We start from the raw sequence: 72089 nt of genomic DNA, 5'->3' as shown, positions 1-72089 counted from the left end.
GGAAGAGAAGTGAATAAACTCTTGTTAGAAAAGCCATTCCTTCCCCATGACCTATAACAGAAAGTAAGTCATAGTTTTCTATCCTTTTCTCCCTTGGACTTCCAGACCAGACTAGTGAAACATCATTGTTTTGGTTTTTTTTTTAATAGAAGAGGAAGAAGAAAAGGTTTTTCTTTCTTTATTAGAAGGTAATGGTAACGTGGGATTTTCTATACCATAAGTTTTTTGTGTCTTTTGCCTTTCTTTTTACTTTTCAGAGCACAGATCAGAGTCCTTGAAAATCCCAAGCAGTTAGGACAATAGTAGAACTCCTAGAGAAGGATATGACAGATGTAGGCATATGGTTGCACATGGCCTAAGAGGGGGAGATCTAGAAAATAGGATTTCCCAGATTTGAGATATGCTTTCTAGCTTACCCTAAGTTCAAAAGTTCTCAAGTTCAAATTTTAATGCACCAGCTTCTTAGAAGGAAAAGAACTCCTTAATATCATTCTTCTCTGAGAAAAAGAGGACAGTCATTATAGTCCTTGCAGATGAGAGAAAGATCTGCACTGTGCCAACCATCCTTGGTATTGCTTTGAGTTGCTCAGACAATGAGATTTCAAGATAAAGAGAAATATTTATTCTAAGGAAACCCCCCCCCTCCCAAAGTGTGCTTATCTTCTAGGGTAGTTTAATGGGTTGAGCATATTGTGTATTTCTAAGTATATTCATGGACTTCTGTGAATCCTTTAAGTCTTATTCATTTTCTGTATAAGTTAAACCAAGGCTTTCTATACCTGATACCCTGAGTGAATGTGTGGGAGTTGTTGGCCCTATTTTTTTAGAGTAGCACCAGAAACCGAAGAGACCATTTTAATGGAGAAAAAAGCCATGATAATTCAAATCACTAAGACTGTTTTATGTACCAGAACTGAGAAAGGTCTCTCTCTCAAAAAGCTTTGGGGTTAGGAAGAGGGCTGGGAAGAGATCTAATTGCTGTCTAAGAAGAAATGGTAGTTGGTGAAGAATTCAGGAGGTTAGGAATCCCCTATGTCCATGCCAGAACCTAACCAGGAGGATTCACCAATTCTCTGGCCTCTGCTTCTTGGGATATATCCCTTCTCTCACTGCTCCACAAGACTAACCCTCAAGATGGGAGGGTCCACTAATTCAGATACATTGTATACAAGGGAAATATAAGGTCAGGTAGGCATCCTGGAGGGGAGGGACTTGCATAGAAGGACCAAGTCCAGAGAGACACACTGACCTGGACTTTGTATAACAGCACCCCATAATTTCCCCAGGCAGTTCCAAGTGTGATGGCAGTTTAGGTACAAGGTATCCAACACTCTAGTCACATAGTTCCCAAGACCTGAGTGAGGAATAGTGAAGCTGGGTTAGAGGCAGGACAGATTAGAAGCCAATAATTGGTTCTGGAGAAAGTAAAAGAGTGGAAGTAATGCCAGGGAATTAAAACCAATGATAGGGCCATTCCTAACCTGTGCTCCCCTCATCTAAGATATGTACATCTATAAAACAAGGTATGTTTCTAGTTGAAGACAATGGAGATCATCACTTTCTGCTTGGGAAAAGGAGGAGAGTGGGGAAGGGGTAGAGTTGGAGAATCTATGGACATTGGAGATAGAAAGGAGCCCTTTCTACACTCTACCCAAGTTGAGCAGGGTTCTTTATACAAATAAGGCATCCCTGACAGCAAACATGGATGAGGGTTGGGTAATGTTTGAAGGATTATTGAGTTTCCCACTGGTTTCCACTAGTTGTCTTGGTCCCTGTCATAGAAGATTGTTCATCACTGGTACTCTACAGGCACTCCCCTGTCCCCCACCAAAGATTGGGAAAGGAAGAGTGAAGGAGAAGGATACCCTGAGCTGGTCCCATAACCTTCCAGAGGTTGAAGTCAGACAGGTGGGGAGTAATATCAATAATGTCTTTAATTTGGGGCCAGAAGCATGAGCTTCTTGACTGCCCCTTGGAGATACCCCACCTGCATCCTCTTCTTGTTCTGATCCTGTGGGCTTGAACCTCAGAACCAAATAGGAGCCTTGAGGAGAGCAGATCTGTCAGGGTGGACAGGGAAAGAGGTTGATCACTTTGGCATCTCCATGGCCAACACCTGAGGCTTCATCATGAAGTATTGGTTGAACCTGATTACCACATATCTGAGAAAGTTAAAGTCATTGGTAGGAAACTGGTTCTGGATGAGAGCCCAGAAAGCCCAGAAAAAAATGAGAGGCCAGTGCAAACATTTCTACTTATATGTAGAGTTTCTAAACCCTGGGTGTTACAGCCCTCCCACTTGAGCCTTACTTGCAGAGTTGCTTGTGGGCCTGCAGGTAGTGATTCAGTCAACACAACTGAGCCTCTCAGCTGGGGTACAGGCTACAGTCTACCTCATTCATACCTGCAAACTCATTGAAGTGGTTGCTAATATAAAAAGCTCATTAGTTGTAGCCAGCATATTCATAGTCTATGAATCTGACATCTTTCTTTTCATCATAGATGATGTTCTTTCAAAGCAGGTCATTATGGCAAAACACTATGAGAGAAATCCAGGTGCAAAGGATACTCTTTCAGTCATGCTATTTCCTACTTAAGGACCATCATACTGGATGTGCTCTGGAAAAGTTTGGAGTTGAAAGAAACCTTGACAAGAATGAAATAGCTATACATTTTGGACCACAGGCCAGGTTTGGGTAGGCAGCTGTTGGCATGGATGTTATGGATTTTCACTATCTGCCAGACAATTAGTCTATAGAACAAGAATTCAAGGATACATTATACTACTATATTATAAAGCAGTGGTCATCAAAACGATTTGATACTGGCTAAGAGACAGAAAGGAGGATCAGTGGAATAGACTTGGGGTAAGTGACCTCAGCAAAACAGTCATTGACAAGCCCAAAGATCCCAGATTTTGGGACAAAAATCCACTATTTGATAAAAACTGTTGGGAAAATTGGAAGACAGTGTGAGATTAGGTTTGGATCAACACCTCACTTCCTACACCAAGATAAACTCAGAATGGGTGAATGACCTGAATATAAAGAAGGAGACTATAAGCAAATTAGGCGAACACAGAATAGTATATTTGCCAGATCTTTGGGAAAGGAAAGACTTTAAAACCAAGCAAGAGCTAGAAAATATCATAAAATGTAAAATCAATGATTTTGATTATATCAAATTAAAAAGGTTGTCTACAAACAAAACTAATGCATCCAAAATTAGAAGGGAAGCAACAAATTGGGAACCAATCTTCATTACAAAAATGTCTGACAAAGGTCTACTCAAATTTATAAAGAGCTAAACCAGTTATACAAAAAATCAAGCCATTCTCCAATTGAAAAATGGGCAAGGGACATGAACAGGCAGTTCTCAGCCAAAGAAATCAAAACTATTAATAAGCACATGAAAAAGTGTTCTAAATCTCTTATAATCAGAGAACTGTAAATCAAAACAACTGAGTTATCACCTCACCTAGAAGATTGGCTAAGATGACAGCAAAGGAAAGTAATGAATGCTAGAGGGGATATGGCAAAGTCAGGACATTAATTCATTGCTGGTGGCGTTGTAAATTGATTCTGGAGGGCAATTTGGAACTATATGCCCAAAGGCCTATAAAAGACAGTCTTCCCTTTGATCCAGCCATAGCACCACTGGGTTTGTACCCCAAAGAGATAATAAGGAAAAAGACATGTATAAGAATATTCATAGCTGCTCTCTTTGTGGTGGCAAAAAAATTGGAAAATGAGGGGATGCCCTTCAGTTGGGGAATGGCTGAACAAATTGTGGTATATATTGATGATGGAATACTATTGTGCTCAAAGGAATAATAAAGTGGAGGAATTCCATGGGGACTGGAACAACTTCTAAGAAGTGATGCAGAGCAAAAGGAGCAGAACCAGGAGAACATTGTACACAGAGACTGATATACTGTGGTACAATCTATGTAATGGACTTCTCCATTAGTGGCAATGCAGTGATCCTGAACAACCCAGAGGGATCTATGAGAAAAAAATATATACACATGCAGAGGAAAACTTGTGGGAGTAAAAACACCAAAGAAAAGCAACTGCTTGACTAAAGGGATCGAGGGGATATGATTGGGGATGTAGACTCTAAATGAACATCCTAGTACAAATACCAACAACATGGAAATGGGTTCAGATCAAGGCCACATGCAATACCCAGTGGAATTGTGCATCAGTTATGGGAGGGATGGCGGGAGGGGAGGGAGGAAAAGAAAATGATTTTTATATCCAAGAAATAATGTTAGAAATTGACCAAATAAAAATAATGTTTAAAAACAAACAAACAAAAATGAAGAGAAAGAAGACTGCACAGGTAGAAGGCAAAGAGAGATGAAATGGGATGAATTCTTTACATAAAAGAGGCTCAAAAAAGGGAAGACTGTGGGTGGTAGCAGACAATACTGGAGCCTTTCTGTGATAGAGGCTGGCACTAGAGAAAAAGTGCCAGACTAAAGAGTATATGAAATCAATCACCTCAATGGGGGAGGGGCCCCAGGAGTGAATTTCTGAAAGGGAGAAAGAAGACTCTGGCTGAGAGAGCAGTGAGGGTCTCTCTGTCTTGAGACTTTGAAGAGAGAAGGTGGATAAAGACTTTCTCCTGACGGTTACCCATTTTTCCTGCTGGTGACTGGAATTCTTTCCCCCAAACACTTCCCAATTGAAGGGACTTTCTGAGGAGAAAACCGAGCAGACTTTACCTCAACTCCTGTTGCCCAGGGGTGAGTCAACCTGAATTTCTCTCAGGGGGCTTAGGCTGCCAAGGTCGGAGTTCCCCCCAAACTCGAGGAGAGAGGAAAAGGGTTTTAAATACAGACAGGGACCCCCTTTCCCCACTTTCCTTTTCCAATTCTTCCCTGTCTGTTATTCCTTTTGTATTACCTGATTGAGTTAACATTAAAAGTTATTTGTTCCCCAAGCTGAGTGTTAGTGAATGGATCAAGGGGAAACCTTTGGGTCTCGAGTAATGGAGGGGGGACAAGAGGGACAAGAGCAAATTGTGGAGAGCAGTTTTAGCTAAGGAGGGAAGGCAGAAGGGAGAAAATCTTCAAACCCCCTCTCCTCTCTCTGAGCCAACCCATTACAGCTGCTCTCTCCCCTGTACCCTGCTTTGTGGAAAAGGGGGTTATCCTCTCTTTCCCTCTCTCCATACCTTGGGATCCAAGCCTCCAGTTGGGGGTAAATCCCTTCTATTCTTTTTTTTTAAAACATTACTCTCATCAGATTTGGCACAAAGAGGGAATACTATACAGATTTCATTAGTTACAGAAATCTATATTACCTTAAAGGGAAGTAAAAAGAGATGGGGAAAAGGAAAGGTGGAACCTATAAAAGGGAAGATAGATTGGGGGAGACAGTGGCCAGAAATAAAACAGTTATGAAAAAGAAAAAAGTGAAAGGAAAAAGAAAAAAGAAGAAACAGAGAGAAGGTGAGTTTTAGAGGGAAATATGGAGTTAATTATCATAACTGTAAATGTGAATGGAATGAACTCACCTATAAAACAGAAGCAGCTAGCAGAATGGATTAAAAACCAGAATCCTACAAAATGCTGTTTACAAAAAACACATTTTAAGCACAGAGGCACATATAGTAAAGGTAAATGGCTGGAGTAGGATCTGTTATGTGTCAGCTGAAATTTAAAAAAAATTAAAAAAAAAAATGCAGGGGTAGCAAGCATCATCTCAGAAAAAGCTAAAGTAAAAATAGATCTAATTAATAGATATGAAGGAAACTATATCTTGCTAAAAGATACCATAGGCAATGAAGTAATATGAATAGTAAAAATATATGCACCAAGTGGTATAGCACCAAAATTCTTAAAGGACAAATTAAATTATTTACAGAAGGAAACAGATAGTAAAACCATACTAGCGAAGGACCTCAACTTTCCCCTCTCAGAATTAGATAAATCTAACCAAAAAATAATCAAGAAAGAAGTTCAGGAGGCAAATAGAATTTTTTAAAGTTATATATGATAGACTTTTAGAGAAAACTATATGGGAATAAAATGGGGAGAATTTTCTAGATGGTTTCAAAGGAAACTTTGTATTCTCTATGATCCAATGATTCTATGGAAGAGCATTATCATGGATGAGGTTTCATCAGCTATCTATGCCTCTCTACACCTCATTTCCTCCTCTGTAGAAGGGTTTGAACTTAATGGAATAATTTCTAAAATCCCATCTAGCTCTAAATCCATGTTCCTATGAGGGTCTGAGTTTAAAGCCAATCTATTATTATATGATAGTCAAATAATGATATGAAATGGGCAAGTAACATCACTGATCTGAGGATCAGCTATTACACTTTAAAAATGGGAATACTTATAGCATCCTAAATTATACCATGAAATGAAATAATGCATGTAAAATTTTTTGCAAATATTGAAATACCATGTAAATGTCAGCATAAATAAGAATGAAAGTATATATATTTGTGTGTGAGTGTAAATGCTTCCTTCTCTGTTCTAAAGAGAATTTATTCAGAGGTGATTGAACATAATGATACAGAGCTAAAAACTATTGCTAAATTTGCCTGAGGGACCATACTGTCTAATTATGACATGATTGACAAGAAATAGAGAACCTAGTACAAGAAGCCAGTATATTCTTTAGAAACTCGGACCCTTCCACTAAGCTAAAAGCTTAATGGAGCAGTACAATAGTGGCTAGAAACTTTGGATTGAATGTACTCTAAATTAGAATTCATTAACTGACATGGGACCTAACTGCTTGAATAATTTAATTACTTTCACCTGTGAAATCCAATTAGCCTTAAATGACAAGATGAAAAGAAACACAATCAGCTTTAAGATCATAAATTGAGAGCTGGAAGAGACCTCAGATGCCATTTATTCCAAACCTCTCTTTTTTATAGATGAGGAAACTGAGGCCCTATGAGGTTAATAAGAAAAAGTATGACTACCAAGCCACACAAGTAATAAGTGACAGACAAGATTAGAACTCAATTCCTTTGACTCTAAGGCTAGTACTCTTTCTACAGTGGTTTTCATCACAATATTCATCTCAGGGGGAAGATTTTTTCAGCAATTACTGTTTGGGGAACTTGAATGGAAGTGCTGCTAGTAGAAAGAAAATAAATAAGCCTTCAGAAATTACACTGAAAAAAAACATTAGATAAGACATTCTATCTCTTATTTCCAGGCATTTTATCTAGCTGTCCCCCATTCCTGAAATACTCTTTTTTCTCTATTCCCAATATGGACCTCCTGGTTTCCTTTAAGTCCAAACTAAAATCTTACCTTCTACAAGATGTTTTCCTCAATACCTTCTTTTTTAATTTAAATTTATTTATTTGTTACATGAAAATACTCAGATAACTTCCTCCCTCCCATCCCCAAATTAGAAAAGGCATCATTTGGCAAACATACACACACACACACATACATACACATATATTTCTATATATGTATACACTATGTTTTGCTTTATTTCTGTTTATAGGTTTTTTCTTTCTGTAGATGGACATACAAAAATCATTCTTCAAACAATATTTCTGTTGCTGTGTATAATTTTCTCTTGGTTCTGCTCATTTCATTCTTCATAATTTCATGTAGGTCATTCCATGTTTTTTTTTTCAAAATTAATTAACCTGCTTATCATTTTTTATGGTACAGTAGTATTCCCTCAAAATAATCTGCTGCAATTTCTTTAGTCTTTCCTCAATTGATGGGCATCCCTTCGATTTTTAGTTCTATGACACCACAAGGAGATCAGCTATAAATAGTTTAGAACATATAGGTTATTTTCCCTTTTTCCTTATCACTTTAGAAAATAAACCTAATAACTGATGTTGCTGAGTTAAAAGTTATAGTTTTATAACTCTCTGAGCAAAATTCCAGATTGCTTTCCAAAATGGTTGGATCAGCTCATAGTTCCACCAAAAGTGTGTTAGTGTCCCCACTTTTCCATATCCCCTTCAAAACATCTATCACTTCGTCCTTTTATTATTTTAGCCAACTGAATAGGTATGAGCTGTTATCTCAGAGTTGTTTTGATTTGCATTTCTCTAATCAATACAGAGTTAGAGAATTTTTACATCATTATATATAGTTTTGATTTCTTCATCCAAAAACTGTTCATATTTTTTTAATCCTTACCTTCCATCTTATAATCAATACTGTGTATTGATTTGATGGCAGAAGAGCAGTAAGGGCCAGGTAATCAGAGTTAAGTGACTTGCCCAGGGTCACAAATCTAATAAGTGTCCAAGTCCAGATTTGAGCCTAGTACCTCTCATTTCTAAGTCTGGATCTCAATCCACTGAGCTACTTAGCTGCCCCTTGTTTATATCTTTTGATCATTCATCAGCTAGGCAAATTGCTCATTTTCTTATAAATGTGACAAAGTTCTCCTTTACATGTGAAACCTCCTTCCAAGAAACTATAAAATGTTTTATCCAATTTTCTGCTTTCCTTCTCATTTTGGCTACAGTAGTTTCATTTGTACAAAATCTTTTTAATTTAATATATTCAAAATTATCCCTTTTATATCCCATCATGTTTTCTATCTTATTTATTAAGAAATTCTTCTTCTAACCATAAATTTAATACAGAATATAGTAAATATTCTAATTTGTTTATGTTATCTTTTCTTTATGCCTATGTCACATGTTGTAATAGATTATATTTGAGGGTATATTTGATGGATACTAGATAACCAATGGATCAGATAGTTATCTTCTTTTTGCCTAACCTCCTCCCTTTTGTACCTCCCTCTTCAGAAGCCTTTCAGCCTCCCTTCCCCCCTTCTTCAGTCTCCTTCAAGTCACTCAGTGTGAGCTGTGAGGTTTCAATGAAATAGTTCTTAATCTTCTTTGTCAAAAAAAGGGGTTTATTTGGGGAAGGCAGGACAAGGGTGGAGGATGGAGGTAAGAGGGGTGGGATTTCCTTATTATCTACAATGAGTGTTAGGTTGGAGGATATTGAGAGAAATGGCAATTCAGTCACTAGCAGGAAACAGAGCCAGTCAGAGAGAGATATAAGGACTATTGTCCTTCTTCTGCCTTCAAATCAGCCAGGTCACCTAAAACTTGGTTATCCCAAGCCCCAGAGATAAATCCCAGCTTCTTCCTTCACATCAGCCAGGAAGCCCCAAAGATCTTCAGCCAAGTCCCCCTTGGCTTGGCTCCAAACTGCTTTTCCCAGTAACATTCCAAATGGAATCTTCATTTGACTGACAGCTGATCCATCTCCAGCTTCTGTCCTTTGCATGCATTTTCTTATAATTTCTCTCTTCTCCACAATATTCATTTTGATCTTGTCTTGGTAAATTAACGTAAGACATTAGTCTAAATCTAGTTTCTACCAGACTGCTTTCAAGTTTTCCCAACAATTTTTACCAAATAGTAAATTCTTATCCCCAAAACTTGGATATTTTCTTTTGTCAAACATAAGGCTACTATAATCTTTTACAACTGTTTGTTGTGTGTCTATTCTATTCCACTGATCTACTTTTCTATTTCTTAGACATTTATAGTTTGCTCTGTATATATTTGTTTACATGTTGTCTTCCCCACTAGATTGTAACCTCCTGAAGGGGAAGGACTATCTTTTGTCTCTTTTTATATCCTTGAGACATCACAGTGCCTGGCAGATAGTAGCCCTCAATAAGTGTTTGTTGAATCAATTAGTTACAAGGGTATGTGTAATTTGGTGTATTGAGAAATTTATTTTCTTCCATGTCTATACACTCAAATGGCAGGTACATCTTTGAAAATGAATATATTATACTGTGAGGAGGAAGTGAAGAAGTCAACAAAGCACTTATATAATGCCACCATGCCAAGCATTTTTTACAAATATGATTTCCTTTTATCTTTACAACAATAATATGAGGTAGATATTATTATCTCCATTTTACAGTTCAAGGGCTTAGGAAAAGAAAAGATAAATTACTTCCTCAAGATCATATAGCTAGGGAGACCATATCTGAATTTAAGCCTTCCTAACTCCAAATGTAGCACTGTCTTAGTTGGGAGAGTGGGAGACATAATAAAATGAGAAGGTAAAGAAATGGATGGGTATAATATACTTCTCTTCTGCAGGTGCCTAATATTTGCCAGCATGCAATGCTTCCTTCCTACCCACCTTTCAGGATGAGATAAAGATAAGAGAAGTAACAATCTCAGATATTCCATGTAGCCTCATTTTAAACCTAATTTCTTAGTAATTTCCTGAAATAATATAAAGTTTAAATTATTTTTTAGAAAGCATTGCTTGTTATGAGCATAGTGAAACTCAGTTACACAGATCTAATTAAATTGTCACTTAAAGAAATATACAGTGAGGGACAGATAGGTAACACAGAGGATAGAGTACCAAACCTGGGATCAGGAGAACCTGCATTCAAATCTGACTCAGACACTTCCTAGTTGTGGGACCCTGGGCAAGTCATTAAATGCCAACTGCTTATGTCTTATCAATCTTCTGCCTTGGAATTGATAATTAGTATTTTTACAAATTTGAACTCCTTTCATCCTTACAACAACCCTGTGAGATAGATATTATTATCCCCATTTTTACAGTTCAGGAACTTAGGAAAAGAAAAAATAAATTATTTCCCCAGGATCATATAGCTAGGAAAACCATATTTGGATTTAGGTCTTCTTGACTCCAGATGTAGCACTATCTTAGTAGGAAGGTGGTGAGGAGGCAATGAGAAGGTAAAGAAATGGATGGGTAAAAAAAAAATATATATATATACATATATATACAAATGTGTTTACACACATATATATACACAGTAGACAGTTTGTTATATACACAATCCTATGCCCATTTGTACCCCCTCAAAAGAAAAGTAACATGGGCCTTCAGAAACATTGAGTTTTATTTAGTCAGTTGCTATCACTCTAGACATGTGTTCTAACTTTTTAGGATTTATGTAAAATTAATTTACTAATCTCTTCACAATCTTGGCTCTCTCTTGCCTTTCCAGTCTTCTTGTACTTTATTCCCCTCCACATACTCATAAATCCAATGATACTGACCTCCTTGCTATTAATTCAAATAAGACAGTCCATCTCCAGACTCCAGGCATTTTCACTGACTTTCTCATGCCCATAATATTCTCCCTGTCTCTTCTCTGACTCCTGGTTTCCCTGGCATCCTTCAACTTCCAGCTAAAATCTCATCTTCTATAGGAAACCCTTCCTCATCCCCCCTAATTCTAGAACCTTCTTCTCACAGTTAATTATTTCATATTTATCTTGTATACAGATTATCTATAAAAATTGTTTATCTATAAAAAACATACTTGTTTTCATATTGTCTCTCCCATTATACTATGAGCTCCTTTAAAAAGGGACTGTCTTTTCCCTTTCTTTGTATTCCCAATGCTTAGCACAGTGTCTATACCTGGTAAGAACTTGATTGTGCTTATTGACTGACCAAGGAGAATACATTTACCCTCTCTCAGACTTAATCTCTTCATCTGTCAAATCAAGATAATAATATTTATACTGAATCACTCCATATGACCAGTGAAAGAAAAGCCCTAAAACTTTATAGAAATGTTATTTTTTACATTTAAGTTTGTATACTCTAAAATTGAAATATAACAACATGTAAAATGCCTAAATGGAATTTAGAGATTATTCCCTCCCTTTTTTTTGACCAATCTTTTCCAATCCCATACCACTCAGAAATTAATAGGTAGTATAAGAAACAAAACCGTGAATATTTAACCAAATTTTAAAAATCCAGCTGGCTCTCCAAAGAACCTGTCACTTCTCTTTTTAAGAGCCAATTGACAAAAGTCTCAGAGACAGCAAGTAATTCTGAATTGTCAGATCTATATGACTTTTAACTAAATCCATGGTTCCCATAGTATAGGCATTTTAACTGGACCTGGATCTCTAAATAAATGATATTCTATATCATCACATAAATGGAGTTCAAAGACACTGACAAAAATTTTTCAGGGAAAAACAAAAGAGCTTCAGCCCCTTTCTATATACAATCAGAGCACTGAAATTTGGCAGCTATAACTAAGTTTTGGGCCCTTCGCCAGTCTGTCAAATTAGGTTATAATTGGCCATTACGATCAAAAGCTATTAAGAAAGGAACACACACACACACACACACACACACACACACACACACACACACACACACACACACACACACAAATTTTAATAGCTTGCATCCTAGTCCCTGCCTTCTAAACCAAATCACAAAACAAGGTTCCTTCCATCTTAACAGTTTTAGTTATCAGGAAGAAAAATATCATTCTCACCATTCTGTGGACTTTCTTTTATGACCAGTTCTCTTCTATCGTGACTACAGCAGAGCTTCATGGTAGAAATTCAGAAAATTAAAATCTGGCCATAGATCAGTTGGCAAACTGGCAGACCATGTGGTTCACAGAAGGGGGTATTGCCAGTTCTCTCACACCTTTACTCAGGAGCATCTGAGCTGATGCCTTCTACATCTGTGACAGCTTCTGGAGGAGTTTCAAATGAAGCCCAAGTAAAAGTGAATAATATTTGAAGAGACTGAAGGTAATGAAGATGTATGTAATAGTGAGGGGGAAAGCAAAAAAACAAAGAAAATCCCATCAACACCTTCAATTTAGAAGAAACTATATCCATATTTTTTCTTTAAATGCTATCATGTTAATTGAAAGTCAAATGGTTACTCTGGATTGTGTTGGTAATTTTTCCTAAGGAACCCAAATTTGGATGATGTTTTAGTCATTCTCTTCATCTGCAGAACAGAAGATATGCATGACTGCATATAAGGTCATTATATTAACTTTAACTTATAAAATTCTTGTTGCTTTAAAAATCTTTTAATAACTATATTTTAATGTAATTGTTTTCCTTTGTCTTCTCTAACAAATTGCTCCTTCTATCACCTACACTATCTTACTTGTCTTCAATCTCTCCCTGTCTACTGATTGCTTCCTTACTATCTACAAATATGCCATGCCTTCCCCATCCTCAAAAATCCTCACTCTCACTATTGGCAATGCAAAATTGTCATCACTTTATTAAATTGTATTAAGACATTTTCCAAGCAACTTTAGGGAAAGATGTTATCAGTGATGTGGACTGGGAAAAGCAGATCAATGAAAGAAAGTGTTCTGAGAGCCAGCATGATTCCTGAGACCTCAGAGGAAGATGACAATAGATGTCCTCAGAAATCAAGCAGCTGCATCATGAGACTCTGAGTCACTGGATTTATATATATACATATATATATATATATATATAAACCCTTATCTTCCACCTTAAAACCAATGCTATGTATTTATTGGTTCTAAGATAGAAGAGCAGTAAGGGCTAGGCAATTAATTGATTTGTCCAGGGTCACACAGCTAGGAAGTGTCTGAGGCCATATTTGATCTTGTAACCTCCCATCTCTGTGCCTGGCTTTCAATCCACTGAGCTACCCAGTTGCCCCCAGTCACTAGATATCTTGAACTGAACAGTTGGGGTTGGGTAGCATGTCTCCTTTATGTCTTCCTCATGCACCATTATTTTATTTTGTTGTAAAACAGTTGTGCTAAAAGAGGAAGAACCCCCTAATGGCTCCTTGTCAATGCATCTATCAATCATTTTTAACATCATGTTAAGAAATACTTAAGCAAAAAAAAATTTTAAAGAAACACTTAAGCATCATAATTTGACCTTCTATGAAATCTGTAGTACCTTCAGGTCCTTATGTATCCTGGTGAGCCAATCCCAAAATGTACAGATATCCTACCTGGATTGATTGAGTGGAGAAACTGTCTCCCAAAATTCAGAGGAGAAAATGAGAAAAATTAATGTTGAATTGTAATCATTTCTCCACAAGACCTTTCTTAAACCTTGGGTTTTAAAGTCTGGCAGCTTCCAAGCTAATTTACTCCCAGGCCTCAAGGCATCTCACTGAGCTGTTTTTGTTAGAAGCAGAGTAGACACCTGCTCTTTATTTGTCTATAAACTAGAACTCTCTTATGTATGGAAAGTCAGCAGGCTCTAAATATTGAAATTTTCATCCAAAGACTAGGGAAAACTTGTGCCACCTTCTTCTTTGTGAGACCCACATTTCCTGTGATGAAGTAAGAAGGAAGAAGCTGAGGTATCTAAGACCATCTTCTCTCTCAAAATATCAACCAATAGAGCCTGGCAAGGGATGTTTTACAGTCCAATGGTCAGGTCAATCAAAAAGAGGACAAAATTCCCTTTATAAACGGGAGACAGGGCTTGCTTGTGCCCTTTTTCACTTAAGAGACTGGTGAGAAAGTCATTCTTTGTTAGCAAAAGCATGCATTTGTTAATAAAAAAAAATGTTATTCCCAGAAGAAAACCTCGTTCTTTCCATTCATCCCCATGAAATATTGCTCCATATCTCTCTGATCTTTTGTGGGTAAACTCCTTGAACAAGTCATTTCCAATAGATGCCTTAACTTCTCACACTCTTCTTAACTCTACATTTTGGCTTCCACCCTCATCATTCAGTCAAAACTGTTCTCTCCAAAGTTACTAATAATCTTTTAATTGCCACCTCTGCTCCTTTTTACCCTCTCTCCTCTAGATTTTCATGACACTACTCTCTCTCTCTCATGAGGCAAGAAGGTGGGGTAAAACCCCAAAGTAACATCCTTTGTGGGCACTGAGTTAGAAGTAAATAGTCAGGTGGGGAAAGCAAGAAATCACCAAGGGATTATCCAGAAAGAAAATATGTCTCTGAAAGGAATCATCTATGGTCATCACTGACTAAATAAGTCTAGGACAATGCTGTCAAAAATGGTGGCAGAGGAAGATGGGAATTCTACATAGAGGATGAATTGATATAAATTCTTAAAGTTTGAGACTAACAAGCAAAGCTGCTGGTCATCATACAGAAGAAGTCAAGGAGAAATGCTAAAGTAATGATGCAAATGATATCATTGGAAAATGCCATCTGAGAGTCTCCATATAAGTCGTTCACTGAAAAACCATTCAAATGACTAAACTAACAAAGGTCTTTGGGGAAGGAATCTGACCAGTATTTTATTTCTATGAATACTTTACTGACAAATATCAATTTCATAAGCTTATGAGTATTTGCAAGGGGAGATGGTATTGACACACTTGGTGATGTCATTTAGACATTTGCTAGATAATTTAGTTAACATCAATGAAGTAGAAAAGTGAGTCTTCCAAAGAGTGCTTTATTCCATCATGTTTCTCTAAGAGGAAGATCTTTGATATGTGTACAATGATAATATCTCAAAACACTCCTTATGTACAATCTTCTAACCTCTTAGGATAGTTTGAGTTATTCTACCTGTGATATTTTCCCTGGCATCTGAAGATAACATAGAGTTCAATATTATGACTTATAGAAAATCATTAGTATTACCCCAGGCCCTAGCATAGGTGAATACCGGAAAAGAAACCTCCTATAGATTGGGACTGAGAGCCTTCTATTGCACTGGCTGAAACCATCCAGTTCAGGAGGTTTTCTTCCACTAGAAAAGTCTGTAGCCAACCCTAGCATAGGTGAATACCGGAAAAGAAACCTCCTATAGATTGGGACTGAGAGCCTTCTATTGCACTGGCTGAAACCATCCAGTTCAGGAGGTTTTCTTCCACTAGAAAAGTCTGTAGCCAAAAAGTTTCTATGCTTAGAGGGGTCAAAAAGTATATAATTCATTATGCCAAGAGAGGAAGTAAAATTTGCCCGAGTTATAAAGTGGTAATCTGATAGATCCAGAAGACTTTACCCAGATCCAAAATAAGAGGCAAATATGAGAATCAAAATTAATCCAAGGATTGAGCAAAAAGATTTAATAATAATCTCTAGAAGAGAACAGACATTTTGGATTCTACAGAGTTCACATAGTTCACAACACTTATTTTCTTTATAGGTATATGTGTATAGAGTAAGTGCTGGGGAATTTGCCCATTCCCTTTATTTTGTCCCTTTCTTTTGTGTGTAAAATCCACTAACTATTCCCAAAGCATATTCATGGTTATTAGTAAATGATAAATTGGATAAGTTAATAGAGAGGTAGTCATGGAGAGAAAAAGTGGCCACCTAAAGAAAAAAGAATGGATGGAGAGAAGAGATTGAAAGTTTGGAGGGTTTGTAAAGATGCTTTGATGATATCCAAGAAACTAGAGGGCTAATGGCTGCAGTCACGAGGTATGACAGGAAGGAGAGAGATAGACAAACAGCTGAGACAGATACAGATGCGGAGAGAGGCAGAGACAGAGATGGATAGAGAAAGAAAAACAGAGACAGATGGAGAGAGGCAGAAAGGCAGAAAGATGTAGATGGGTAGAGACAAAGAGAGAGAGAAAATGGGAAACTATTTCTCTCTCCAACTACACTGAGAAACAGAAGCACCCTTAGAATATGGTTTCGAGGGGATGCCCATCAATTGGGGAATGGCTGAACAAACTGTGGTATATGTTGGTGATGGAATACTATTGTGCTAAAAGGAATAATAAAGTGGAGGAGTTCCATGGAGACTGGAACAACCTCCAGGAAGTGATGCAGAGCAAGAGGAGCAGAACCAGGAGAACATTGTACACAGAGACTAATACACTGTGGTATAATCGAACGTAATGGACTTCTCCATTAGTGGCGGTGTAATGTCCCTGAACAACTTGCAGGGATCCAGGAGAAAAAAACACCATTCATAAGCAAAGGATAAACTATGGGAGTGGAAACACCGAGAAAAAGCAACTGCCTGAATACAGAGGTTGAGGGGACATGACAGAGGATAGACTCTAAATGAACACTCTAATGCAAATACTATCAACAAAGCAATGGGTTCAAATCAAGAAAACATCTAATGCCCAGTGGACTTACGCGTCGGCTATGGGGGGTGGGGGGGAGGAAAAGAAAATGATCTATGTCTTTAACGAATAATGCTTGGAAATGATCAAATAAAATATATTAAAAAAAAGAAGTAAAAAAAAAGAATATGGTTTCAAGAAAGAACATGGAAAGAAAGGGTCTTTGCCTGAATAGTACTCATCCTTAGGATTGCAAATTAATCTAGTTATTTATATACATTTTTTGAGGAAATTCATTCTAGGAGATCTGTTTTGCCTTCTTCCTTTCAATAAAATTTGCCTCTCTAATGCTGCAATCTAAATTTCTAAGGGGGAAATTAGTATAAGTATATTGTGAGAAGGATGGAGAAGAAAGAAAATAGGATATCATAAAACCATTCATGGAGTTAAATCAAGATGCAAGAGTAAGAAGCAACATTTATGCCTCACTCACCCAGGATACTTCCTCCACAACAATGTATAAAATTTGCCAGACTGTATTCTGGTGAGAAAAGCTGAGGAAAGGTCACAATGAATCATGTAACCAGATCAGGGTAGCTTAGCCAGGAACTCACATAAGTAGTGGAAGCAAAGAGTATTCTAGCACCCAGAGATGGAAAAAGGGCTGAGACAGAGCACAAGAACAGGAAACACAGGACAGAGATCCCATGGGTCTGGGGGCAAAAATTGATTCCATTTTCACCTGCAGAAGAATTACCAGAGCAAGAGACCCAGACCAAGAGGAACCAGGCATTTAATCACTCTGAATCTGTAGAACCTCCCAGTGAACAAATAAAGAATGAGCCCCACAACAATCTTCTGAAACGTATTTAATACAAAAACTAACAGACCCAAACCTCAGTCAGAAACATGCAGAACTCAAACCAAGGAGAGTGAACAAACCTTTTCCCAAATCACATAATTTGGGAACAATAGCCCCACCCTCAACCCCCAGAAAGCAACAGAAGGAGAAAAAAAAAAACAGAAACTCAGTAGCCCTGACTTCCCCTTCAAAAGATTGAAAGAGCCAGAAAGGATCTGTGATACAGATTATAACCCATCTAGAATTGGACTGATGAATCCAAAGGAGGATACATAGATATTAACTTTTCCATGGTCCCAGAGAGATGTTAGAATCCAAACCAAGTCAGGAACCTAGATAGGTGTCCCTTATTCCAAATTTTTATTCTATCTACTACACTATATGGCCCCTGTCAATGTAAAATGTTTAATTTTTATACCAGTACATTAAATCTCCACATAACCTAAATATATTATGCTAATATGACAAGTTAAATAAACAGTGAATATGGATCTTTATTATTTCATGAACATCCATCCTATTAGTAAAAGTGGGATATAAAATTGATCTGAGATATTCTTTAATTCACACTCTGTCCCATTTGCCCTTCAGGGGCTCACAGGACAAGATGCTTAGGAGAATTACCAGACACCCTGCTCATTCACTATGTGATATATATTCATTTCACAGAATCATTGAATTACAGAGATGGGAGAGAACTCATTAGCTATCTAATTCATTCAATTCTCAAAAAGGAATTGCTACTATATAAACAGTCCAATCCTCAAGGAACTCACAATCTAATTGAGGAGACAATATGCAAACAAATAGGTACAAACAAGCTATATACATTGGATAAAAAAGAACTAATTAAGAGAGAAGAGGTTATAGAATTAGAAGTGATTGGGAAAGACTTAGAGGAAAGGAGGGATTGGCTGCAGGGACTTCAAGAAGGATGAGGATTAAGAAAATATCTTTAGATTTGGTTATTAAGAGATCATTAGTAACAAAAAAAAAGCTACTCAGGAAAAAAGAACAAGTGTTTAGACAGCAGTTCCAATTAAATAATGAGATTAGAAGCCAGATTATAGAGAGTTAAGAATAAAGTGAGAGGACAGGAAGTGAAAACATTTCTTGTAAGGGGGCCTTCACAAGTTTAACTACAGAAGGTGGGAGATATATGGGACAATAGCTAGCACTGATGGATAAGTGAATTGAGTTTGAAAATGAGAAATATAGTTTGTAGACAAAAGGGAAGCAGCCAGTAGATCAAAGAGATTGAAGATAATTGAGAACAAGAATGACAAAGTGGGGGTTGGGGGGACAGCTGGGTAGCTCAGTGGATTGAGAGCTAGGCCTAGAAATGGGAGGTCCTAGGTTCAAATCTGACCTCAGACACTTCCCAGCTGTGTGACCCTGGGCAAGTCACTTAACTCCTTTTGCCTAGCCCTTACCACTCTTTTGCCTTGGAACCAATATACAATATTGATTCTAAGACAGGAAGGTAAGGGTTTAAAAAAAATAGAATGACAAAGGGACGTTTCACCAGAGAAGAGGAGGTGGATTAGAATTGCTTGTGCATATAAAGAGATTTTTCTTGGCAAAAAGAGCTACCTCTTCTCCTGAAACCAGAGTGTAGGGGGATATAGTGGCATAAGGCATCTATGTGATGTCGCATGAGGAGAAGGGAAAAGAAGGAACTCAGGTAATGACTTCAATTTTGAGACAACATTCTCAGCTGAAAAGGCTAGGGGACAGATAAGCCCTGAGAGGTTTTCAGAGAGATGAAAAGGTTTGGAAGAGCCACCATGAAGAGTGGGATAATTAACTAACAGGAAGGTGTGTAAAAGGCTTGTAGCATAGCAGTGAGGGTTCAGTTAAGGTAAAACAGCACAAATTTTTAGTGGACCCAGATGGCATGATTCCCTGATTTTCTCCAGCTCCAAGCAACATCACATAAGTAGGAGTGAAGGGAGTGGGAGTGATTTAAGATGGAGGCTTGGCAGGCCAAAATCAGTGTTAAGGAAGCAAAGGGTTCAAGAGTATAGAAAAGTATAAAGTTGAAAGTATGGAGTTGAGCAGTACTCCAGATCTGTGATTTGAACAGGCCAGTGTACAGAACAACCATCACCTCTTTATTCCTACATTTATTCCTGTGCCTTTCAATGTAGCCAAAGATTGCAATAGCTTTTATCATGGTCACATCACTGCTGATTCATATTGAGCTGATCACTCCTTCATCAATTGTCTTAGAATCCTTTGTCTGCATTTCCCCTTTGTCCTTAACACATTTTTGTGGCATCATAATTGTTGGTGTACAGGTCATATTACTCCCATCAGAGAACAATCTCTGAGGACTAAAAATACATGTCTTTCCTACAATCTTGCTATCCCCATTGCCTGACACTACAATTGGAATGATAAGGAATATTTTTAATGTTTCTTGGCTTGAATTCAATTAAATTTTAAAACTAAGTTTAAATGTAAGGAAGTAGGAAAATGGATGGAAATTCATCATCATAACTGGCATTTACATAGCTCTTTAAGATTTTCAAAGCACTTTATTAATATTGTTTCATTTTATCCTCACAACCACCCTAGAAAATAAGATCTATGATTATCCCCATTTTACAGATAGGGAAATTGGGACAAAAGGAGCTTAAATAATTTATCTAGGATCATATGGCTAAGAAGTGTGAAGCAGTATTTCAACTCAGTCTTCCCTAAGTCCAGGTCCAGCATTATTCACTGTTACTTTAAAAAAATATGTAGAAAGATAAGGAATTTGTAAGAAATGAGAAGAAAAGGTAGAGTAAAGAAAAGTTGATAGTATATGCTTTAGATAGAAGGGCAGAAGATAAAAGAGGGATAGATGGAATGGAAAGAAAAAGATTAAAGATACAGATAGGTTTTTAATAAATGCTTATTGATTAAGTAGTTTAATAGCAGTTAAGGATTGGATTGGTATGGGGGGGGTGGAATGTAACATAAGCAGTATCATTATCATCACCAAAAGCCTTTAATTAAATGCTAATTATGGCCAGACACTGTGCTAAACACTGGAAATACAAATAAAGGCAAAAATCTAGTACCTACCTTCAAAGAGCTTACATTCTAATGAGAGAGAGAACATGTAAACAGCATACAAACAAAAGAGAGGGAGCATCCTTGACACCTAGATAAAATCCCACCTGCAAAAACATGGCAAGATCTGCCCTATAATGTGTTGTGGCTTATTAGGATATAGGTAGATTTTTATTTATTTTAACATTTATTTTTTAGCTTCTGAATGCAGAACAATGGACTAAGGACTCAGAAAAGTATAAATACTATAACAATAATATATGTATGTGTTTTTTAACAGAACGTGTTATTTCACTAGTAGAGAGGATTTCCTCTACCAATACAGACCTCTACCAGCTTTGAGGGTTTTAGTCTTAGTGAGTTGCCTACTGAGCTGTTGAGTGACCAACCCAGATCAATATTCACACAGCAAGTATAGGTCAGAGACAATACTTAGAAACAGGTCATCCTAGCTTTATTTTTTTTAATTTTTTTTAAAATTAATTAATTAATTTGGAATATTTACCCATGGTTACATGATTCATGTTCTTTCCCTCTCCTCCTCCTTCCCCCCTCCCAGAGCTGATGAGCAATTCCACTGGGTTTTACATGTATCATTGTTCAAAATCGATTTCCATATTTTTAATATTTGTAATAGAGTGATCTTTTAAAGCCAAAATTCACAATCATAACCCCATCAAACCATTTGATTAATCCTATGGGGTATTTTTTCTGTGTTTCTATTCCCACCGTTCTTCCTCTGGATGTGGATAGTGTTCTTTCTCATAAGTCCCTCAGAATTGTCCTGGATCATTGCATTGCTGTTATTAGAGAAATCCATTACATCTGATTGTGCCACAGTGTATCAGTCTCTGTGTACAATGTTTTCCTGGTTCTTCTCTTTTCACTCTGCATCAATTCCTGGAGGTCGTTCCAGTTCACATGGAATTCCTCCAGTTTATTATTCCTTTGAGCACAATAATATTCCCTCACCAACATATACCATAATTTGTTCAGCTGTTCCCCAGTTAAAGTGCATCCCCTCATTTTCTGGTTTTTTGCCACCATAAAGAGCGTGGCTATGAATATTTTTACACATATTTTTCCTAGTATCTCTTTGGGGTACAAATCCAGCAGTGGTATGGTTGTATCAAAGGGCAGGCATTCTTTGAAAGCCCTTTTACACAGAGTTCCAAATTGCCTTCCAGAATGATTGCATCAATTCACAACTCTGCCAGCAATGCATCAATGTCCCAATTTTGCCACATCTTCTCCAACATTTATTACTTTCCTTTGCTGTTATATTGGCAAGAAGTACACATTTTAAAGGGGAAGATGATTTATATGGAAAATTTTAGCTGTGAGCTATAAAGGTCCCATGTCCTTAAGGTGCAGTCACAAAGCAGGCCATAATGCTTTTTTGATGTCATTTTTCCTAATAAAATATTATCAGTTTCTGATGTTGAAGCATCAAGGACTTTGGTGGCAAAGGCTTTCTCTTCTGTGTTTTCAGTAGCTGGGCTGTAGCATGTGCAGGAGCATTTCTCTGGTACCTTTCCGGGATAATGGCTGAAGGTACTGGAAAGGAAGCATTGCAATTCCCAAGGTTCTTGGGCTCAGCTTTCTGAGACATCTATATCCAAGATGCTGCTCAGGGTGGTGGTGATGGTGGTGGTGGTTCAACTTGCCTGGCACATAACATGATATCTCTTGTCTGTCCCTCAGGGTTCTTTGCTGCTTCAGTTAGGCTGGCTTGCCTACTCTTTGAGTGACTTGTTTTTTGAATGAATGAACTGTTCCTAATGCAGGGAGTCAGATTTGACCTCATAGTAATTACTGAGACTTGGTAAAATGAGACCCATGCCTAGAATCTAGTTCAGAAAGAGTTTACCTCATTGTCAGCACCTCTGCCTCCTTTGCTTCAATATCTGGGTTGAAAATGCATATATGAATGATTGAAGAAACATGTTTAAGCATTAACTATATATATATCTGAAGATACAGGCAAAAGTAAGGCAGTTCCTGCCCTGAAGAGGTTATATAACACATGGGGAATGGGTGACTCAGGAAAGGAGTGTTCATCTATGAAGTTATAGGGATGGTCAGTGGAACTATGAGGCAAATGATAGACTCATTCTGTCTAGAAGCAATGATAGACTCATTCTGTCTAGAAGCAGTGGTATTACTAATTATTATATCCAGAGCAAGAGGTGGAACACTATCATATACATGGTAGTGGGAGTATATTAGTGTGCCCAATTTGGAGTTAAGTAAGAAAATGTTTGGGGATGAAGCATGGTTGGACCTGTAGCCATTTAAAAAGAGTCCAGTGGTCCCCACAAGAACAGCATGGTCCTAAGGTAGAATTTCCAAAGCTCAGTGGTTACCTTCTTTTAGCACATGATCTCTGAAGGTCTGGTTTGTGAGTTGTAAGTAGGGAAAATAGGGGGAAATGGTTAGTTGAAGTGTTCTTAGGTAGTCTAGATATGATGGACTTTTGGCAACCAGGGCATTGTGATCCTCAGGTGGTGGTCTCAGAGCTAAGTAATTTAGCTCCTCTACTTAGTCTTTTGATAACAATCTCTCTTACTTCTGTGAGCTCTCCTTTCAGTCTTCTGTTCTTGCCCTGTAATTTTTAATCTCTTTTTCCTGGCTCCTTTCTTGCTACCTATAAATATTTTTAGATCTTCCCTATCCTAAACAAGATAAAACAAATAGAAAAACCACTTACTTGATCTTTCTAATCTTTTTTGCTATCAAGAATGTTGTTCTCCTCCTTTAAAAAAAACGAACCCCTTACCATCTGCCTTGGAATATTAAGTATTGATTTCAAGGCAGAAGAGTAGCAAGGTCTAGATAATTGGGGTAGGGTGATTTTCCCAGGGTCATACAGCTATATTTGAACCCAGGACCTCCTTTTTCTAGGCCTATCTTCTCCATCTTCCAAACCACCTAGTTGCTCTCATAGTTACCCTCTTTTTTTAAAAAAATAACTCTTACCTTCCATCGTAGAATTAATACTGCGCATTGGCTCTAAGGCAGAAGAGTGGTAAGGGCTAGTCAAAGGGGGTCAAGTGACTTGCCCAGGTTCACATGGCTAGGTAGAATCTGAGTCAGATTTGAACCCAGGACCTCCTATCTCTGGGCTTGGCTCTCAATCCACTGAGCCACCCAGCTGACCTCCATAGTTAGACTCTTAAATAAAACTTTCCAAACTGTCCAACTGATTGTCCCAACTTTCTCATCTTCCATTCTTTTCTCAACTTCTTGTGATCCGCTTTTTGTTACTCAATTTATAGAAACTGCCCTCCGCATTGTCACTGATGAGCTCTTTGTTGCTAAATCCAGTGGCTTTTTCTCAGTCCTCATCCTTAGCGACCTGTCTGTAACACTTGTCACTGAGAACAGTCCTCTCCTGGAATTGCATCTCTCTCTGTATTTCTGGGCACTGTTTGGTTGTGGTTCGCTCTTCCTGGTTTCCCTTCTAAGTTTATCCATATCTCCAGCCCTTTTAATTGGCTGTATCTTAGGTGTCTTGAGATTTTTTCTCTCTGGGTACTTTTTCCATGATCTCATTTCACATCAATTCATCCATTACTTGTCTATGGGAGTATGACTCCCATGCCTGCATATGTAGCTCTTTCCTCTCTTTTTAGTTCTCATTTTGCATTGCTTGCTGGACCTGCTTGGCATCTGTACTTTAATGACCCATGCATATCTCAAACTCAACTCATCCAAAACAAAGTTTGTTATTTTTATCAATTATCACCTATAAGACTTATTCTCTCAATTACATTATTATCTTTGTATAGGACCTCACCTGAACTGTCCTCTTTATGATAGTTTCCACATCCTTTATGCCCTTTCCATTATATCTTCCACATAGCTGGCAAGGCATTGAGCATATATTAAGTGGTAACCTCTATGTGCCAGGCACTAGGGGATACAAATATAGGCAATAAGGAATAATAGTCCCTGCCCTCACACAGAAGAGAGTTGGGCAGAATGGAGGTGCCATGGTGGGGATGTGGTGTGGAAGTCAAGAGAATCAAAAGCACTGCTGGGAAAGGAATGAAAACCCCTTCCCAGAATGAAGATACCAAGAGGCACTCTCTATTGAGAGAAAGGAGTCAGCATGGCAGAGGGATATTCCTAGGTGAGAAGGCTTCAGAGGATGATGGATGTTCTTGGGTAAGAAGATATTCCAAAAGCAGAGAGAAGGCTTTAATTTGGGAAGAAGGTTCCAAAGTAAAACTGAAGCTTCTGATGACCGGGGTGGAAGTCTGAAGTCTGGAGCCTGCTTTATTGATATTCTGAAAACATGGGGCTGACTGTATTATTCTTCTGTTCTTCAGTAGCTTCCTGTTTCCATGTGGCAGTCCAAAGGGAAGCAGTCTGAGATGTCAAGCCCAAGCTCCTCCCCACTCAAGTTCCAAGATGAAAACTCTCATCCTGACTTTGAGACCAATTCTCTATCCATTATAAGTTGATTCCTTGGGCATAAAGGGCACATACAGTGATTTAATATTTACAAAGCATTTTAGGTGTATCACACTCAAAACTTTGTCCTTAATATAATATCCTGTTTTGTATCATATTTATCTATTATATCTTTCCTCCTCCCTCCATTAGATTGTGCAGAGATTATTTCCCTTTCCATTTTTGTATTCTCAGGGTCAACAAAGTTTTAGACAAATAGGAATAATAGGAACAACTAAAGGTCTCTGCCTAGACAGAATTTACATAAGACCTCCCACAAATACTACAATAAAGTATAGTCTTAGAGTTGCATCATGCATCTGCCTAACCATTACTCAATTAATGACCTCAGGCACAGCATTTTTGATGAGTAGAAATATCTGACCTCCATTCAAAGACCTCCAGTGTTGGGAAATTCATGATACTCTGTGAATACCCATTCCACCAGCAGTTTGAGGGGAGAGTATGATCTGATATTAACAAAATTATAAGACATATTAAGTTCCTAAAGGTATAAACACAGTCCTAGATGAGGTCCCAAGATAAGAATAAACATTACCTACTGAAATATGAAGATAACTTTCTGGAGAGACACCAATGAAGTGTTTTACCAGTTCAATAATGGTAGAAGTCCTATATGGGGCACACAAGTTAGTAAGAGAAAATAATATGTAAAAAGTGATCCATATTATAGCAACTAAAATAATTACTGTTTTGCTACATATTGTGCCTTATATTTTTCTGAGAAAAACAATTGATTACTCAGTTTTCTCATCTGTATAAACATCAAAATGTTTATTTCTAAGGCAGATGTATGACCAATAAATTTGCTCAATAAACACTTGTTCCCTGTTAATTCTGGATTAAATTCAGTGTCTCCTGTTTCATATTTAAAACCTTTCACAATCTTGCTCCATCCCATTTTTCCAGACTTAATATATATTATTCTCATTCATACACTTTATGGTGCAGCCAAATTGTCTGCTTTCTTCTTTACTCCTGGCTCTTCAAAACTATACCTCTGTGTCTTTGTCATATTAGAACTTCCCTCAGCTACTAGGACCTCCTCACACTGGAAGATCTAATCATCCCTGCAGCCTTCTCAACCTTGGATATACCTCCCATAAGACCCTTTTCTCCTTGTTGGGTTCCTCCTATGGCTTCTATTTTGTCATAAGTCCCAAATCAATCTCCATTCCCTTCCCAATCCTGTTCCTGACTTCCTTCAAAACCATGACCTCAGGGCCAGTATTTTCATCTCCAAGCCAACCTCCCAGTTTTTCCAGCTTCCATTTGTGTTATCTTTCTTCATTAGAATATAAGCTTCACAGGCAGCTGGGTAGCTCAGTGGATTGAGAGCCAGGCCTAGAGATGAGAGGTCCTAGCCAATACACAGTATTGACTCCAAGACAGAAGGTAAGGGTTTAAAAAAAAGAATATAAGCTTCTTGAAAGAAGAGACTTTTTCTTCTGTTTATGTCCCCAGTGCTTAACATAGAAAGAGCTTAATAATTATTTTCTACCTTCCTTCCTTCTTGATGACTGTTTTTTCACATCTAACATTCCATTTCCAGTCAACCTCCCTTCACAGCCTAGATATCCTTCCCTCCTCTCATCAATCAGCCTCTTAGAAACTCTAGATCCCTTCAAACTCAGCTCAGATTTTCTGACCTCCAGTTACTGACCCCTCATAAAATTGCCTTGTTTGTTTTTTCTATCATCTAGATAACTATCTATCTATCCAAATGGATAGATATATTTACAGATAGATCTCCCCCAACAGAATGTAAGGTGCTTGGGGACAGAGACTGTTTCATTTTGTTTTGGTGTCCCCAGTGCTCATAATAGGTGCCTATTAAGTGCTAAATGAGTGATTGATTTGCAATATAATTGAAAATGTGTTTTCATGAACAGCAATGGTAAAGTAAGGATTTGGTTTTTTGTTTCTTCAATTAGCTCCTTGTTATATTAGCCCTCTCATACTTCTTGGTTACCCACAAAAGTCCACTAGATCTCTTGGGGTGGCTTTGATTATGGCCACACCACAAAAGAACCTCACTTTGTGTGGCCTGAAGTAGCTGCTACAAGAGGGAGTCTAGACCAATGTAGCCACATTTAATGAAGCTAATATTTCTCATATTATAAGAGACCTGTTTTAAGATTTTAGTGGATTTTTATTTTAATCCAAACTAATAAACAGATTCTCTATCTCTTCCTTTAACAAAAACATGGATGGTCAATATCTGGAATCTGTTGCAAACTAGAATGAGCCAGAACTAGATGGGAAAATCAAAAGACTAATGTTTTTTGTTTTGAAAAAATGGTAAGGCTAATAGCTCTTGTTAGGAAAATTATTTCTCTAGGATGGAAATCTAAAAACTTAAACCTATTATTACCAATGTATTTCCTTTAGCACTTCATCCATGACTAGGTGGTAAACCTCAAATGCTGAAATGTAGCATTTTTTTATCAAATTTTTGCCTCCAAAGAAATCTTCTAGCTAGGCTTTGCTAAAGATAGCCAGGTATTCTCAATGAGAAGGTAAATTTGAGATTGAAGAACATTGTGTTAAGCTACTTGGCCACACATTGTGTTTATTTTTCTCCTCTCCCCCACCCAAGATCTAATTTCTCTTTAGTCTACTTCAGATTAGCTTCCCATAATAGCATTCACCCATGACACTCACTGTTTTCACTGCAGTTAAGTTTTGTTCCATGATAAACTAAGTTCTATGAACTATAACACTAGCAATGGAGACTGACAGCAAGAGATCTGGAGTGTCCAACCCATTTGGACTTTGAAAGTATTCTCAAATTGTTCTACTTTGGGAAAACTGAATGTTTGCACATTTGGGTGTGGATCTGATCTTTGACCAAAGCAAGCAGAATCTCTGTGTAAGGAGTCACTATGAAATAAAATGTAAATGTGCAGAAATTACCCTGCATATCTGAAGACCAGTGAATTGAGGGAGAACTCCTAAAACTGCTATCATTTAAGTCAGAACCAAAGTGGAATGACCATTGCCTCACATCTAGGCATGAAGATTTCTTCCATGGTGGTTCTACTCTAAAACAGGTGTTCATTACATCATAGAATTGTTCAAACATCTTGGAAGTCATTGGGAGCACTTGCTCATTGGTTTCATGCCCACTTCAGTAAAAGGAACCTTTCCACCCAGTTTCCTTCCCAGTCAACATACAAAACACCTTGCTGAGATCTATAAAAACTCCTTGGGTTTTTGAAGAGAAAAATGTTATTTGTTTCTCATTAGAACTGACTATAATTTGGTCCCATTCTAAGAGCATCATTCTGTTTGCCTATTGGATCTGAGAACATAAACTTGTGAAATTCTGAGTGAGGAGGCTCCTTTCTTGGCAGTTTTAATTACTCATGTCAAAATTCTTGGAGTCGGTGCTGGCCAAGAATTGAAAAGAAAACACTGAAATTCTCCTGTTTCTCATGACAATAATCAAAAGTGTTAAATTTGGAGATCTCCTCACTTTAGACACTAATCCCAGTGTGCAAAGAGAGAAGTTTTGTGAAGGTGAGTGGTCCCACTTCAAGCCCAAAGTGCAGAAAACCCTCCTGTTCCATTTCCAAATTACATTTGCTGAATTTCTATGGAAGCCTTTCAGGCAAAGTAAGAAGGGGGTTATATAAACTGTGATTAACTAAATAGTAAGATCTAATCCCTTCTAGTTTGTGTTTATTCATGCTTTGCTTTGGGATTTGCAGCCTTTGCTCATGGAAAAAAAGAATAAACTTGGTAGACAGAAAGAATTTGGTCTTTATCTTTCTGGGATTAGGATCAGGTTAAGGTAGGGAATGTTCAGGAGACTTACCTGAGTTCTAACAAACATGAAGCCATGAGAAGAGAGAAAAGAAGACCAAATTGTTTTTAAATGCTTAAGAAGCAAAAAAAATCACTATAATCTCAAAGCAAGGCAGATTTCTGATTAATAACGCAATTATATGTTTATTGCAGTGGTAACATTTTGAAGGGGAAAATCTCTTGTATAAAAAGCACATTTTCAAAAGATTTCTTCTTCATTCAGGATTCCCTATTTTCCTCTTACTTGGTCCCAACCAACTAAGGAGCATCACCCCAGAGTTAGACATCAACATTGTCTCCAGAAAGCTCCAGGAAAATAATAGTGCTTACTCACAACCAAGTCAGATCAGCCTTTTAATGAAAAGCTTCCAGTAAATGACAGAAGAGCAATGACTGCATCCTAAAAGTAAAATCCATCTTTTCCTTATTAAGTGGTTTCAAAGGCTCCTTTTATTCTTCCTCTCTCCAAATCAAGTTGATTGATAAAAGAGCTTTTATTATTTCTTCTCACCTGATGAGAAAGAATGTACTTGTTATAGAGAGACCCTTTTATTAGACTGTTAGATGTCTTCATGTTTTGGGAGCAGAAAGAGGACAGAGGGAGAGGAGTTTCCCTTTTCTTTTTTTAATGTTTTCACCTTAAGTGAGCTGAAGAGCACTTGGAAAGTTTTATTGTAGCTTGCCCAAATCTCCTAAGGAAGCTTGAAGGTGATAATGAGAGAAGAGTCAAGATCATGAGTGGCATGACCTCCTGGTTATACCCCTTCTAACCAAAATGATGCTATCCTGTAATACCTAACTGCCTATGGTAAAGAATGAGGAAGTCTTTCCTTATCAGTCAAAGTGATACAGTAGAAAGAAAGCTAAATCTCAAAGTGAGAGGAGCTCATGTCAGAGAAGAGTCACATTTCAGCCCTGTCATTTACTTTACTAAATGTACTTAGCCAAATCATGGCAACTTTGTTGGGACTCAGTTTTCTCATCTATAAAATGAGGGATTTTGAACTAACTGGCTTCTGAAGTCTTCAGCTCCAGATCTATGAGCCTGAGGAGGACCACTTAACATGATACAGTAAAAATAAGGAATGAAAACCAGAGGGATATAATAATACCTTTGTGGGATTGAATGGAACATTAAATATTATGCTGATCAAACTGCTGATAAAATAATAAATAATCCACAAGGATACTACAAACTGTATTTTCAAGGTGTAGCTCAGGGACTCTATGGGCCAAAATCCACATCTATGTCATGACCATTCTTATGGGGCAATCAGAAAGAAAAACACAATGAGTTCTTTCTTGTTTTAGTTGAGTCTCATTTGTTTTTCTCTCCATTAATCAGCTGTAAATCCAAAAAAGAATTCACAAAGAAATCTCCCCTTCCTAGTGAAAACACATCTAAGCAAAGGAGCACTTTTCACAGAAGCCATGGTCTCAGTTATGCATGGTTTATATAATCTGATTCACTCCAAAAGTGATAGTAACCAAATGAGAAAAACAGAAGAGCTGAATGGGAGAGAGTAGATATACCTGCAGCATCAGGAAAAAAAGCATCAGCAGTCCTTCCATTATTACAGTGTGATGGCTATATGTCAGGATATTAAACAAGTTGGAAGAATAAACATTCCTACCATTGACCCTTAAATTAACTTTTATGGCTCTGGAAGAAGAGAGAGGACTCTAGGAGCAATCAGACAATCAGTCAATAAATACTTCTTAAGCATCTATCATGTCAAGTCCTGTGCTAAGCCTTGGAGATACAAAAGGAGTCAAAAGACAGTGCCTTCCCTCAAGATGTTCACAATCTAATAAAAGAATTCATAGTCTAATGAACTAATGTTACCATGAAGATTCACAGCCAGTTGGCCCACTGGATGAAGTGCCGGACCTTAAGTAAAAAACATCTAAATTCAAACTTGAATTCAGATACTGCAAACTGTGCGACCCTAAGCAAGTCACTTGGTCTTTATCTCCCTCAGTTTCTTCATATATAAAAGAATAATTATACATCACTGTGAAGATAAAAGGAGATAATATTTTAAAGAGCTTTAAAAAGTTTAAAAGGCTATAGAAATGCTTTCTGGCTATTATTATTATTATTATTATTATTATTATTATTTGGAGTCCCTAAGGGCTTTCCCTTTTCTGTACATATGTGTTCAAACATGCTTGATATAAGCATTTCTTAATGATGCTTCTCCATCCAAGGAGGCCAATCAAGAACACAGGTATTGTTACCTGTGGTACCCCTGGAGGCAACCTATGGGCCAAGATTGGTTTGCATACTCCTCACTATGTTAATAATAACCAATGACAATTACAGAACATTTTAAATTTTGAAAAGAATTTTATAATTGTCCTCTCATTTGATGCTCACAACAATCCTGTGAGGTAAGTAATAGAAGTCATAGATTTCCCTAATCTCCCAGGTTGTTAGTGCTTCCCTTCTCCCCACCCAAACAAAAACAAAGCAAAAACCTTTGCATTAATTCTGAATATACGTTGGATATATTTTATCTGTGTACTTACAGCATTCTTCAAGAGAATATAAGTTCTTCAAGGGCAAGAACTATTTCACTTTTGACTTTAAATGTCCAATACTTTACAAAATGCTTGAAATATAATAGATGCTCAATAAAAAATACTTATTGGATTTAAATGAATCATAGACTTGGGCCTGAAGAAATCTAAGAGGTCATTGAGTTTACTTCCCTCATTTTACAGGAGAAACTTAAGATCAAAGAGGTTACCCAAGGTTACATAGGTGCTAAGTAGTGGAGCCCAGAATTGGACCTAGGTTTTCTGACTCCAGCAATAGAATAAAGTGAGGCCAATAAACATTAAGTGATAATTCCCATAATCACATAACTATTACATATCAGAGGTAAGATTCAAATTCAGATCTGAGTAGAAGTCAAACATTATCCATGCAATGTCACTATATTCAGTAAGTCACATCAACTGTCCAAATGTCTGGGAATATGCCTAGGATTTAATCTGGGGAGTTGGTCATGATCTATGCCTAAGGTTCAGATTAGGATATTAAATTGAATTTTCTTTCAAATATTGTGTATAAGGGCAACTAGGTAGCATTGTGGGAGAGTACTAGGACTGGAATCTGGAGGACTTGGGTTCAATATGACCCAATACTTCTTATCTGGGTGACCCTGGACAAGTTACTTAACCCCAATTGCCTCGACTCCACCACTCTGCTACCCTGGAAATGATATTTAGTATAGATTATTTTTTAAATTTATATTATTTTTTATTTGAAAAATGTAATTAATTCAGAATATTTTTCCATGGTTACAAGATTCATGTTCTTTCCCTTTCCTTCCCCTACCCCCTTCGATAGGTGATGCACAATTCTACTGGATTTTACATGTATCATTGATCAAGACGTATTTCCATATTGTTGATATTTGTACTAAGGTGATCGTTTAGTCTACATTCCCAATCGTATCCCCATCAACCCCTTGCGATCAAGCAGTTGTTTTTCTTCTGTGTTTCTATTCTCACAATTCTTCCTTAATATAATATCCTGTTTTGTATCATATTTATCTCTATGCCTATTATATCTTTTCTCCTCCCTCCATTAGATTACAAGACCCATGGGTGCAGAAATTATTTCATTTTCCATTTTTGTAACCCTGGGGGCCAACAAATTAGTCTAATTCCTATTAGACAAATAGGAATAATAGGAACAATAAAAGGTCTCTGCCTAGTCAGAATTTACATAAGACCTCCCACAAATACTACAATAAAGCATAGTCTTAGAGTTGCAACATGCATCCGCCTAACCATTACTCAATTAATGACCTCAGGTACAGCATTTTTGATGAGTAGAATTATCTGGCTATCAAAGATAGCTATATAGCTATCAAAGACCTTCAGTGTTGGGAAATTCATGAGACCCTATAACCATTCCACCAGGGGTAGGGGAAGAGTATGATCTGATATTAAAGAATTTATGAGACATATTAAATTCCTAGAGGTGTGAACACAGTCCTATGTGTATAGATTCTAAGACAAGTTATTTTTTTAAATAATGTATAGCTTATTTTAATAAAATTGTATTTTTATAATAAAGATGAACAATCATGCTAATTCATTAAGTAAGTAAATCTACAACTTATGCCCTATTATTTATGGGTATCATAATGATATATTAAAATGATATTCATATTATACTTTGAGGTTATAAGATATTTTGTAAATATTATCTCATTTGATCCCCACAATCATACTGTGTAAAGTGTTTTTTTATCCTCCTTTTGCCGATGAGGAAACTGAGGATGAGAGAAGATAAAATAGGGTCTGAAGCAAGATTAGAACTAGTATTCTTGATTTCAAGTCCATAATTCTGTACATTATGCCAATAAATAGAAGCTACAACAAAGGTTTAGATAAATTTACAAAACCAAAAACATGAAATAAATGTTAGTTGGCCAAGTAATCTTTTTTAAAATAATGAAAATTCTATTCTTTATCACTACTAAATATTATCCATTAAACACTGGACAGGTAACTGCATAGAGCAGTCAATCACTCAAGAGTATTTATAACCTACTACATACACGAGGTGTATGAGTTGTTTAAGGAGAACTAGTCCCTCTGGTGTGCAGGTTTGTCATGGCCTATTTAGGGTTTCTCAACCACCTTTAGTGTCCATATGTCTCTCAACTCTCACCTGTGATCTCAAGAAGCTGTAGCATGGGTAGCCACACCATGGCAAAATCATCTTGGCAAATGAACTAAAAACCAGGTTGATGATAGCCAACAGGTTTTAGATCTGCTGGTGATTTATGTTGTTATAAGGAGATTTTAAGGGAAAGGGGGGAAGGTTTAGGAAAAGGAACACATGCAAGTGAATAAATAATTTTATTAACAAAGAATAAGGAATGGTAGGGAAGGATGGACCATCTGACTGTTTCCCATTCAGATTCTTAACCCAATAATGTTTCTACACTAATCTTAATCTAACTAAACTAAAATTATCTGCAAGTTAAATAAAGGATAAAGTCCAAACAGGGAGCCCAGATTCTCACACTCTCCAGAGTCCTTGGTGGGTCAGACTAAAGAAATCCAGTTGAAGGTCCTTAAAAGGTCCAGGAAGTAGAGGAATTCTCACACAAATCACTCTGTCCACCAAAATTAAATGGAGCAGTTCTACTCTACCTTTTCTTGATGATAATCCAAGGTAGGCAGTTTAAGAGATAGTTATTTCAAGGAGCCTCTCACAGCTTCTGTGTTGAAATCCAGCTTCAGAGAGAGAAAGTTGAAAAGCTTTCCAACAATTTAGAATCTTCCACCCAGCCTGCTCTTAAGAATCTAGACTTGAGGGCTGTCAATCAATCTTTGCAACTTCTTTGAAACTTCCCTTGCTACAAAGTGAAGACTTCCCAGCCAAATGGGCAGATGAAATCAGTTTTCTCCAATGGCCATGAAGGCAGCTGAAGCACACATTAGGGAAATAATCACTTAGAGATTGGTAAAATATTGAAGATGCCAGTCATTCACTGCATCCTGGGCCTCTGCCAGTCACCCTCACTTTTATCTTTCCACCGGACTTCAATGACCCTGGAAGAGAGAAGGAAGCTGACAATTCTATGCAATTATTTCTCTAAAATCCAATTTATATGCAAGTCAAGATCTCACTCATCTTGATGTCATTGGTATTCTTTGAAAGCAAAGGATAAACAACAACTATATTCCAATAAGAGGCACCTAGATGTGAATAGGCTCAGTGTGAATAGAGTAATGGCCTAGAATCAAGAAGAGCTGAATTCAAATCCATGTCAGACATTCACTAGCTTGTGTGACTCTGAGCAAGTCATTTATACTCTATTTGCCTTAATCCACTAGATAAGGAAATGGCAAACCATTTGACTGTCTTTGACAAGAAAATTCTATTTGGGGTCACAAAGACTTGGATACAACTGAACAACTAAACAACAATATCCCAGTAACTATGCTTAAGAGTGGGGATAAAAAGACCAAACCAGTTTCATGTCCTAAAAGAACTTTAATAAGGGAGGGCATTCAAGTATGTAAATATGGGGTGACTGGGTAAATCAAATAATGAAATCATATACTTTAAATTAAGTGTGATAATTCTGATGAAATTATTATAAAATAAAATAGACTTTGGACAACAATTGAGTGCAATTGCATCCAAGGAGAATTAGTTGTAACCCAGACATCATCTATAAATTATGAAATTAGAAACTAGAATCAAAACTAGAGTTATTCTATGCTCAAATAGTTTTTTTAAAAATATATACCTTTTGATTCATAAATACTACCACTAGGTTTGTACCCTAAAGAGATGATTAAAAAATGTTGTACAAAATTCATAGCCATGCCCTTTGTGGTGGCAAAAAATGGAAAATAAGGAGGTATCCTTCATTTGGGGAATGGCTAAACAAATTGCAGTATATTATGGTGATGGAATATTATTATACTGTAAGGAATAATGAACTAGAGAATTTCTATATGAACTGGAAGAACCTCCAGGAACTGATAGAGTGAAATGAGCAGAACCAAGAGAACATTATACACAGAAAGTGAAACATTGTGGAACAACACAATATAATGGGCTTTACTAATATAAGACAATTCCAAGGGATTATGAGAAAGAATGTTATCCACATTGAGAGAAAGAACTGTGGAAGTAGAAACAGAAGAAAAGCAGATGGCTTATCATTATTTATATGGATATATGATTTGGGTTTTGGTTTTAAAAGATTGCTTTATTGCAAAAATGAATAATATGGGAATAGGTATAAATGATAACATTTCTATAACCCAGTGGAAATGCTTATTGACTCTCAGAGAGGGAGGGAAAAGAAGAAGGAGAGAAAACAAAATATGCAAACATGGAAAAATATTTTTAAAATAAATTCTTAAATAAAAAAATTTTAAATAGTGAATTAAAAAAACTAGAATTATTTCAGAAACTGGAGGGAGTGTGATCTATTAATAAATTCCTGAGAATTAATCACCTACCGGAGAAGAGTTCTTGACTTCTGCCTTGGGTCTTCCCCCATAGGCTGGAAAAAAACTTTTGTGACTTTCAAAGAGTCCATGGAATTTTGGACTTCTCATCTTCTCACTGGCTTCCTGAAGGAATCTGTGGATACATTTATGATAGTATCTGTATTGAGCAAAACTAGATACAGATTCATTGTTCTATAAGAAGTCCAGCAAACAAACTATACAATACCCAAAGGGAATATGTTGAGCAGTACAAACATGGAGAAAAAAGACACCCAACAACCAGGCTCTGTGAGCTATCCCTCTGTAAGTTGAACTTTCTAAGCTTGTCTATTTTCTCATGGATTCAGTGGGTCACAGAATTTTGGGGAGATGTTACATAACCAACCTTTCTTCATACTGCCTTCATAAAAGCTATGTAGTAAAAAACTATTTAAGGATGGTTAACTAAATTTATTCTCATTTTATAATCTTGGAGGTAAGCACATCAGTAAAGACTTGAGCCAGTGAAATTTGCAAATCACCTCAGAATTAAAGTTAGGAACTAAGATTCCTCAGGGGTATCCCTAAAACTCTGAGAGGTACATGTAGTCTTGTTTCAAGCCCCATGAGTTAACAATAAGATAAAGAGTAGGAATGAGTATTCTGAAAATCTCTATCTTAGATCACAGAACTGGTTCCAAATAAGATATTTGTCAGCTCCAATCTCTAAACCACACTGCAGAAGGGAAAACTAGATTTATAGAATGTTGGAAATTAATAAGAGCTCAGCAATGGATGTTCACTATACTATTCGTCATTCTTCCACAACCTTGGACTATAGAAAAAGAGGAGCAAAATCTTTTTAAATTTTCCCACTTGACCCACCTGCTGTAGCTTGCCTAATTTGCAAAAATTAAGAGTAAGGACTCAGTATATGATATATAATAGAGAATAGGATCATAAATTTACAGCTAAAAAAACCCTCAGAGACCATCTAATCCCAGCTCTCATTTTACATATGAAGAAACAGAGACCCAGAAGGTTAAGTGACTTTCCTGATGACTTAGATAGTAAGTCAAAAGTAATGCTTCAAAACATATTTGATCTCATCTATATGGGTACTCCTTCCAATTGTGCAAATCATAGCTTATAAAAAAAATTAATGGTACATAAATTAAGAAAAGGAAGTCTAGAAAACAGAAAAGCCCAATTAGAGGCAAATGACTATGTGATGATAGAAAAAACACACTGGGTAATACAATTCACAAAAACTACAGAATCTCAGAGTAGGATTGTACTGAAGAAGAATGTAGTTCAACCTATACTTGAATGAGAATGCTCCCAATCAAATTCCCAAGAAGTGGTCATCTAATCTTCATCTGTTTTTTAAGATATCCAGTGATGGGATACCCACTATATTCCAAAGAAGTCCATTCCATTTATATTTGCTCTAATCACTAGATAGTTTTTTTTTCCCCTGACATCAGGCTGGAATCTTCTACCTAGTATTTTTAGTTCTATCTTTCTGGGGACAGATAACAGCAAATCCAAACCATCTTCCACATCATAACCCTGTAGATATTTAAAGGTGATCATTAAAACATCTTAGGAGTCACTTAGCCCAGATTTCTACAGTTTGTCAACTGAACTTCATATGCCAAGATCTCCAGGCCTTTCACCATTCTGATCATTCCCTTCTGAACATACTCCAGCTAGTCTACATCTTTCCTAAACTGTGCTGCCCAAAACTAAATAAGAATTGTGCCTTGGGCAGAAAATAGTAGAACTATTACCATCCTTTCTATGATCTCTGTGGTTCTCTCACTTCAATCTAAAACAACATTAACTTTTGGTGATACAGTCATTACTGATGATAAGAAATGGAATCAATTAAAAGCCTTTTTTCATCATATCCATATCTCTTCACCCTATGCTTATGAAATTTATTTTAATGAAGTATATACTTTTTAATTTGTCTCTATTCAATATCATCTTATTAATTTTGGCTGATTGTTCTAATCTGTCAAGGACCTTTTTTTCTGGATCTGTTATTTAATATATTTAGTGATTGCTCACAACTTCATATCAGTCTTCACAATTAAAATCCATGACCATGCATATTCCATCATACCAATCAGTGATAAATATGGGTAATAATGAGGACACCCACCAAAGGAAAGGAGAAAGCAGAATTCATGGAGAAATTTTTTAAATTAGAAATAGTGTCTGAGTAAAAGAAATAACTAGAAACCATTCCCTTATCTCTTTCTTCTCTTTGAGGTCCAGAGACTTAATTCTTCTTTATTTTCTTTCAAGCGTGATATGATACAACTCCTGAAATCTACTTGGGTCAAAAACTGGTGAAATACTGGAAAAAATCATGGAAAGTCTAGTGTACATTCAAAGTTAAAGAGAGAAATAGATATCATTTGGGGATTATCAATACAATCTGACAAAATGTAGATGATACTCATCTCTGATACATGAGAGAATAAATTCTCTTGTCTCTCCTTCCAGACAGCACTGAGCAAAGGTGAAACAACTAAAAGCTCAGGACAAGACAGCAAAGCAGAGAGAGTAATAGAATGGGAGGGCTTCTCTCTGTGACCCAGGCAATGTTGGCATCACTCCAGATGGGAGGATGGAGGATATAGCCTAAGGATACATCATTACAATTTCAGTGAGATTTAGGGGAGTAAGAACAGAGAAGTAGGATTTTTTATAGGGAAATATAGGAGGAAATATATCTAAAACTCTAACCCTGAAGCAGGGGAAGTGAAGAAAACAAATAACACACCATAAAATCCAATGCCAAAAGCTAGGATGGTGACACTTTAAAGGAAACTGAATTCTGATTTGGTTCTAGTAACCAAGTAACCATAAATAAATCCCCATGGATTGGTTACCTTGACCTAGTAAAGAAGCATCTGTGTTCAATCATATAATCCAAGTCTCTAAACTTTCTAAAAGAAAGCATCAGGTATCTGATGAGGTGACCATAGAAGCAATACCTTACTATGCCACTGATCAACCACCTTTTGATCTTGTTTTCAGATGACTTTATGGAGATAAACTGCCATAGAAGATAGCATTGGGCACAAATTAGGAAGTCATGAGTTTTCAAATTCTGCATCTAATATTTAATAAGAAAATTTTATATAAAGTAGATATAGAAATATACTACAAAATACCAATGAAATTACAAGGCAGTATTAGAGTCCCTGCTAAGACAGTATTTATAATATATATTAGATGTAATACATGTTATTATATATAAATCTGTACTTTTTAATTTGTCTTCAACTTAGCTGATAGCTATATGAACCTATAATATTTTATACTCAACATTTCTACCCAATATATTTGCTCAGTATTTATTCTGTATGTATTTGATACATACTTACATGTGTATTTGTTGTTTATGTCAGTAGAATGAAAGTCCCTTTAGATCAGGGAATATTTCATTTCTACACTTGTTTCCTGGTGCCTAACACAATGTCAAACACATAGAAGGAGTTTAATAAGTGCTTTTTAATTGGTTGTTTGCCAATTGCCTGGTATATTTCTACATTTTCATGTGCTGCCAATTTATCAACTTCATTCTGTCCGATATCAAACTCATCTTTGTTCCCAAACTTGGCTAATACTCCTCCTAAATCCTCTGTTTCTATTCATGGCAATGACATTTATCCAGTCACCCAGACTCAAAATCACAGTTAATTAAAGTTTTCTCTTCCCCTTGCCCACACCTACATAATATCTCTCAAATTGTTACCTACCTTTCCTTTCCTTTGTTTCCATCCTGGTCCATGCTCTCATTATCTTACTCCTGGACTATCAAAATATTTTCAGAACATACCTGCTTCCTTTTTTCTCATGATCAAATCTTTCAAGATTGGAAGAATCTCTTTCAGGAAAGTCTTCGGGGCTAAAATAAGGGAAAATGTGCCATATTTGAGGTTTCCTTCTCATTTATATCTATTTCAAGGAGGCTTTAGAAATTCTAGCAATAAGAATGAAATAAGAAAAAGAAATCAAAGGCATAAACATGAGGATAGTCATGACATGATAATTTACCTAGAAAACCCCAAACAATCTAAAAAAAGTTAATTGAGAAAATAAATAGCTTCACTAACATATAAGGATGCAAAATAGATGGACAAATCTCAGTAATATTTCTAGAAACAAGCAAAAGGTAGGAGGAAAAAATAGAAAGGGAGATATCATTCAAAATAACTACAAAATGAATAAATTGTACCAGGTCAGTATACCAAGGCACACTGAAAACTTCTGCAAATACCATTACAAAGCAATTTCTAATTTAATAATGACAAGTAATTAAGGGATATTAATTGCTCATGGTTTGATCAATGTGATAAAAATGACAGTATAAGATCTAGTGTTTTACCAATAAAGCCAGCAAAGTGGCTTCATTACAGAATTAGTTAAAATAATAATGTTTCATATGGAGTAGGAAAATTCACAAAATATCCAGGGAAATTATGAAAAAAGTAGAAATAAAGGAAGAATAATACAACTGGTATTCAAATGATATAATAAATCAGCAATGATTGAAACTTTATTATTAAGAAAATAGAAAGGTAAATCAATGAAAAACTTAGATAAATAATAATTGGAACTGATTAAATTCAATAAGCCAGTCTTCAATAAATTCAAAACTATACATTAAATAAGGAAAAATACTTATACAAAAATATAGCCATGCTATTTGTGACAGCAAAAAAAAATTGGAAAATGAGGGTGTATCCTTCAATTTGGGAATGGCTAAACAAATTATGGTATTTGATGGTTATGGAATACTATTGTGCTAAAAGGAATGATGAACTGGAGGATTTCTATGTGAACTGGAAAGATCTCCAGGAATTGATGCAGAGCTAAAGTAGCAGAACCAGGAGAACATAGTACTCAGAGACTGATACATTGTGGCACAATCCCATGTAACAGACTTTTCTACTAGCATTAATGCAATCACCCAGGACAAGCCAGAGGAATTTATGAGAAAGAATATTATCCACATCCAAAGAAAGAACTATGGGAGTATAAACACAAAAGAAAAACATATGATCAATCACGTGGTTCAATGGGGAAAAGGTTAGGGTTTTGATGCTAAAAGATCACTCTATTACAAATATGAATAACATAGAAATGGGTTTTGAACAATGATATATGTCTAACCCAGTGGAATTGCTTGTCAACTCTTGGAGGGAGGAGGGGAAAAGGGTGGGAAAAATCATGAATCATGGGATCATGGAAAAATATTCTAAATACATTTTTTAAAGAATATACTTTAAAATGGGAAATTTTCTCTATATGACAAGAATTATTGGGAAAACTGAAAGTAACTTAGCAGAAATATGATTTAGACCAATATCCCACTTCAGATACCATGAAAAACTTAAAATGGATAAATGATAATCATATTAAAGTTCACATCAGGAGTTAGTCACTTAATCTCCATTGCCTAACCCCTTACAGTCTTCTGCCTTGTATATATTAGAATAAGGAAAGTAGAAACTAATGACTAACAAAGACATCAAGAAACAATAAAACAAAAGAAAAAGAAAGAAAAAATAGAAGAAAATGAAAAATATTTCATTTGAAAAACAAGTGATCTAAAAAATAGATCCAGGAGAGACAGTCTGAGAATTACTAGACTACCAGAAAGGCATAATCAAAAAGAGCATGAGCATCATCTTGAAATTATCATTGTAAACTTCCCTGATATTCCTGAACAAGAAGGCAAAATAGAAATAGAAAGAATCCGCTGATCATCTCCTGAAAAAAGATTCCCCAAGGAAGGCTCCCAGGAATATTATAGCCAAATTCTAGAACTTTCAGGCTAAGGAGAAAATGCTGCAAGTATCCAGGAAATAAGTAAGAAAGAGGTAAGAGAAGTGAATTAAATCTTAGAAAAATTAGAGTTAGTAGATATGTGGAGAAAAATAAATAGGGACAAAAAGGAATACATCTTCTTTTCAGCAGCACATGGTATATTAACAAAAATTGACCATGTATTAGGGCATAAAAACATTGCAAACAAGTGCAAAAGAGCAGAAATAATAAATGCCACTTTTTCAGATCATAATGCAATTAAAATAATAATTAATAAGGGTACATGGAGAAGCAAATAAAAAATTAATTAGAAATTTAAAAATACAATTCTCCAAAATCGGTTAAAGAACAAATCATAGAAACAATTAATAACTTCATTGAAGAAAATGACAATGATGAGACATCCTTTCAAAATCTATGGGATGCAGCCAAAGCAATACTCAGGCGGAATTCATAGCCTTGAGTTCATATATTAACAAATTAGAGAGGAAAGAGGTCAATGAATTGGACATGCAAATTAAAAAAATAGAAAGTGAACAAACTAAAAATCCTCAGATGAAGATTAAATTAGAGATCCTAAAAATCAAAGGAGAAATTAATAAAATCAAAAGTCAAAGGACTATTGAACTAATAAATAAGACTAGAAGCTGGTACTTTGAAAAAACAAATAAAATAGACAAAGTACTGGTCAATCTAATTAAAAAATTAAAAAGGGAAAGAAAAAACCAAATTTATAGTATCCAAGATGAAAAAGGAGACCTCACCTCTAATGAAGAGGAAATTAAGGCAATCATTAAAAATTACTATGCCCAATCATATGGCAATAAATATGGCAATCTACGTGATATGGAAGAATATTTACAAAAATATAAATTGCCTAGACTAACAGAAGAAGAAATAGTTTACCTAACTAACCCCATATCAGAAAAAGAAATTGAACAAACCATCAAAGAACTCCCTAAGAAAAAATCCCCAGGTCCAGATGGATTCTCAAATGAATTCTAGCAAACATTCAAAGAATGACTAATCCCAGTATTATACAAACTATTTGACAGAATAAGGAAAGAAGGAGTTCTACCAAATTCCTTTTACAACACAAATATGGTAATGATTCCAAAGCCAGGCAGGTCAAAAACAGAGAAAGAAAACTATAGACCAATCTCTTTAATGAATATAGCTGCAAAAATCTTAAATAGGATTCCAGCAAAAAGATTCCAGCAAGTGATCATGAGGATTATTACTATGAGCAGGTAGAATTAATGCCAGGAATGCAAGGATAGTTCAATATTTGGAAAACCATCCACATAATTCACCATATAAACAAGCAAATTGACAAAAATCACATAATTATTCCAATAGGTGCAGAAAAATCCTTTGACAAAATACAACACTCATTCCTATTGAAAACACTAGAAAGCATAGGAATAGAAGGGACTTTCCTAAAAATAATAAACAGTATATATCTGAAACCATCAGCAAACATCATCTGCAATGGGGATGAACTAGAAGCCTTCCCAATAAGATCAGGAGTGAAACAAGGATGCCCATTATCACCTTAATTATTTAACATTGTACTAGAACCAATAGCTATAGCAATTAGAGAAGAAAAAGAAATTGAAGGTATTAAAATAGGAAATGAGGAGACCAAGCTATCACTATTTGCAGGTGATAGGATGGTCTACTTAAAGAACCCCAAAAAATCAACCAAAAAGCTAATCGAAATAATCAACAACTTTAGCAAAGTTGCAGGATACAAAATAAACCCACATAAGTCAACAGCATTTCTATATATCTCCAACACATCTTAGCAGCAAGAATTAGAAAGGGAAATCCCATTTAAAATCACCCTAGACAATATAAAATACTTAGGAATCTATCTACTGAGACAAACACCAGAATTATATGATCACAACTACAAAACACTTGTCACAATTAAAACTGGATCTAAATTATTGGTATTGCTCATGGGTAGGATGAGCTAATGTAATAAAAATGACAATCCTACCCAAATTAATTTACTTATTTAGTGCCATAACCATTGAACTACCAAAAAAAATTTTTACTGAATTAGAAAAAAACATAACAAATTATAAGAACAAAAGATCAAGGATATCCAGGGAAATCATGAAAAAAAAATGCAAAGGAAGGTGGCCTTGCAGTCCCAGATCTCAAACTATACTATAAAGCAGTGGTCATCAAAACAATTTGTTACTGGCTAAGAGTGTATGATAAGCCCAAAGATCCCAACTTTGGGGACCAAACCCCACTATTTGATAAAAAACTGCTGGGAAAATTCGAAGATAGTATAGGAGAGATTAGGTTTGGATCAACACCTCACACCCTACACCAAGATAAAGTCAGAATGGGTGAATGACTTGAACATAAAGAAGGAAACTATAAGTAAATTATGTGAACACAGAAAATATGTGAACACATGTCAGACCTTTGGGAAAGGAAAGGTTTTAAAACCAAGCAAGAGCTAGAAAAAAATCAAAAATGTAAAATCAATAATTTTGATTACATCAAATTAAAAAGGTTTTGTACAAACAAAACTAATGCAACCAAAATTAGAAGGGAAGTAACAAATTGGGAAACAATCTTCATAACAAAAACCTCTGACAAAGGTCTAATTACTCAAATTTATGAAGAACTAAATCAATTGTAGAAAAATCCAAGCCATTCTCCTCTTGATAAATAGGCTATTTTCAGTTTAAAAAATCAGAACTATTAATAAGCACATGAAAAAGTATTCTAAATCTCTTATAATCAGAGAGGTGCAAATCAAACCAACTCTGAGGTATCACCTCAAACCTAGAAAATTGGCTTACATGACAGCAATAGAAAGAAATGAATGCTGGAGAGGATATGGCAAAGTTGGAACATTAATGCATTGCTGGTGGAGTTGTGAATTGATCCAATCATTCTGGAGGGCAATTTGGAACTATGCCCAAAGGGCGCTAAAAGATTTTCTGCCCTTTGATACACTGCTGGGTTTGTGCCCCAACGAGATAATAAGGAAAAAGACATGTGATTCTTGTAACCAAGGAATAATGTTCTAAATTGACAAAATAAATTAATTTTTTTTTAAAAAACAAAAAAGTAAAAAGAGAGAGTAGAGTGAAACAGGGTTGTTTAGTAGATTGGAAACTAGATTTGGAGTCAGAAAGATATCAGTTCAATCCCTACATCAGGCTCTTACCAGTATGTGATCTTGAACAAATCATTTAACCTTTCTGTGACTAAGGTTCTTCTATAATATAAGGGAGTTAGGTTTGATCTAAATAACTCCAAACTTTAGAAGAGAGCCTCCTCTATACTAAATATCATTCCTGGACAATGAAGTCTGAGATTGAGATTCACACCAGGGCTGGGACCCAAGAGACTGAGATCTAATGTTTTTTTTATCCATTTAAGCACTTTCTGACATTGGCCAATTCCTCAACATTTATGTCTCTCAGTCAAGTCATCTTCAAAAAGAATAAATTGGACTAAACTGTCTCAACAACTCTTTTGGCTCTAATAACTTCTGTCATTTTGATAAGTGCAAACTGAAATACTAAGTTTTGGTTTTGTTTTATTTTTTTCAAAAGTATCAACAGGAAACAAAACAGAAGCAATCAATTTGCATGAAGGTTATCAGGCACAGGGTTCTTAGAGATGAGTTTACAAAGTGAGTGACAAAAGGGTTCAGTGTTCTATCTTCACATTGAGAATAAACACTACAATAAATCCAAAATTTTAGTTTCTGTTTTTCTCCAATCCTTGGCTCCCTAGTCACTAGATACATAATAGTGGTCACCACTACCTGGGCACCATTATGGAAGGCTTTCTCCAGATTTGAGCAGTTCAGTGTAGGAGGTCTATTAGCTCCTTGAAGAAATTTGTATAGATACACCCATTCTTTATACCCTGCCACCTCGACTAGCCAATGGCAACTCCAACCTTTGCCCGGCAGCTCCCTATTTACAGGATTAAGTTTTACTTTCAGCACTTTCTACTTGGAGCACTATTTGGAAACATTTAGCTCATAAAACGTATTATGGTTCATGTGTTGGCCTTGTCATGACCTGAACATTTTGTTAACAAAGTACCCTGTTAATGTTTTGACCACAAGAACTAATGTGCTTGGGGCTGATTATGTTGCCAAAATAGAGCCTGCTCCTAAAAAGGGAAAGTTTTAATTCTATTTTCAAAAGGAATCATCTCACTCCTACTATATAAGGAGATGTCATCAATCAGTCTTAGAAGCATGCAGAATGTGTATCATTGGGGGCAGATTCATTGGCGGCTAAGATTTCCCAGCATGACAAATCTCACTTCCCTATAGGGGGCAGCAAAAGTCCTCTATTGTGTCAAGTTCTCAGGGTCCCATTTAAGAGGACTTCAAATTGGACATCAACAATATCAATGACATCAACATGAACACAAAAAAAACAAAACAAAACTGCTATCCTAAGAGTCTGACAAATAGCTATGGAAAGACATAAAGTGAAAGGTAAAGGAGGAAAGGACCAAACTGAATCAATAATTCCAAAGAATATTAAGGAGATATAAAGCTTTTTTTAAATAAAATAGCATTTTGTAAGCATTTATTATTTATAAAGCATTGTGTTGGAGATACAAACAGAAAAGTAAGACAGTCTCTGTTCCCAAGGAGATCAGATTCTAATAGAAGTCAGTCACTTTTTTTAAATAGCCACATAATCAAGAGAAAAAAAAGTAAACAAGTACAATAAATCAAAAAGAAACTCAAAAGAAGAGGATATTTATATAAATATATCTAATTTTGCATATTTTAAGTAAATTATAGACAATGTGGAAAAAATAAGCAGAATGCCTTCAGAAAAATCAGGAAAATCATGCATGAACTAAAATAAAGTGAGAGAACCAGGAGAACATTGTACACAGTAACAACAGTAACATATGATGATCGACTGTGAATGACTTAGCTATTCTCAGAAAGTACGATGATCTAAAACAATTTCAAAGGACATGAAGAAAAGTGCTATCTATCTCCAGAGAAAGAATTTGTGGAGTCAGATTGCAGATCAAACATATCTTTTATTACTTTATTTTTATTGCGGGTCTTTTTTGGTCTTTGTGTGTGTTGGGGTTTTTTTGTCTGTATTTTTTTTCACAATATGAAAGTGGAAGATATCCACATAGACAATATAATTGAATGTCTCAATTTTTTTTTGAAATTTTTAATTTCATACTTTGTGATACAGTAATTAGGAAGTCTGGTTTTAAGTTCAGTTTATTTTGTATTTCATATTAGTGGATGTTAAAATAAAAAAATATATGCCTCAGAATGAAATGTAGATGTAAATAGAAGTATATCACTCACTCAAAATCACTATTTTAAGTTAAATAAATTTCTTAAATATTTATGAAATTTAAATTAAGTTGAATAATTTTTCAAATATTACTTCATCTTTCTTTCTTTCTCTACTTTGTCCACTACCTTTGTAGGCTGAAAGATTTCTCTATCCCTATATGCTCTACCTTTGACTAGTTGATTATCCATTTTAAGGAAGGGCATAATCCAACCATGTTCTCTTCATTCTTCTCTAGTTTTCACTCCTGACTTCCCATACTCCTTTCTCTACATGGATGTATTCCTTCCCTTCCCACATCTTTTCAGCTTTTATGTGCTGTCTTTACGCTTTGGGATATAAGCTTCTTAAGAGAAGGAATAGTGTTTCTTTTTGTTTACATTTCTATTCCTAGCACTTAACACAGCACCTGAAATAGCAAATATTTAATTGATATTTATTAATTTGACTTAATGTACATATTAGTATAGTAATATGTATAGATAGTATATAAATAAATTGATGTATTTATAAATAAACAAATTAGATGCTGAGTTCAAAACATTGCTTTTTTACTGAGAGGTTACCCTAATCCAGAAAATTTGAATACCACTAGTATAAACTAGCCACTTAACCACATTGAGGCTCACTTTCCTCGAATACAAAATTGGAACAATCATACTTTTGTTATCTATCTCACAAGTTTACTGTGAAAAAAGCACTTCGTAAATTTTAAAGTACTCTAAATAAAGATGTTATTGCTATTATAATGAATTGATTTACATCTGAAAAAATTATAGTCTTGGAATATAATGATCTGTAATACTCTTGTACTATACTGCTTCAATCAAATTAAATTTAATAGCATAATTGGGATCACAATGGCACATTTAACATCATTTTGTGCAGCCTAAGCACCATTTGACCATTAATCTCTATTTTAACTGGTTGTAGTTAATTAATGGAATGAATAATCTAGTAATTCCATAAAATCTGACTAAAGTGCCTCTTTGTTATAGAGTTAAGTGAAATGATTCAATTCAATAGACATTTATTAAGTGCCTACTATATGATAGGTGCTCACTAAGTACTGGGTGTACAAATAAGGGGGGGAAAGACAGTTCCTGCCCTTAAGGAGCTTATAATCTAATGGGAAAAGACAACACAAAAATGGAAGATAAAAAGGGGAGAGGGAATTAAGGGCACTTGTGAAGGGATATGTTGTTCTGTAAAACCAAATCCAAGCAGAGAAGCTAATGAAAAATGAAATTATGGAAGGTTATAAGCCCTCTGTAAAGGATGAATATGACAAATCTTTTGAAGTTAGTGCGAGAAAACTAGAGTATACTATCCTAAATTCTAGAGTGCACTACAGTATTTTTAGGCAATACTGGTTTTGCTAGATTAACAAATATTTATTGAGCACCTTATCATGTACAAGACATTATAAGTGATCAATAAATACTAAGGGATATTGGAAGAACTTATTGCCAATTCTGTCATTTGCTCCTGAAGCCTAGAAGGATAGGGGAGATAGTCTGAAAACAAATTGTTCATGGTAAATCTTTTTATCTTGGATCAAATCAAAATAGTTTACCAATATCATCTCAATAGTCTTTCTTGTTCATGCTATCATCCTTACAGTAGAGTACCAGGCATGAAGACAGGAAGACCTCAGTTCAAATGTGATCTCAGACACAAATTTTGTAAACCTGGACAAGTCACTTTAACCTGTGCTTTAATTTCCTCATCTGTAAATAGAGAAAATAATAGCATCTACCTCCCAGAGTTGTTGTAAGAATCAAATGAGATAATTATAAAACACTTAGCACAGTACCTGTCACAAAGTAAGTGTTATATAAATGTTAACTATTATTACTACTCTGTAGTGTAATATTTATTGGGAAAGGAAATGGAGGATTGGAAAACAGGGGATAACTTGAGGTTTGTATGGAGTATGGAGGAGTTTAAGGGGAGAGAGGGAATATTGCTCGGTGAGGCAAAGGAGAGAGATGCCCCCTGCTGAGAAAAAGATGCAAGGGTCCGATAAGGACTGTTTGTCTGAATGACTGAACTGATGCGCAGCTCCCTCTATGCACAGAAAAGATAGCCCACTTATCTGACTGCGAGTTCAAATAATATAAAGTTTAATAACCACTTGGGATTAGAGTTTTTCCTTAGATTCAGATTTGAGGCCAGGCCCAGAGGCTGGCAGAGGGTTCTCCCACTCGCCTCTACTCTATTATATCAGTCCTGCTTTGTCTAATTCAGAATCTTAGCAGAAGACAGAAAGCAAACATGAACAGTTCTAGTCTTCAGAAGCCTGTGTCTTCGGGCTGAATCAAGAAGAGCATGCCACTCCAAACTGGGCTGAACAAGCTCTTCTCTCCTCCAACACCAGGAAGCCAGACCCTCCCTCACCCCCCCCCAGGAAGGAAGTGCTAGTCACAAGACCCAACTGCCACTCCCAGTTGCCCCTTCCCCCACCAACTGTCAGTCTAGTTTCCTTTCCACAATAGAAAGACTATATATGACTCTACAATAGACTATAGATGATTAATTCATTGTCATTTAAAAAGTAAAAAGACCTAAAACAGAGGAATACATAGAACTGAGTATAGTGTGTCAACACATGCTGGAAAAGCATTCCCATTATCTCCAGAGAAGTAAGGGAAGGGTCAATGGAATGATCCCACAAGGTATATAGATCTCCTAGCCCATGTTCTATTCATGCCTTTGAACTTGTAGAAGTCTTCTATTGTCATAAATCTACAACCAGGGTTCCTAAGTAGTTTTTTTCTGATTCTTTAAAATTTTAAGATTTACTTATAGTCATGAAAGGCTCTGTAGTCTCTGTAAAGCTCTGAGGATACTCATGCCCACTCTCCTTCTCATAGATGATTTTAATTCCCCAGACATTGGCTACATCTTCCCTTTAAGAATATAGGGGTGATTCTCAAATGACATTGGTTCAAGCCCCCATTCTCTGTAAGATTATTCATTGAGAATTATTCAAGCAGTCAGTCTGAAGTAGCATTTAGAAAAGTATTTATTAAGGTAGTACAGTAATAATATCAGTATAAAACATTATACACCCTCGTAAAGTCTATGATATACACTCCCACAGTATCCACATCATCTTAGGGGAAATGGAATCAAGTTCAGAGAGTATATAAGGTAAAAGGGTAAGTCATTTACTTCATGTGGAAGTGTGGCTGAGTAAATCAAATCACCCCACTTTTAACAGCTAAAAAGTTTGAAATGAAATCTGAAAACAATAGGATTTTGAATGAAGAGAATTTCTTGGGGTTTTTTAATGATATTTCAACTTTATTTAGCAATGAAAATGCCTTTCTATGAATATGCTCATATAAGTCTTTTATTTTCTTGAGATAGGGTATGGAATGGATAGAGAAGCAAAGGAATCAAGCTGACATGTAAAACAGAAAAAGACCTGATAAAAATAACATAAGGTGGTTTGGAAGTAGTATAGCACCCAGGATTATAGTACCAAAAAGCAGATTTAAAATATCGAATATGCCATGTACTTCTATATTGCATAGAAAAATCTAAAGGCCATAGCCCTTTCTCTCTGGAGGCCACATTTAATATGTGATAACTTACAGTCTGCCCATGCATTATGTCTTATTGAAAATTAAAAGCCAAGAAGTATAAGCATTAAGGTTTCCATTACTTCTATCATGAAGTCATAACAAAGGTTTTACCCACATGCAAAATATAAATTCAACATACTAAATGAAAACAGTGATAGGAAAAAATGTTTCTATTATTAACTACTCGGACAAAACTCAAAGGGCTATCAAGGGTATTTTACTAGAAACATTGAGCTTTAAGAGGTCTTTTTTTGGAGCCAGAGGTAATCACTAAAACATCATAGACAAAGCCATTCTTTAAAAAATATGTGTCCTATTTATGGAACAATGAGCAATTTAAATCTTGAGGAAATTTTGTTCTTCTAATTCCCTATTATGCAAATAGTAAAACTTAGAGCAAAATATAATTTGCTTAAAATTTTCCAGGCATATAATTTTACTGCTCAGGGAACGTACTTTGTACTTTAAACTATTAAATTCAATTTTGTAATTAGTAGGTTTTGTCATTTGTAATATGTTTCTAGTACATAGACAAAAGAGCAGTCCTTTGGTGGTCAGAATAAAACTTGCAAATTCCCATGACTTATAAACCACAGACTGTGTGGCCTAGTGACTGAAGCAGTTGCACCTGTTTCATGACTAATTATGCCCATAAACTATTTATTCCTTAAGGAAAAATGGGTGACCATTCATGACAAAATTTATTCACATTATAGTGGGGTCAAAAATCTTCCACTCCATTTCAGTTCTGATACCTTACTTGACTAAGAGCTCATCTAGATCAATCAACCAAAAGATCTTAGTATAAAAAAGCCTTGAATTAGAATGATAGATTCATTTTGCAAAGCAATAGTATTTATATAAGCCAAAGAAATCTGGCCATATTGTAGGGATCATCTATAAGTTATCAAGTGAATTGAAAAGAAAAGAAAATTTAAATAAAATTCCACCAAATGCATTTAGTGATTCATCCAAGAAATCATTCATTGTGACCAAGTTGGATTTATACCAGGGAGTCAGGGATGGTTGAATCAACAAAATTAATCATATTAAAAACCAAAACATCCAAAATCACATTACTATCTCAATATATATTAGAAAAGCTTTGAACAAAACATTGTATTCACTTTTGCTAAAAAAAAACCTACAAAGTTTAGGCATAAAGGGAACATTTTAAGTATCATAAAAAGTATCTAAAACCCAAATCAATAATTACATACAGTGATGATACCAGGGAATGTTTTCCAATAAACAAAAAAGTATACAAGTACACCCACTATTGCCACTATTATTTTATTTAGTTCTGGAAATGCTAGCAACATCAATAAGACAAGAGAAAGAAATTAAAAATACCAAGATAGATGAAATGGAGATAAAACTATCTCTATTTGCTGATGGCTTACTTGTAAGATCCTAGAGAATCAGCAAAGATACTCACTGAGATACTAGTTTCAGCAAAGTTGCTGAATATAAACTTTTAAAATCACCATCACTTTCTATAATAATAAAAAAAAACACAAAAAGGAAATCCCATTCTAAATAACAATGAAAAGTGTAAAATATCTGGGAATCAACTCACCAATGAATACAAAATACTTGTATGAATTCAATTAAAAGAAGTAACAATAAAAAATAACTATAAAACTAACCTTATACTATAAGAACCAGAAAAACATAAATTACTTAAGAAAAAGCTCCCCATTTGATAACAACCATTGAGAAATCTAAAAAGAGTCTAGCAGAAATTAGGCTTAGATCTATACCACATTCCATAATACATTCTAAAATGAAATATGGCCCTAATATTAAAGATCATTCTTTAAATTTTTTATAAACAAGCAGATCATTCATTTCTCATAACAATGTAGAAGAAGCATTCTTAACCAAATAAGAGATAGAGGCAATTATATAAAATAAAACAGATAACTTTGATTACATTAAGCTGAAAAGCTTTTTCACAAATAAAATTAATACACTAAAAGAAGCAAAGATGTTTAATAGGAAAAATTCTTTGTATCATATTTCTCTGATAAGGATTTAGAATTCAAAAGTATTTTTAAAACCCTATATTTTGTTGTTCAGTCATTTTAAGTCATGTCTGACTCTTTGTGACCCCATTTGGAGTTTTCTTGGCAAAGCTAGTATAGTGATTTACCATTTCTACCTCCATTTCATTTTACAAATGAGGAAATTGAGGCAAGAAGGGTTAAATGACTTGTCCTGGGTCCCTTAGCTACTAAGGATCTGAGGCCAAATTTAAAATCAGGAAAGTGAATCTTCTTGACCTCGGGCCTAGCATTCTATCTTTTGTGCCAGCTATCCGCCCTATAAAACTATATGTTATATATATATATATATATATATATATATATATATATGTTAATACACACATAAATCAGCAAATATTACTAACTGAGAAAATAAAATAGTTTTGGCAAAGTTTTAGTCTACAAAAATAAATTCTCAAAAATTAACAACATTTCATGTAATAATAGCCAAATCCAAGAGTCTTTGGTTATTATCATAAAAGACTATATATATATATATATATATATATATATATATATATATATATATATATGTGTGTGTGTGTGTGTGTGTGTGTGTGTGTGTATATACATACATATATGTATATATCTATGTATAATATGCAAATGTATGCATTATGTATGTTTCTATGTGTATTTGTACATACCTATGTTACTTAATGTAATAGGGGGTTGGGGGAGGTAAGATCAGATGGAATCAGATAGATTACTTTGGGCCAGAATCAGGGTTTCCAACTGTGTGTTGAAGGGTCTAATAGTTAGTTATCCCTGACCAGGCCAGAGCCTGATCTGGGACCAGAACACAGATTTACTCAGTCACAGAGCTGGATATAGTAAATAGAAGGTATAATTTATTTCCAGAGAGAGAGAGAGAGAGAGGTTTGAAGGGTAAGGGAAATCCCTGTCACTAGTTCACTGGCTACAAAACCCAGATCTAAACCTCCTTGCTGAGGGTCTTCAGAGATTTAAATCTATACATTTCACCCTCTCCTCTCTAATCTATAAAACCAGTCCCTGTTCTAAACAATCTGCACTAAACCCCTCCTTTGATTATTACTAGAAGTGATATCCTGTGACAGATTTGGCAGAGCCCCAGGGTAGGTCCCAGATTCAAATGGTCCCAGAACTTGGCTTACTGACATTGCAGGATCACAGAGTTCTTCTCCCAAGGAAAACACAACAAGGACAGCAAGCAGGACAGGAAAACAGGATAGGATCAGTAACCTCAGGACAGGCAGCCACTCTCTCCAGGTTATATCCAGAGAGTGAGCCAACTGCCCCTCAGTCTCAGCTTAACCCTTCCTTCCAGCATTCCAGAATCTTTCTCTGTAGGTCTCATGCATCTGCCCTTTGCAAATGTCCATTTTCCAACTAAACTTATCTCTTCCTCAAAATAATACAAACACATGCAAAATATATGTATATAACTGATGTCATGATTAAATAAATAAATGTTGAGTCAATTAACTATCTTGGGGACCTCCAACCCAGTCCAATCCCAGAAGACTCACCACAATAAGTAGCCAAAGGAGTCAAAGAGTCATATGTCTTAATCTGCCAGCAGGGCAGGGCAGAGTCCTGACCAGCAGAAGTCATGGAAGCCAGGAGAAAAGACATATAGGGGCTAAAGTGAAATCTTGAGTCCATTGAAAGATCTGGGGGAAGGGCTTAAAATGAGCTTGAAAAGTAATGTGTGAAGCTCACAGGTGATCTCAGCCACTGAGAGGGGGAGGGTTGTGGAAGAAGCCTTTTCTCTGCAAACAGACTGCACTTATCTAGGTACCCATCTCTGGCAAGTGGTAGCATATCAGGGACCACACAGGATTGGAATCTAGGACCTGATTTATTTTTTTACTTTAAGTTAGAAAGGCTGGAAACCTTATTTCTCTCTTTCTCTTTACTAATAAATACTTATAAATTTGGTGTAAAGATTCCAAGAATAATTTTTATTCATAATAGTATTCAAAGAACATAAGCAAATAATTCTTGAAAGGACTGTAAATTATTAACAACAATATGAAAGAATACTCCAAATCACTCCAAAGAAAAATGTAAACCATAACAACCCTGAGATTTCATCTCACACCTTGATCTTAGCAAAGAAAACATAAAATCGTAATTCAGTGTTGTAGGAATAAAGGAATAAAGTTGTAGGAATAAAGGAATAAATTGTAGGAATAAAGACAATACTGCACTGGGTGTAGAGCTATAAATCCCATTTCGAGAAACAATTTGGAATTATGCTAATACAGTGACTAAAATGTTCATATCCTTTATCTCAGAGTTTCCATATACACCAAAATATTTTAATCACCCTTTTTATGACAACAAATTGGCAACAAAATAGATCTCTATAGATTAATAAATAATTAAATAAGTTGAAGGACATAAAAGTAATTGAATATTATTCTTCTATAAGAAATTTTGAATATGATAGAGGCAAAGAATCACTGAAAGATCTAATTGAAGTGATGCAGAGTGTAAACTCCTTGATGCTATGGTAAAATAAAGATACTAATAGTTACATTAGCAAGTCATGTGGCTGAAGAAACAAATTGAGTCCAAGACTCTCAGTCTATTCAGAGACCCAGAACCTTGGTTTCTACCCAGTCAATATACAGCTAAAGGAGTAAAAAAATAGGTTGTAGAGATTTAGCCACCTTCTTCCTTATTGGTAGAGAGGATTAAGAGACAATGAGCTAGGAGGGTCAACTTGTCACTTTCCCATGTTGTGAATTTCCCATGATCTGCTGACTTTAAAAAATTGAAATTTAACTTCACAAGATGGAAAATAAAGGCAAAATGGAGTTAGTTACTCATGAAATTTTTTTATGAAAGAGAACAAGAACTATCTCTTTCTCTGTACATAATAAACTTTAATAAATAATAATTGGCTAATTGATTAGTGAGGTAATAGAGAATAATATACACAGTGATTACAAGGATACAAACAGAAAGAAAAACCACATGCAAAAAATTCAAAAGTAAGTGTTTCAAAATTAAAAGAACAAGCATGGTTTAAAAAAAGAGAAATTAGAGAAGACATCCATCTTACTTCTGCGCAGAGGGAGCAGGTCCACAAGTGTTGTACATAGTGCATATTTTCAGATTTTTCTACGTATTCATCAATTCTGATTTTTTTATTCTTCTATGTTTTTTCTTAACAAATACTATTTGTTATGTGACATGACTCTCTAGAAGCAGGATGGGAGCCAAGTAATGTAGAAAATTGTGATTGTTGCATTTATGGTTGTCCTGAATATTTATTTAGTCACCAGGGATTTAATTTCTAAATCCCAAAAATGAATTACTAAAGTAAAATGGAATTTATGGTAGTTTATTTTTATAATAGAGGGAAGATATTAAGGAAGAGATAAAAGGAGAGGGGGGGGTGAGGAAGGGAGAGGGAGAGCACTCTGGCTTCCTCTGACCCAGATAGAAATTCTACAGCCCCATTCAGGAGAAAGGAGTCTCAAGATGATGAGCCTTTCCCAAAGACTCAAGCTTCTAGAAAGGGCAAGGAATTCAGCCTTTACACTCACCACGGTGAATGTATAAAAGAAAAGCAGTCTGAGGTCTCCCACGTGAGCTCCTCCAGAGTCAAGATCCACAGCCAAGTGTCCCTCTTCACTCCAAGTCCGAGTGTCTCTCTTCTCTCTAAGTCCAAGTGTCTAACCTCTGTGTGTCTCTGTTTCCACTTTTAAAGACCTTTTTCTCTTGTGTCACTTCCCCTAAACTTTTATGTCTACAAATCACAGCAAATGCTCCACTCCAGGCCTGCCCACTCTTTCACATGTGGGTCACAGACTCCCACTCAATGTATGAAATGGATATTCACACCTTTTTGTGGTTAAAATCCAAAATAGGTAGAACTTTAAGCACTGTGTTTACACTTTGGGGATTAAAATCTAAAAATAGACAGGGGATTACAATTTAATTTTCACAATCAAGGAAGAGCTAAGTAACTTCATTGTTACAATCAGGGGAGAGCCAAATCCAATCTTCACATGATGAAGTATTAAAAATATAATTAAAAATCATTTAGAAGTAAAAATATGTGGTTGTAGTCAAGGCAAAATTTCTATTCAGTGATAATGTCTTGGGGAAGGCAAATATATGTGTTATTTCAATAAGTGAATATGCCGGTTTTCTTTTATAGACATCTAGCATTTGTTATTCAATTAAAATGTGCATAATTTCAAATATTGGTACTTCTTTTTTGTGTTTTTATACTTTGATGTTTTATGAGTACTTTTATAGGGAAAAGAAAAACTATCTATAAAGAAAATGAAGGTTAGCAATACTTTTACATCCACAAAGTGTTGATAATTTGGTTTCCTTGGTTATAATTCAACCTTTGATCAAGTATGTTATAAACCAACCTACTATTTAGTATTTTACTTCACATCTTTGCATTGATAAAATTATGCATTTGAATTTTAGCTTGGCATTCTATTATTTATCTTTGCTAATTTAATTTTTTCTTCATTCTCATTCACCCCTTGCCAAGATTTAACCATGCTACCTTTTCCACATCTCTCATCTTCCTTTCTATCCACACATACCACTACTCTCTTTTTTTCAAGTCCTTGGCATTTCTTTATTTTTTTATTTTATTTAATTAGTCAATTTAGAACATTATTTCTTGGTTACAAGAATCATATTCTTTCCCTACCCTCCCCCACCCCTTCTTGTAGCTGACGTACAATTCCACTTGGTTTTATATGTGTTCTTGATCAGAACCTATTTCCATGTTGTTGATGTTTGCACTAGGATGATCATTTAGAGTCTGCATCCCCAATCATAACCCCCTCAACCCATGTAATCAAGCAGTTGTTTTTCTTCCGTGTTTTTACTCCCACAGGTTTTCCTCTGAATGTGGATAGTATTCTTTCTCATAAATCCCTTTGAGTTGTTCAAGATCACTGCATTGCCACTAATGGAGAAGTCTATCACCTTCGATTGTACCACAGTGTATCAGTCTCTGTGTACAATGTTTTCCTGGTTCTGCTCCTCTCACTCTGCATCAATTCCTGGAGGTTGTTCCAGTCCCCATGGAATTCCTCCACTTTATTATTCCTTTGAGCACAATAGTATTCCATCACCAACATATACCACAATTTGTTCAGCAGTTCCCCAATTAAAGGGCATCCCCTCATTTTCCAATTTTTTGCCACCACAAAGAGAGCAGCTATGAATATTCTTATACATGTCTTTTTCCTTATTATCTCTTTGGGGTACAAACCCAGCGGTGCTATGGCTGGATCAAAGGAAGACCGTCTTTTATAGCCCTTTGGGCATAGTTTCAAATTGCCCTCCAGAATGGTTGGATCAATTCACAACTCCACCAGCAATGAATTAATGTCCCTACTTTGACACATCCCCTCCAGCATTCATTACTTTCTGTTGCTGTCATGTTAGCCAATCTTCTAGGTGTGAGGTGATACCTCAGAGCTGCTTTGATTTGCATCTCTCTAATTATAAGAGATTTAGAACACTTTTTTCATGTGCTTATTAATAGTTTTGATCTCTTTATCTGAAAATTGCCTATTCATGTCCCTTGCCCATTTATCGATTGGAGAATGGCTTGATTTTTTTGTACAATTGATTTAGCTCTTTATAAATTTCAGTAATTAGACCTTTGTCAGAGGTTTATGTTATTCCCAATTTGTTGTTTCCCTTCTAATTTTGGTTGCATTGGTTTTGTTTGTATGAAAACATTTTAATTTAATGTAATCAAAATTATTTATTTTACATTTTGTGATTTTTTTTAACTCTTGATTGGTCTTAAAATATTTCATTTCCAAAAGATCTGACATGTATACTAATCTGTGTTCACATAATTTACTTATAGTTTCCTTCTTTATATTCAGGTTATTCACTCATTCTGAGTTTATCTTGGTGTAGGGTGTGAGATACTGATCTAAACCCCAATCTTTCCCATACTGTCTTCCAATTTTCCCAGCAGTTTTTATCAAATAGTGAATTTTTGTCCCAAAATCTGGGATCTTTGGGTTTATCATAGACTGTCTTGCTGAAGTCACTTACCCCAAGTCTATTCCACTGCTCCTCCCTCCTTGGCATTTCTAACCTAGATTATTACAATGATCTCTTTATTGCATTTCCTATATTAAGCCTCTTCCCTGTAAACAGCTTCCAAAATGATACTCCTAAAAGATAGGTTTAACCATTCTTCTAAGCAAATAGAATTCATTCACATTCAGTACCCTTTGATACTTGACTTCATCAAATTCCCCAATGTTTTCCAAAGAAATAGACCAAACTAGAAAGAAGATACATATCCTCATTTTTGGTAACAGGGTTTTTTTTATTCCTATTTTTCAAAAGATTTAACAGCCAATCCCTCACAAGTGAACAATAATAATACCCTCCCTATTATTATTTTCAAAGGCAACTGTGAAAAACATATACATGGATTTGAGTAGAGAAAAGGTCATGATCTGCTCTCCTGGTGATATTTTTACCCATAGTTCACAAAGGATTTTCTAAGTTCCTCAAGTTGCACACAATTGATTGGAGAAAATGGGTTGAGCCTCGATGACAAGATAACACACTACCACCCTCAAGTGGTCAATTGAATTAGTTTCCTGTTCCCAGGGCTGACATGTGGTCCATTCAATAGTCCAGGAATCATAATATATGAAGATAGAAGGCAAGAGAGAGAGAGAGAGAGAGAGAGAGAGAGAGAGAGAGAGAGAGAGAGAGAGAGAGAGAGAGAGAGAGAGAGAAACAGAGGTAGATGGATAGATAGATAGATAGATAGATAGATAGATAGATAGATAGATAGATAGATATTTTCCTTTAAAAAGGTTTTTAAACTTAAGGCAGAGGAGTCTTCTCTGTTTTTCTGAGGACAAGCTTAATCCACGTTATCCAAGCTTAATTTCCTCTGCTTATTTAAAGACTGTTACCACTTACAAAGTGCTTTACATAAATCAACTAATTGGAGCCTCACAAATATGTTGTTGGAGTATTACAGGACCACAGGTGTTATCCCTCTTTTATAGAACAAGCAGTTGAAACTTGAAGATGTTAAGAATCAGTGGCAAAATTGAAACAGAAGCTCTGTCTCCAAATCCAACAATGTATCTATATACCACACTACCTTTCCTAATACATGAGAACAAGTCTTTAGAATATATAACTATGAGACTGCTCAGGAGGCTCTAATTTAGATAAAATTCTAAAAGTTAACAATATACATTCTTCCTGATATGAAGAAATCCTTTATCTCTTAGATTTACTTAAAGAGCTGATAGGAGGAACTGGAAGGTAGAACATTTCTGATTTTGATTTCCCTGAGTGAATAAACCAGTGTTTATCCAAACCTCTCAAGTCTATTGAGAAGAAACAGCAATCCTATACTGTGAAGTGAGGGTTCTTTGCTGAAACTTTTACTACTTTCATTTATGGTCCCAACCACCACAAAAAAAAATAATAAATATTTTTTCATCAAAAGAATGGTTATCCTTTTGATAAAAGCTTGTCTATGTAAATTCTACCTAAACCAAAAGTTATGGTGGTAAGGGGTCAGAGAAGGAAGGATAGACTAAGCCCACACAAAAAGAGCCCCACAAATCCATCTAAATACTTAAGAAAATGGGGGAAAGGACTCTAACTCTTTGACTTTCAAAATAGATAAATGTATGGCAAGGCTCTCATCTTTTAAACTGACTTCACTAATCTTAGAATATTGGCGTCCAATTTCTCTTTCATTTGCTGGACTTTGTGAGAGCACAGTTGTCAGATTCAGGATAATCAATGTTTAGCATTTTGACATAGATTCCCTATGTAATGCCCAAGAATAATCTATGTCTACCACACTTACCAATGGAAATTGGCTATACTTTTTTTAGAATCTACACATTTAAATAAAGGAACATATGACAAAACATTCATTTTGGTCATGTTTTTGGTTTTTGAACCTGAGGAAAAAAGGTACTAAATGGAACTGTAATTCTCTTTTCTTTCCACCCTGCCTAACCCTTAGCTCAAAAAAGTATCCCATGATAGTAAGAAATAGCAATTCTCTCTCTTTCACTCTCTCTCTTTCTCTCTCTCTCTCTCTCTCTCTCTCTCTCTCTCTCTCTCTCTCTCTCTCTCTCTCTCTCTCTCTCTCTCTCTCTCTCTCTATCTATCTCGCAGTTATTTAAATCCATTGTCAAAGACAAACCATTCTAGAGAAAGATGTGACCTGAAATCAACACTCAAATTAGTTAGAGCCTGAAGTAGGAGAATTTCAGCTACTCCACACACACAAAAATAAAAGGTTGAGGGGGAAGGCCATACTAATCAGTGTCATTAAACAACATTCTTACTTTTCAGGAAGGGAAAATTTATTTACCATGGAAGAAGGAAGGGGGTGGAATGAGCATCAATATAACTCCTACTCCATGCTCAGATGTATACCAAGAACTTTTACATATGATAGTTTCCAGGGAACCAAAGTTTTGGTAATTGTTTTTTAATGTATTATACAGAAAAGTCTGAAATGGGACAGTATTGCTTAAGGGACTTGGTCAAAGATTGACATCAACATGCCATTCTTAAATGAGTAGAAATGTCATAATGACATTTCTGTACTTTGGTAAATTGAAGGCGATGGGAGTGTCCCAGATGTCAAGAAATTTTGGTTCATAGTTCATTCTCTGAAGTGTCGGAGAGGACTTTAAAAGTTTCCAGACATTTAACTAGCTGGAGACCTCAACATGATTGAAGTGAAGCCTTTTTTTGCATTTCTCACTCCATTTTTTGCATTTCTCTTCAGTGTTGGGGTTGAATTTGGGGGGGGGGTAGGAATCTGTGTTTGAATACAATATAATGGCATTGTATGTCCTTCCTACATAATTCTGCTCTTTGATTTAAGGCTCTTATGGTTGAAAACCCACAGTGTCCAGGAAAGTTAATAGAATAAAATAGAGGTGAGGGAGGGAAAGAAGGGGCCCCAAAAAGTTGGATAAGAGGGAAAGGATTTTTTTCTCTCCATCTTGGAATAGACTGGATGTCTGCATGAATGTCTGTTTCTATTTCCCACAGGTTATGTAGGAATGCTTCCATGCCCCATGGAGAGTTGTCCAGGCCAGAAAAAAAGAGCTCCTAGTGACTCACCATAGCACTGTTGGCGTATGAAAAGGGTTTCCAATTAACAATATAGTCAGTTCTTACCACGACGATCTCTGAGTCCCAAGGCAAAATGTTGGAAGAAGTATAGAAAGATTTTCTCTACCTTTTGAATTCTGGCAACTTAAATTATGCAGCACAAATAGGAATACTGTATTGAATTTATTTTTACCCTTGTCCTAAATGTCACAAATGTCACCTGCTTTGTATTTACAGTTGAATTTAAAATCTACCCATGACTTGTTCTTTTTAAAGAGAAATTCTTGCTGTCGAGTGCCCATTTTGTTCTTACCTTTGGGGTTTACACACACATATCAACTTCTCAAGGCTTCTCAATGTGTGTTTTCCCCAGTTGCCTTGTACTCTCCTATGGATGAAATTCAAGATTCTTGTCATTGTCGCAGGGATAGCTTCTCAGACAGATGACCTTCGAAGTAACCTTCTCATTCCTCTCATATTTGGGGGTTGGGAAGGATGCCAGAATGCTATGTGATGATAAATAAAGGCCAAAACCACAGTTGATATCTGTGACCTGGCAGAAAGGTAGAAACAGAGGCTGACTCCATACGTTTCAGGGGAGTTTTCCTCCTATCTTAACCTCTGTTCAAGGATGACTTCCACCAAATAAAATAAATCCTTTAAATAGTTAATATCTTCATAGTACTTTAAGGGTTTCAAAGTGACAAACATTACAGGCATGCATGTTGGTGTATAAATGTTAAACATGTAATATATATATTGATAATGTGTATATTACATATAAAAACATACAATATATAAATACAAATATAAAAATACAATATATTAAAATAGCATATAACATAAATTATATATATACACACATATATATATATACGTATACACACACACACACCTTTATGTGGTTGCTCTAATTGTTAGACAGTTGTTTCCCTTATTAGGGAATGATTCTCTAATTTCTTCAGAGCCCTCTTTGCCCACACACCCAACTCTAATTCATGGGCTATGCAGAAGGAATAATTGGGCCCCACGTTTTCTTCCAATGTTGATTCAGAGTCTACTATCCCTCTCTCCAATGTCATCTTCCCTGATTCTCAGGGATATTGGCCTAAACTATCTATGAAGAAAGATTTACATGAGAATTGCAGAGAATATCTCCCCTCAGTCCTATAACTCTCACTCAAAAGTCAAAGAGAAAAGCCAGACCAGGTTTGAAAAAAATACTCCTGCAATTTCACTGGTGTCAGTAATATACCATCACCATCACCATCATTCTCTTTGTTCCTATAAGTGGCATTAAGGAAAGAAAATTAACAGAACCACCCCACTTCCACCCCCCCATTACTAAGCCCACCACTATTTAGCAAAGATGAGTCAAAACAAGTTAGTCTTTTAAAAAGTCTGCCCCAAAGTTCAATAAAGTTCATTGTCTAAGAGTGATAGGCCAAATGAAACACCTGATATTACCAGACTTAACCCAATTCTGCATGGTGCTAGAGGCAATGTGGCCATGATCAAAGAAATTATAGAGGGAAAGGCTAGAAAGAAGTCAGCCCTTTTCATAATAAAAGCATATGAGCACTAGATGAGCATGACCAACCAGAAGGTACAAATAGTTGCCTATATGGACAAATTTACTCTACTGATCCTATCTCTATAGGAGACTCCTTTGATGTGTCTCTTTAAGCCTTCAGGCTCCTAGTTACTCAGCAAGAACTAGAGTTATAGCCAAAGAGTCTATATAAATGTTGAATTGCTTACATAGTATGAACTACAGACTATCCAAGCAGCCAAGAGCTTAGCCCAATGTGATATTGAAAATTAATATTATGCCAAATGTAATGTGTTAAATGTAATATTTAGAAATTGGTTTAGAAATATAATATTAGTTTAAAAAAAGATCATTGTGGTCACCGTTTATAAAATAATTAACCCTTAAGTCACAAGGATGATAGTAGCTTTTAACATTTAATTTTAATATATAGTCTAAGAAAGAAATAAGAAGGGAAGGAAATGGAAAAAATATTTCCCAGCCTACCACTGTAATCTTACCAGCCCATGAGAGTGTCTTCCATCTGAGCACCAATGCTGAATCACAGAAATACTCCCAGCCAAAGACCTCCAGAGAAGATACTAATCTTCTCTACTGTCTCATTTTTTATAGTCCTCTTTCTACAGATCATTTCCTTTCCCTGTGCACTGGTCTAGTCTCCTTTTGGAGCATTCCAGCTACACTAATGGGCTGGCTTGGATGAGTAGAAAGTTCATGACTCTTAAAGGAAGGGGTTCCCTTTGCACATCACCCAAAAGATCATAAAGGTACCCTATCCCACACTAGACACCAGAGTAACCTCTATAGAGAAATATTTTTAAGTGGAGAGAGGGAAGGGCAATACCATATCCACAACATGTAACTCTTTTCAAACTGGGTACTACATGTGGCCATAATTAATAGAGATGGAAAAGTAACTCATCAGAAATTTTATCATCTGGATTATCAAGTCACAAATTTGCACATTTCTAGGTCATATCTAGTCCATTAAAGTTCATTCTATTCTGATGATAGCAATTTTACAATGTTCCTAGATATAGGGAAGAAATTGGTATTTACAGAATAGGCTGATTTGAACTAACTGAGAATTTTCCAATAAATTCTCTCCATTGTAATGAACCAGACAGACAAAGCAACAGCCCATAGGAAGACCACCTCCCCAAACCCAACAAAGCCATTGTCAATATATACTTTAGTTGATTTAGGACTATGATAGAGACACTTATTGGTAATCATTCTCCCAACTTAATCCAAAAGTATTCTTTGTCCCTCTGGGTGGTGACTCCTCCCAAACCTCCCATATTTTATGTCTAATTTAAGAGGTATGCCCAGGAATGTCATCTTGGTTCTTATATCCAGCAAATTCCTAAAGATGTGAACCTCACCTTCCACCCAATAAATTATCACCTCAGCATAGGATCTCCAATTAATTTTTGGGCTAAAACAAAGAACTCAAATATCAAAAAAGCAAATTAATTTGGGGTTCTTGGATCCACCCCTGATGATCTTTTAATTTCATGAGGTTAGGGTGGACATATGTAATTTTCCTCATCTGAATTTTTCCCCATCTTCTGGTTCATTCTTCAGTTTCCTATCCCTCATAGGCTGATTTCCCCCTGTAGACTTTTAATCCATGGGATACTACTTATTCTTCCTCGAAATCCCCAAATGACTATCCATTCTACCTATGAATGGATCAGGGTCTGGTACCTAATGTGCTCTTCAACTGAAGGCCTAATAGTTTTCTTTGACATAATCATTGCATCTCTCAGAACTGTTCCTGTTCCCTTAGCTCAAGAGAGCATCATGTTACATGTTGTATTGTCACTTGAGTGGACACATGGGCACTGGACTGAGGTATCCCCAGGTCTTAATTCTTCAAGATAGATTGAAAATCCTGTTCATTCAGAATTTTGGAAAGGAATATAGGAAAATCCCTGAGAATAAGGGGAAATGTCTAGATAAAAGTCATTGAAGTTTTCATTAACAGAGACATTTCAAAATATATGTGGAGAAATCCTTTTCTAACTTAATGCCTGGCCCATTGTTACATTTCTTTGTTCAATTATATTAATGAGAGTGGTGATTCATTGCTTAAGAGTTTCCTAAGTAAGGTAAAAGAATGTGTGAACTCAAATAATTGTGTCACAGCTTAGCAGTAACCTCAGAAGAAAACATTAAAAGAAGTTTATGGTATAAATAGGGCTAGGCCAAAAAGGATAGTTCCATGTAAATAGCATTTTTTCTTTGTTGACAAATGGATTGATTTAAGGGATTTGAATGGAGACCTATCTGGTCCTATTTGTAAATAACCAGAAAGATCTATCGGTAGTGTTTAGAGACTTCTACTTAAAAGCCATTCTTTCTGAAAAAAAAAAAAACAACAGATTAACAAGGAGCTAAAATATAGTAATATGCATTTTCTTTGTACAACTATGTATAAAAAATACCACATTAAAATCATTCCTCTAGGCCATCAATGGAGAATATTTTTGAGATCGTGTGCCCAAAGTACAATTTCAAGCTGCCTGTGAGCCCCCCACATTACCCTAGACAGTGGAAGGAGGAAGTTCTCTCATTGAGTGGCTGGACAGAGGGGTGAGGAATAAAAAAAATATCCTCCCTGCTACCCTAGCACCCATACCACAGCTTCACCAACACTGCTCTAGGCCCTTTATTGTTGTGATACTCATAACTCTACATGTTTTCTTTTGAAATGTAAGTCTTAAAATATGTGCACTTCCTGTTCTGGTCATACACATTCTTAATATCTTTTTTTTTTATCTTTACCTCCTGCCTTAGAAACAATACTGTGTATTGGTTCCAAGTCAGAAGAGTGGTAAGGACTAGGCAATGGGGGTTAAATGACTAGCCCAGGCTCACACATCTATGAAGAATCTGATGTCATATTTGAACTCAGGACCTCCCCTCTCTAGGCATGGCTGTCAATCCACTGAACTACCCAGAGGCCCCTTCATAATATCTTTTATGCCATTTCTTGGACATAAATGTTTTCCCACTGTAATAGTCTACATAGTCATCTTTTGACTTTCATTGCCTTTTAGGTTATCTATAATTTTTACATTAGCAAAAGATTTATCTTAAAAAAAAGAATGGATTTCAGAATAAGAGAGATTGGATCCTTGATAATATTATGTAATTTTCCCAAGGCAATCTTTTCTTCTTATTGAACCTGTGTCTCAGCTCACTTTGGTCTAAATCATATAGACTGAGGGCTTAACTCAGTGAGCTACGTACCTTACAGCATCAAAATCAGGGAAATATTCATCCTTCATACACTTAGCTTTTCTGAGCAAATCAATAAACCAATATATTTTGGTCATCCATGGAGATTATTATAAAGGCCCTATTATATTCTAGAATCTCAAAGAATATAAAACCTCAGAATTAAAAAAGAATTTTGAGGATTAACTAGTACAACCTGTATCTTAAGAAGAATTACACCTATAATCATAACAAACAAGTAGTCATCAAACCTTTAGATCTCCAATGAAGAAAAGAAGACCCAACACCTTAATCTGAAATCAAGATTCCTTGTAATACTATAAGATGATCAATAGTTAATGACTTAACTATTATCAGCAACACAAGGATCCAAGACAACTCCTAGGGACTCATAATGAAAAAGTCATTTATTGCCATAGAAAGAATTTATGGAGTCTGAATGCAGACTGAATAATATCATTTTTCATTTCATTTCCTCCGTGAGTTTTTGTCTACCATAAGCAATATATGTCAGCATGGAAATACATATTGTGTGATCACACATGTATAAACTATGTCATATTATCTACCATCTCAGGGAGGCAAGAAGGGAGGAGGGAGAGAATATGAATCCTAAAATGTGAGAACACAATTATTTAAAATGGTATCTATGTGCAATCTAGAAAATTTTCCTTGTAAATAACTATAAATTGTCTTTTAGTAATTGATTTTAGTAATTGAATTTAGTAATTGATTACCCCATAGCAGTAATGGTGAACCTATGACATGGATGCCAAAGATGGCACACAGAGTACTCTCTTTGGGCATGCAGCTACCCTCTCCTCTTCACCCCCCCACCCAGAATTTATTACTAGAAAGACTGAGGGACTCAGGCATAGCTGCTCCCATCCCCCTATCCATCATGCCTGATGACATTTTTTCATATCCCCCACCCCTCTGCCCAGCAGCCCAATGGGAACACACAGGAGGTAAGGTGGACAGCTCACAGGCAGCAGAGCTAGAGGGGAACTGAGTGCTCAGGCCACTCCCCTCCCCTTCTCTACACTAGCTGAGGACATTCTTTATGTCACCTGTCTCTCTGCCCAGCAGCCCAAGGGGAGCACTTTCTCCCTCCCCTGTCTGGTCTATCATGGAGGATGGGGTTCACCTGACCCTAGGTGGTGGGGCAGGGCACAGGACATGGTATCTAAAAGGTTTGCCATCACTGCCCTATTGTAATTGTTATTGCATAACAAGGAGTGGTCTAATGACTTTAAATAGTTCTTGAAATGATGTTCCACTTGGTCAGATAAAGAAGGCCCTACTTGTCAGCAGAGTAAAGTGAGGCCATGTAGGACTTATGGAACTTGAAAGCTCCTGTCTTCTCAGAAGTATGCCCCATACACAAGAACTCATCAGCCATATTATTTGAAACACCACTATCAGAAATACTTCTTTGACCTAAACTATTATGCCTTCAGAAAGTGCAAACTGAGCCTCTAAAACACAAACTTATAACTTGGGAAAAGATAACATAACTTCTTAGCAGTTACTGTCCCATTAGCATAGATTAGTTGACCTCCTTACTTTGAAAATTTGAAATCATGATTCTGAGGCAAGAGAATATGAAATAAGCAATTTTTAAAGGATTTCATAGGTAAGAGAGAAGGAATAAAAAGTTAAAGAATTTGGGGTTTCCTAGATAAGCTAAATCTCACGAAGGGGCTAAGAAAAGACACAAGAAGGGCAAGGGCAAGGATGAGGAGAAAGAGAGTCATCCTAATCAAACAGGTAGCAGAATGAAGATAAAAAGTGTTTAGAGAGAGAGAAAAGTGAAGAAGGTTGTAGGCTGCCAAATTTTTAGAGGACAATAAAGATGGAAGATAGTTTAATACAAAATGCACCATCTTTACATTTTTTCCTAAGGCTATCTCTATTCAACGCAAATTACAAAAGCAGGTTATCCATTTTAATAGGAATAGAATTACTTACAGAAGAGATGATTGACAGGGAGCAAGAATTTAAGCCTTTTTGCAACAGCCTAAGGAGAATATAGATCTAGGGCCAGTCATAATAAGATATATATCTTTAGACAGACCTGCTGAAAATCTGCAATGTTCCAATCTTCATAAAGTGCTCTGTATTTGGGGATTTTGCAAAGTAATACAAAAAACAGATGTTCTGTTAGATTTGGGTTTCTCTGCTTATATAACTTCTTGGAGTCACACTCAAGTGCAGACCAAAATGACATCTTTGACTAAATAATTCACTTTTTCTCCATGTGACACCTCAGAGATCCAAAAGGGGGGGGGGAGAAAGAAAGAATGACAGGATTTTAGCCAGTTTAGAGAATTTAATGATATGAAAATAATTGAAGAAGCATAGGGAAATTAGACAGAAAGAAGGCAGCACTCTGGTTAGCCCAAGTGATTCAAGAAAAATGTGGTTTTTTTTCCCTCAATTTGAATGGAGTGAGTCCTTAACATAAAATATGTAATTTGTTGTTCAACATTCTGGTTAAATGCTACATAAAATTATATAATCTGAAATAAACAAATAAACCAAATTAAACTGACTTCTCAGACACACTAATTATTTGTGTCTAATTTAGTAAATTGTACAAAATACAAAATCTCCTCCCACTCACCTAATGTGTGCACACACGCACACGCACATACCCTACATACACACAAACACAATGGCAATACTTGTTCTCTTTGACTGTACAGAGACCATCTTGCCTCTTCTCCTCCCACCCTTTTCTAATGACTCTTTCTTCCCATATTCTCACACTAAGGATGTTTGCTTAAAGCACCAGGACAGAGCCAAAATCTTTTGGTTTTGATTTTTTTCTAAATCAGCCACAGTTGACCAACCTGAAACAATTATGAATAAATTAGAACAATTTGAGGATCTCATTGAACTTAATGCTCAGTAACCTAATCATAACATGTGGCTAATTATGCCCACACAGCCACCATAAGCATCATGTTAGGATGAAACAAAATTGTTCAGCTGACAGATCCCCATCCCCAAGGACACTCTGAATACAATGTATCTAACATACACCCCCCATCCCCACCCCTCCACCCCCCACCCTGGGATCCTTCCCTCCTTTTACCACAAACACTCCCTTTGTCAGTAGAATGTTGGGAGAAAGAGGCTGACTGCTCCTGACTTTTCAAAAGAATCATGTCTTTTCCCAAAACATCACTGAAAGCACCATCAATAGATCCACCATTATTACCCCCCGAAAAATGACTTATGGCCCTTAAAGGGCAAAAGAGAAACATTCAGAGTGCCTGTCTTTTTTAATGAGTTTTAATGAGTTATTTGATTTTAAGCTTCTTGAGAGTAGGCTGGGTCTTAAATGCCTTCGTTATTCCCAATTTACATCACTGAATATAGAACATAATCTCTTACCACTTGACATCCATGATTCTGGAAGAGAATTAGGCTAATGATTTTTTGCCACGCTGTCTCACTAAAATCCAATTCCCTCAAAAGTCAACACATCTTCCTGTGAGATCATTGGTTCTCTTTGAAATGAAGAAAGAATGAACTATGCTTAATTCTAATTTGATGAATTATCAGATAGAATGCTGGACCTGGAGTTGAGAACCTGAGTTCAAATCCAGCCTCATATATACTAACTGCATACCCCAGTTTCCTCAAGTGTAAAATTCAGACTCTGGTAAAGGAAATGGCAAACCACTCCAGTATCTTTGCTAAGAAAACCTCATAAAAATGGGGTCATGAAGAGTCGGACACAATTAAACAACTTCACAACAACTCATATCACAGAATTAATAGGATACCATTTCAGCGTATGTATGGAGGTAATGTAGGCACCAGCATTCCTTGTCATTACATATAATCTTTGTAATCCCAGAATTTAACACAGTGCCTGGCACATAGTAAGTAAGTACTGATTAAATGTTCATTGACTGATGTATTATTAAGAGGATTAGGTGAGGGACTAGACCTGCAATATAAGGAGGTCCTAAACAAGGGAATTCCTTCTGCCAATCCAGTTTGACATCTTCTCTGTAATTTGTAGGCTTACTTAAAAGTTAAGAAGTTTCCTAGGGCCACAAAACCTAATTGTATCAGAGGCAGAAATCGAACCTAAAGCTTTTTACCTCAAGGGACAGCTCTCCATCTTCTATGTTATGGCAACCTCAACTATTACTAATTAACATTAGTAGTGACCATTAATAATGGCAATAATAATGATTATAGGTTTACAACGTATTCATAGAGTGGGTAGAGTGTTGGGCTTAGAAGCAGATGTAGGTACAAATCCCATCTCAAACACTTATTAGCTGTGTAATCCTAGGCAAATGACTATGTGCCTCAGTTTATTCGTCTGTTAAACAAGGGAACTGGACTCAGTAGTCTTAGAGATCCCTTCTAGTTCTAAATCTTTGATACTCTAGTTCCATGATCCTCATAACTATCATGTGAGATACTAGAAAAAGTCAATATAGCAAAAAGAACTCTAGATATGAAGACAGAGGTCTAGGAGTCAAGTCCTAACTCTGGAATTACATGTGTGTGTGTGTTGTTGGACAAATCATTTAATTTCTCTAGGCCTCTGTTTCTTCATCTATTAAATGAGGAAGTTGGACAAGAAGACCCATAAAATCTTTTTCAATTCTAAATGTATGGCCATGCCTATCAGTTGTGATGTATGGTTTTCAGTATATAATAGTCAATACATTAAGAGAATTCTCACTAATATTTTTCAGGGAATTATTAATGAATGCAACTTCTGGTCCTTACATTTTATCATAGCTTTCTACCAGAAGGGAACAAAAGAGAAGACTACTATTCATATACAATGGAATTATTTTACTCTGCTCAGTAAGAAAAGTGATCTTTTTGAGTGAATAAAAAGAACAAGATGAGAGAAAGTCAAGAAGGAGGAAAAGGAAGGTTAGAGAAGGGACTTGAACAGAGAATAGAAAAGAATAAAGAAAGAACAAAAATTTTGCAATAACATGAAAGAAAACATGAAAATGGAGAAAAATAAAGCAACAATGGACACACATGCATATGCACACACACACACACACACACACACACACACACACACACACACAAGGGCACCAGACTGACAGAAAGAATATAAGAATAAAAAAGAGACCTTGGAAATTAAATTCAGATTGTAAAGGGAAAAAAAAATTTTTTAACCCTTACCTTCCATCTTGGAATCAATACTCTATATTGCTTCCAAGTCAGAAGAGTGGTAAGGGGTAGGAAATGAGGGCCAAGAGATCAGATTTGAATCTAGGACCTCCCATCTCTAGACCTGGTTTTCAAATCACTGAGTCATCCAGCTGCCCCCTCTAATGAATGAAAAAAAGAAACCTTAATGAAATGAAGGACTCCTGGGAA

The 72089-nt window shown here is 35.9% G+C and overlaps 1 long non-coding RNA gene and 1 pseudogene across 2 annotated transcripts; both read right to left on the bottom strand.

Moving 5' to 3' along the window:
- Positions 1–1872: 1872 nt before the first annotated feature.
- LOC100619227 (ethanolamine kinase 2-like) lies at positions 1873–2772 on the bottom strand (annotated as a pseudogene).
- Positions 2773–29322: 26550 nt separating this feature from the next.
- Positions 29323–54084, bottom strand: LOC107650948 (uncharacterized). Of its 2 annotated transcripts, none has more exons than XR_001627145.2 (4): positions 53933–54084; positions 39742–39890; positions 35993–36116; positions 29323–29492 (listed from the first exon to the last, which is right to left on the bottom strand). It is a non-coding gene; the product is annotated as an uncharacterized LOC107650948 (long non-coding RNA). The 2 variants fall into 2 exon arrangements; XR_001627146.2 differs by lacking the exon at positions 29323–29492 and adding an exon at positions 33618–34564.
- Positions 54085–72089: the final 18005 nt, after the last annotated feature.

The sequence above is a fragment of the Monodelphis domestica genome, chromosome 2 (genome assembly GCF_027887165.1).
Source record: "Monodelphis domestica isolate mMonDom1 chromosome 2, mMonDom1.pri, whole genome shotgun sequence".
NCBI lineage: Eukaryota > Metazoa > Chordata > Mammalia > Didelphimorphia > Didelphidae > Monodelphis > Monodelphis domestica.
Note: the sequence above shows the minus strand (reverse complement) of the source record. Positions and strands in the feature narration are given on the sequence as shown.